Below are 72089 nucleotides of genomic sequence, written 5' to 3'. Positions count from 1 at the left end.
GCAAGAACACTGGAGTGGGTTGCCATTTCCTTCTCCAATGCATGAAAGTAAAAAGTCAAAGTGAAGTTGCTCAGTCGTGTCCGACTCTTAGCGACCCCATGGACTGCAGCCTACCAGGCTCCTTCCTTCGTTCATGGGATTTTCCAGGCAAGAGTACTCGAGTGGGGTGCCATCGCCTTCTCCAATCACTTAATGAATGCTTGCTATATCTCAGATGGGCTTCCCTGGTGGCTCAGTGGTAAAAAATTCGCCTGCCAATGCAGGAGACCCAGGTTCGATTCCCATGTTGGGAAGATCCTTTGGAGAGAGAAACAGCTACCCACTCCAGTATGCTTGCCTGGGAAATCCCATGGACAGAGGGGCCTGGCAAGGCTACAGTCCATAGGCTTGCAAAGAATCTAACACGACTTAGAAACTAAACAACAACACGACCTCTGATATGTACATTCCTCATCTCTTGCACAGAGGTATTATTTTCCTCATTTTATGGAGGAGGGAAACTGAGGTTCAAAAACATGGAGTATTTTGCCGAAAGTTCCACAACTACTAAGTAAACCCCCTGGATGTGACCTTCATCCAACTCAAAAGTCTCTACCTGCATGCTCGGTCAGTATCCCCCCCACGCAAAATAGTTTGAGAATAAATGTTGCATGGGTCTCTAAAAGGGCTTAACAATTGATCTTCGTGTAACAGGGGTTTTTTAATTCTCAAGGGATGAAAATTCTACACAATTTTAGGGTACAATAGGAAGCAAAAAACACATTCCATGCGGTCTGTGTATTTTGCAAAAAACAACAAAGTAAATTATTTTTAAAAGACTATGACTTCCCCAAAACCAAAAACAAACAAACAAAAAAAAAGCTTAATTCCACGCTGATACAATTTGGCAGGAACAAGGTGGACCAATGACTCTCTTTATAAGGTGTCAACCACGAAACATCAGTATTTGAGATGGAGCTTTCCAAAGAGCTCACGTGCACAGGTCTGCCTGTCCACACTGTGCGCACCATGCAGTGCAAACCCTGGCACCTAGGGGCTGGCCCCCAGTGGGAGGAGCAGGCCACCTGGCATCTTGGATGTCCTCTAACGGCAAGAGGGAGATGAGATGCAGAGAGTCAGTGCTTCAGGGATTAAAGAACTTTGCACTCAGTCGCTAAGTCACGTCTGACTCTTTGCAATCCCATGGACTGCAGCCTGCCAGGCTCCTCTGCCCATAGGATTTCCCCAGCAAGAATGGGCTGCCATTTCCTTCTCCAAGGGATCTTCCCGACCCAGGGATCAAACCTGTGTCTCCTGCTTGGCAGGTGGATTCTTTACTACTGAGCCACCTGGGAAGCCCTTTAAAGAACTTTCAGTTCAGTTCAGTCACTCAGTCGTGTCCAACTCTTTGCAACTCCATGAATCGCAGCACGCCAGGCCTCCCTGTCCATCACCAACTCCTGGAGTTCACCCAAACTCATGTGCATCGAGTCGGTGATGCCATCCAGCCATCCTCTGTTGTCTCCTTCTCCTCCTGCCCCCAATCCCTTCCAGCATCAGGGTCTTTTCCAGTGAGTCAACTCTTCACATCAGGTGGCCAAAGTATTGGAGTTTCAGCCTCAGCATCAGTCCTTCCAATGAACACCCGGGACTGTCTCCTTTAGGATGGACTGGTTGGATCTCCTTGCAGTCCAAGGGACTCTCAAGAGTCTTCTCCAACACCACAGTTCAAAAGCAACTTTATAAAAAATATAATGATGCTACCATTGAACAGAGGCTGCAGCTCACCTACTTCACAAAAGAAAAAGAAACACATTTGGCATCATTTCAAAATGCTATCTGAGCACATTTGAGAACACAGCAGTCTTGGTTTTAGAAAAGTTGGACTAGAAGAGGAAAAAATAAAGAGAGCCAGTTCTCTTCAGAAAATGCATCTCTGCCTAGTGAACCACGCGTTTGGATGGTTAAAGGAAGATGTGTGAGGTAGTGACCTAATTTTTTTCCTCTGGCATCAGGGATCATAAATAACATCTTCCCAGAGACTACAAATGGGGAAAGACCGTCAGCATATATTATATGAGGTTACAAAGTGGAAGTGAATGCCACTGTGAACAAGCCGGCGCCCTGCTTCTGCAACTTCAAAGTGAGATGACCAAATCTGGTGATGAGAACAATTTATTCATTCCCAACAACAAACATTTGATTACCAAAATAATCCCATAGCATTTTACTGAAGAATGGAAAATCATCATCAGCTTCTAAATGCAGAAAGACAATGAATCTGAAAACACCATGTGGATTTTCCTCGTAGACTGCATGTCCAGGATCCCACTGGCTCTGCACACAGACCTTCAGGCAAAGCCAGGCTTGATCAACTGCAGAGAAAGCAGCAAGAGTTCTGATGAGACAGTAGTTCAGAGTACAAGCTCTGGGGCCAGACTACCTGGGTCAAACTTGGCTGTGTGATCTTGAACCTTCAGTTCCTTCAGTTTCCTTGCTTGTAAAATGACGATAAGATTGGCCTATCCTGAGACCTCCCTGGTGATCCAGTGGTTAAGAATCTGCCTTCCAATGCAGAGCACACGAGTTCAATCCCTGGTCAGGGAACTAAGATCCCACATGCTGCATGGGGCAACTAAGCCCACATGTAGCCACGAAGAACCCAACGCAACCAAAAGAAACAATAGTACCCTACCTCACGGGCTTGCTGGGAGGATTAAATGAAGTGCTTATAACAGTATGCAGTAAACACTCAAAAGTGACAAATATCATGGGCCTTTTCTCCCCTATTACCATGCTTTTGTTGGCTAGAACTCTTGCCAGAGGTAGAAAATCAGTCTCAAACTTAGCTCACTTAACTGAAAAGTCCAGAGGAGTACCAGCCTCAGGTATAACTTGATCCTGGGACTCCACTGGTATTGTCAGGCTCTGATCTCTCTCTCTTTCCCCCTCTCCATCTAGTCTCCCCTTCCTCTGGTGTAGCTCCATTCTCAGACAAGCTTTCCCTTTATGGTGGTAAGATGGTAACAGCATCACCCTATATCCATCCAGGTTTAAGTCCAGCAGGAAAAAACGTAGCTTATACCTCAGTAGAGCCTGCACAAACTTGGGAATTCAGTCTGATAACACCAGTACAAATCATCGCTCTTCATTTTACTGATTACTGACAAGGTTGAGCACATTTTCATTTTCATGGCGTTCATATTATTAAAGGGTGTTAAGCTCATCATTTTACTGAAAAGCTTCTTGTTCATTATGTATAATATGAGAAAAGCATGTATTTTCTGGTGAAGGGGGTGTCCTGGATCTGCCAAAATTAGAGGCTTCTCCCTTTTGAGTGGCAGAGGATGAGATGGTTTGATAGCATCACCAACTCAATCAACATGAACTTGAGCAAACTCTGGGAGGACGCGGAAGCCCGGCATGCTACAGTCCATGGGGTAGCAAATAGTTGGACACAACTTAGCGACTAAAAAACGACAACACTTTTCTGCCCTTTTTTGAGCAGAAGACTTTCACTCTGATGATCTGTTGGTCTCCTGAAGCATTCTGTTAAAATAGTAACTTCAATGTTGCCGTACCCACACTCAACTCCATCTGAAAACTGAAACCACAGCAATGCCCAAGCCCTTTCATCTCCCATAGTCTTCACCCCCAAGTCCCCACCTGACACCCTCTTGACTCCTGGGGCTGTTAGATTTCCTCCAAGCACCAAGGAGAAAGTCTGGCTTTAGCTGTTCCCGTTTGTTTTGGCATCATGTTAGATCAAGTCCCTGCTCTTTTCTAAACACTTGATGGAAACTGGCTTCCTCAGCTGCCCAAATCCCCATCACTCAACAACAAAGTGCTGGGAGAGCTAACCTACCAACTTTTCTGCACAGATTTTCTGAACACCACGGTTCCTAGGGGTTTGCTGTTTAATGTGCCTGGGAAGCTGGAGGCCAAGAATTTTCCCCACCAACATACTTGGTGCCCTTGGCTTTGCTCCCAAGCTATTTTGGACCCAGGTAAGTCCTGCTCTCTTTAATGACTGGACTCAAGTACACCTGAATCTCCAAAAATGGGCTTAGTCATTCCTGCCTTTCTACTCCCAGGCCATTTGGCTCACATCCAGAAGAGTGCTGGGCTGAGATTGTTGGCTTTCTCACCCACATCTTTTCCCACCTGCCTACACCTAGCACAGCATCCGACACAGAGTTCCAGCTCGGCACATGTTGGCTGAATGAGTCCCCCTAGAATAATGGGATACACGTCTACACTCAAGGACCTCGTTATCCTCATGACCCCACTTCAGTACTTCCTGAAGTATGGTGTACACCCTCATGACCCTAAGTAAGAAGCAAGGACACAAGATTTGCCTTTCCTACTCTTGTTTTACCAAATTCTGTGCCACTGAACATGGCCCACAGTGGTATCAGAGTGCCAATATGAGGAGGAAAATAAGCAACTTAAGAAATCACTTCCCAAGTGCTTCCAACATGCAAAAAGCTGAAAGGAAAGTGAGTATATGTACCAGTCAGATTAGCCTAGGTTTTGCTGCAGTAACAAACAATCCCTAAATCCTAGTGACTCTTAACAACAAAAGTTTATTTCTTGCTCATGGAACATGTCTACTGTGGGTTTGACAAGGGTACCCAGGCTGAGAGAGCAGCTGACCATCTCAAATATGGTCAGTCAGCATTCAAGAGGGCATAAAAACTCTGGGGCATCAGCTACTGGCAGTTAAATGCACAAATCAGTTCCACCCACAACTCATTTGCTGGAACCAGGCCCTGTCCAGTCATAAGGGGACCAGAAAATACAATCCTGCCATGTGTTGTAAGAGGTGGAACTGGAAATATGTGGTAAGCAGCACTCATGTGACCCATAATAGGTAAGTTATGGGCCTTAGACTTTGATGGAGGAAGAATAACATTTAGGGGAGGAATTAAAATGGTATCAGTCATGAAAAGGAAGAAAGAAAGGTGAGGGTGGGAGGTGCTAGCATGGAATAAGCAGGCCCCAGCATCCCATGGACGTGTGATTCAGTCACGGAATCTAGAGCTATTGTCTGTTACACGTGTCATGTGCGCCTGGTAAACCCTGTGCTAAGCTTTTGGTTCAATCAGAATGCTCAGGTTAGCAAAGACATCCACTCTGGCCAAAGATGGGTAATAACAGAAGGCTTCAGAGGAGCTCACAGAACTGGAGGGAAAGCAGATGAAGTAGGCTTTCCAACAGAGATCAGAGCAGGCAGCTCCAGGGTTCTCGACAGCAAGACCAAACCACAGCCTCATCAGCTCCAAGTGTGTCCTGACTTCATGTCAGGCAGGTTCCCGGCAGAGAGGCTATGGCGTGGCTCGGGTTCTGGTGCAGACCGGAGAGGGAAGGCCAGCCACATTAAAGTGCCGTGAAGTAGGGACCCCGGCGAAGGAAATCAAGGTGCTGCTTCCAGAACAAGGGGGTGATCAATGATGGCTCAGGCAAAGCAGATGTTCCTAACAGCACTTTAAATCCAAATGGATTATCACAACCATACATGGGTACCGCCTCCCCGTTTACACAAGAAGAAACTGAGCCTTAGCACACAAGGAATGTCCCAACATCACCCAGCTAGTAAGTGTCTGAAGCCGGATGCTGTGGGGACCCCAGTGTCTGTACCTTTGCCATCGTTATCTGCCATCTCACACTGATCTGGTGGCCTTTTTGTTGCCATTTATCATGGCACATCAAAATGAGAAGGAGCACAAAATGGTCACATTGCCACTAATCGTGTGGCCATTGCATCTGCAGAACACTTTACCATCTACAAAGTGTCGTCACATATATGACCTCCTTGCCCGTACACAGTGTGAGGTGGGCAGACCCTCTATCACCCATCTCACATACTGGATGAAGATGTGGGGTTCGAGACTGCATTTCTAGGTCTTGTTTCCAGTTGCAAGGGATGGCTTGGCTGTCTCCTGGCAGGTGTGGGACTTACTCTGGTCTGTGGTGTGGGGCTGACAGGTAATGGTCAGCTTGGGGCCAGAGGGCAAGACTATGGTTGGAAATGACCAGGCACCTGAAGTGCGTGGGAAGCCAGAGCCTCTGAAGAAAGAGCTTGGTCTCAGTCTCGCGGGAGACTCTCAGGGGAGCTCTCCACTGTCAAGTGCATGTAGGTCTTACTTAGTGGTGTTAGTGGAATTAGGGAAGTGCAACTGTAAGGAAGCTCGGCTCCTAACCCTTCCTGCATCCCTAACAGACTTGACTCAGGAGGCCCCTAGCAAAGGTTTCATGCTGTAAAACAAAGCAAAAAACTAGTCTTCGTAGCCTTCGGGATGTCTGTAGAAGTGAGTTAAGAGAAGAAAGGAGCTATGGGTGTTAGAGCTTCCCTGTCACTACCTTCATCTTCCCGCCTGCATGTAACCAGTCCCTCCTGTTCCTTCGAAACTTGGAGGCAGTACGATATGGTGGTTTGGGTCAACCAGATGTCTCTAGCATTCCATTACCTGGTTCCAAATCTCAGTATCATCATTTTCTGTTCTATGATTTTGAGTTATTCATTTCTCTGAGTCCATATCCCCATTAGCAAAACATACCTACTTTATGGGCACAAAGATAAAGTGAGCTAGTCTATGAAAAGAACCTAGAACAGTGCTCAGCACATAGGAGACTTTTGGAAGCAGTCAAATCAATAATAAATCAGAGACTGAGTGACTTGTCCAAAGGTAGACAGCTAGCCAGTAGGGGAGTCGGGATCCAGACCCAGATCAGAGTCTAGATTCTAAATGATTCTTCCTACCATGCCCTGCTGCCTCTCAGAGCCATGCTGCTTCTCACAGGGTTATTAGTCATACATAGGAGGGCTTGGAGTTTCTGGTAGATACAGGTAAATTCATGTCTTATTTCACTTTCCACTGAAGCTCTATGATTCATACCTTAACTTCAATGGACTTTTTACCTCCATGAGGCAGAAGCATGATCCTTAGACTAATTTTTTTTCCTTAAAGTCACCTAGCCTTGAACTTGTCAGATCTGCCTTGACTTAAAGGATGCTCTGTAAGCTTGGGAACAAAGGAAAAAGTGTTTTTACACAGCATATGCCCAGTTACCTAGAGGAGAAAATTCTTCCACAAAGAATCTCTAGCTTGACCCTGACACAAACTTATTTGAACAATCAAAAGACACTACTATCTCTTATAACAGGGAGTCGAGAGATGGTATAGGCTGCAGGTATGATATGATCAGGGATCTATCTGAACTCCTTGGGCTCTCTGGGCTCAGCCTTCCGCCACACATTGACTCTGAACTTCATGGGAGCAAATGACAGCCTGTGCAAAGGGACTTGCTTACTCTCCATATCCAGGGAGAGAAAGAAGACTGTGCCTCTTTCCATCCTGGGCCACGCGCCCACCCCAACCTAATAACAGTTGCTGGGGCAACATCATGTGATCATTGGATCAAATTCAAATCCCTGAATCAGTTATTGACAATCACCCTCAGGCCAATCAGGGCCTTGAGGTGAGGATGGACTCAGATTCTGTGGGACCCAAGGGCCTCAGAGGAGGAGTGGAAACCAGAAAGCCAGGCTCTATTGGGCTGGAGAAAGGAAAAGTAGGTGCTAAGTACTCGGTTAACAAAGCCCAGCCCACAAGAATGGTGGAGGGCAGGGGACACACAGTAAGAAAGTACTGTGCCTAGGAATCCAGGGCGGAAATCTCATAAGACGTCATATCTCTTAAGTCAAAAGTCTAATATGAGATCAACACATTGAATTTAAGAAAAAAGTGTCACAATAGTTACTATTTACTGAGCAATATCAATTGAACATGGAGATAGGTACTTGCCCTGCATCATGCTGTTTAACTGTTTAATCCTCACCCCAGCCCTTAGAATCTGGAGTTTATACTCCTATTTTATTGCTGAGAAACAAGGCTTTGAGCAGTACCATGCACACAGCGCAGAGAGATAGAATAGGGCAACAAACTCGGATTCCTGTGTACAAAAAGCCCCAGCACAACATCTTGCTTATTATACTTCAAGAAACAAAAGTAGGATGTGTGAGTTAATTTCACGTGGCTCTAACACCATTGTCAGAAAGCAGGAAATAAATGACCTTCAGCCTCTGGGTCCATGGGGAAACACACACACACACAGCTAAAATTTAAAAATAACATGCAAAGTGGAACCAGAAGAATTGTGATGATTAGGAGGAAGCCATCATACATTCTTCCTAAACACACAAAATCCTACTTAGATTTGGAGCAGGAAAGTGGGAACCCCTCTCCCTCAATCCAGGGCTAGCTTGTCATGTGTGGACATTACTATGAGAGTGACTTTAAGAGTTTGTTTTATGGTAACATAAAAAAAGATACCTCCTTTGAAAATGAGGTATCTTTTGGTCCAGCCTGTCTGTCATCCAGGTTGGCATTTACAGCATTTAAATGAACATGTACACTGAAGTGAGTTTTGCTCGTGAAGGGCACTTGACTGCACAGGTTATTGGGTGGGGCAGGGGAGCAACTTAGTCAACAAGACTCATGGGATAATAGCCATCGGGGGGTCTTAATAGAGAAGGTGTCCCTGTGGCCATCCCTACAGGCTCCTGGAGTCCACACCTATTTCACTACCCCTGCAGTGAGGATTGAAGTGAACCAGCCTGCTCTTGTTGCTAGAACAAAGCTGCATGGCCTTAGTGGCTTCAGACAAGACAAATTTGTTATCTAGCAGCTCTGGAAGTCGGAAGTCCAAAATGAGGCTTATGGGGCTAAAAGAGAGGTGTCATCACGGCTGTTCTTCTGGAGGCTCTAGATGACGAAGATGTATGGTTTCAGTGGACCTGGGTTCTGTGATGTCGGACTTATGCCCGGAGACTCTAGGGGGAAGTCTGCTTCCTTGTCTTTCCCAGCTTCTAGAGGCTGCCCGCATTCTTTGGCAATGTAGTGTGCACGCGCACATGTGCACACACATATACACACACACACACATTCAAAGACTAGGAAAACGAAGACATTACCTGTGTGATTCAGGGCCCTAACACATATTAGTCCTGATGTTTCAGATAAAGCCCTCTCCCACTCAGACATTCTGACCATTTCCCCTTGCACACACAGACTGGAGGTCTGTCTTTGTCATCTCTCCCTACCTCTGACCACCAGGAGGCTGCTCCCTGGGAGCTCTCAAGCAGACAGGGGGCTGCATTGGGCAAGAGAATTTGGAAAATGGAAGGTTGGGAACATCTCCAGCAGAGCAGAGTTTCTCAGACTTCAGGCATCCAGGTGCCATGTTTAATACTTTGTCCTATTTTGGCATCTTCCCTGTGCTACTCTTAAATTAATATTTTCTTAAATTGACTAACTTTTGGTGAAATAAGTTGTTTCATCTGATATTAATTCCATAAAAAATAGAAAGAATACAATAAAACTAAAAATCATCAAATATTATTAAAACAACTTATTGTTTAAGAATTATTAAGATAAAAGTATATCCATATGCCACCTAAAATTGTCATACATATCAGAGCTTTTCAAACTTTGAAAGCCGCTCAGTCATGTCCAACTCTTTGTGACCCCATGGACTATATAGTCCATGAAATTCTCTAGGCCAGAATACTGGAGTGGGTAGCTTATCCCTTCTCCAGGGGATCTTCCCGATCCAGGAATTGAACAGGGGTCTCCTGCATTCCAGGCAGATTCTTTACCAACTGAGCTATCAGGGAAGACTTTAATCCATATCAATCAGCTGGGGATCTTGTTAAAATGCAGATTCTAACTCTGTCCAGTCTGGGGTGAGATCTGAAATTCTGTATTTTTAAGCAACAAATGGCAACGCAAGGTTCAGAAGACCGAATCATACACTCATGGGACATTTAGGCTTGTTCATTCCACCCCAGCATCCTCTCACCCCTGTCTTTCTTCCCACCTCCCTCAGACTGGTGTCCTGTTTATTCTCCCTCTACATTTTATTCCCCCATCCATCAAACACAAGGCTGGAACTTAGCTACCATGGACATCAACAGTGCTGTTACCCCAAGTACTTCCAGTTTTACCCCTCCAACATATGGTAAGATTGTACAATCTGGTCCCCTATGGTCGGGTGGGGCATGAGTTGTGAGTGAAAGTGATGAGTCATTTAATTTCTACTTCCCATCTGGGATGGTGACTGACCATAACGAAGATGGTAGCTGTTCTCTCTGCTTAGGAGCCCTTGCCAACCCAACAATGAACAAGAAATGTTCATTTGTACCATGAACAAGAAATCAACTCTTGTTGTTAAAAGCCACAGGGATTTAAAAACTGTTCATTATTGCAGCAAAGCCTAGCCTAACCTGTCTGATACATATACCCGAGTTTCATCTGCTTTACCCCTCAGCACTCTGGAGGATGGAAGAACTTGACAAGTGTTTTATCAAATTGCCTATTTTCTCCCCCAAACCTATGACTAATATGTCAGTGTTCTTCTGTCATTTCTGGTCATGTTCAGTGGCACAGAATTTGGTAAAACAGGAAAAAGAGAAAGAAAGGCCAAATGAATTTCTTTGCTTCTTACTGAGCTGCATATGAGCTGGTGTGGGATCCATGGAGTAGTCCCTCCTCTCACACTCTACAAACACCTACACTTTTCCATGCCACTTCTAGTTCCCAATCACCTTCTGCTACGAAGTTTCTTTTTGAAGGTATTATACAAGGCTACTGATGGGGAGGGAAGTTTGGTCCACTCTTCTATGGAACAAATGTTTTCCTAGATATCTAGCTTGGCTGATGTGAACAAGATTCCATCAACATAGAGGGCAAATTCTATTCTATCACATTCTTCCACATGTGATAACATTACCTCTCACTAGACCACAAATCCAGAGGCACGGTAAACTGAATAAGCAACTGTGGCAAAAAGTAGAGAATACGATGAACTAAGGCTAAGAATCCAATCCCAATTCTGATATCATATTTGTCCACCAGCCTCACTGGAGGGCAAGTGAAAGAAACCCAACTCACACAATTTATAAGAACACTAGAAAATAAAAACCTTTCCAGGTTCTCAAAAAATGTCAAGAAGAAACTATCTCCCCCTCCATGACAGCATACTGTTGCCCTTTTGCCGGCTCTGTTCTCAGCTCTGCTTCTCCCAAGTGGCAGCAAAGATGACCACAGCATGTCCAGGCTTACATTTCAGCAGCTCAGCAACTCTGGGAGAAAGAGACACCCTCTTTTCCAAGGGCTCCGTCAAAAGTCATAGAATGAAATTTCATTGGCCTCATTTCAGTCACATGCTCACCCTGAACCAACCTTTGTGGCCACAGAAATGCAAGTGTTCTCAGTGGCCAGTCCTGGGATCATGCCCACCTCTGGAGACAGAGGTTGGAGCAGCCTCAGCCAAATCACATGGACTAAGAGATGCGAGGGGTAAGTCTCTGCAAGAAAATTAGAATCCTATGTCCAATAGGTGGAAATGATTGCTAGAGAGACAAAAGCAGCTGGAAGCCACTCCACCTGCAGACATGCTCCCATCACTCGAATCTCAATTCTAAATGAAATCTTTTGTCAACATCCAAGGGAACTACAAAGGCACTCCAATGCCCCATCATTTCAGTGCAAACAGATTGCAAAGTGACGCTGACAGTCACCTCAAAGATGCAAGAAGTCGTGAATTACAGATGAGTGATGATGGAGAGCTGCTCAAGCCAAACGTAAGATTATTGGCAAGGGAGGATATGGCCAAAGTCAAACAGCTTGTAACTGAACAGGAAAAGTCTGCAGGGATGATGCAAAAATAAGAGTTTCAAAAAGAATGATTTAAACAGAAAATTTGATGTCCTCAATTTTTTTTGTCAACATTGATCCTTTTTGCAATAAGATTCTGGGTATCCAGTAATGCATCGTATGAGTTGAATCTTTTTTAATTACACCAAAAAGATAAACATCTGACTTGTGCTTTGCACATTCCACCAATTAGTGCACAGTTACAATTAAAAACTAAATATGGTTAAGTATATGGTTCATTTTTCCTAATTAAATGGGTGTGAAGAGGAATTTCGTTGAGATTTTGACCCTGACACAAATAATACAAACAAGAATTAATAAACTTACTGACTTTTTGTGCTTCCTCTTCTGAGAAACATATGTTCATATCTTTGCCATGTTTCCAGTTTCTTTTCTTATTGACTTGTAGGTATTCCTTTTATAATGTTGATACTAATCTCTAGTTGTATGTATTGCAAATATCTTCTCCTAGTAAGTTATCAGTTCAATTTATTGAAGGTATTTTTTAATTAACAGAGCATATATCAAAGGGCTTTGTTTGTTTTAGACTCAATAAGAAATATTAACCCCTATTTTAAGCAGATTTACCTGAAAGGTTGTTTCCCAGTATAATTAGCTTCGAGGATTTTCTGCAGTTCAAAATCACTTTCCTTTACATTAATGCAAGATACTGATAAATTTTCACTGACTTTTTTCTTCAACTTTCTAAATCAGCACTAGGAAATAACCCAATATCTTTCCTTGGGATGGGCCAGATTGGATAAATTTAACAGGATGGGTATTTCTCTGACATGATATGGTCTGTCTGAAATTGATAACCTCTGGCAAAGATTTGCACGCTATTTTAAGTTCCTTCTTGGAAATCAGAGAACATTCTGGTTACATTAATACCACACTTAAAAATCATCAATTAAGTTAGCCCTTTTCTAAGACATTTTTAAGAAAACAATCTTGTCATATTAGTTTTCAATGCAGAAAATATAATATTATCTTTATGAAAATTCTATGAGTATATTGGATTTCATTCACCATCATACACTCAAAAAATTATTTCTCCATCTGGAAGAAAAACAAAGTTAGACCCTTATTTCATACCACATAAAAAAATTAACTCTTAATAAAGTTCTAAATGAGAAATAATATTAGAACATTTTTATAAAATCTATAGGAGGCCTTCCTAGTAAACAAGCATAAATATTATAGCTCCAAAATAAAGAATAGGCAGATACAACAATATAATATTTTTCGGGTGCAAGCTTCTTAATCCAATTAAAAGTGAATAAGCAATAAGGACATTTAACCACCAAAAAGAGTAAGATAGATCCTGGGCTGATTAATTTGGTTTTCGATCACTGAAAACCTAGGCTCTGTATTTTTTCACTCTGCAGTCCTCAACTTTGGCTTTTGCCCTTGGGCTTGTCCCCAAATGTTCCACTTGATCCAAGTGCCACAGCCTCCCTCCACAATGTCCAGAGGCAAAAAAGTAAAAACAGCACTCCTTGGGTCCCTTTTGCTCTGGTTTTTTGTTGTTGTTGGGTTTTTTAGGGGGGGTGGTTTTGACTCTGCTTTCAGGATCTTAATTCTCCAACCAGGGATCAAACCCATGCCCTCCACAGTGAACACACAGCATCCTAACCACTGGACCACCAGGGAATTCCTCCATGGGTCCTTTTTGAAGGATGTGAAACCATCCCTTAGGATTTCCCTTCTCAGGAACCCCCAGTAGAGTTCAGTCTTTGGAGAAATCTACACTTCCTGCATCTCAGCAGCCACAATCCCATCACAAACCTATGCCTAAAGCACAGAATTAGTTGGAGGAGTGGAATAACCATAATTGGCTTGAACTAACCAAAATTCACCCTCTGGGACAGGGGTGAAGCCCATACCCTACTCTTAAAGCCCAAGGCTACCCCATTAGCAGGGAAGAAGAGGGAAGCTGCTGCTGGGAAACAGCACACAGCACCTGCCATAGACAATATAAAATCTCCTCCCCAAAGTAAACAAGTTTACATTATTGAGGTTAGAGTATGTGCCAAGTCGCCCTCTAGAAGCTCACAGTCCAGCGCAAGAGTTGGCAAACTTTTTCTGTGAAAGGTCAGATGATAAATATTTCCGTCTCTGAAGGTCATTTGTTCTCATGCAACTACTCAGCTTTTCCAGTGAAGCTCAAAAGCAACCACATATAGTATGCAAACAAATGTACTATGCTCCAATAAAACTTTATTGATAAAAGTAGTGGGCCATATTTCACCCAAGGGCTATAGTTTGTGAAGCCCTAGTCTAGCAGAAAGATAAGTATGTAAACCAAGATCTCACACTATCCTGCAGACCTGTTTTGTTTGGCAAACCCTGGGTCTAAGAAAGACATTCACTTTCTAACTGACCACAGTCCCCACTACTCCCTATTGTCCCACACTATACCACTCTCACTTTTACAGACATAACTCTCAAGTAAAGGTAAAGACTGTTTCATCCAGAGTTCTAGGGAACACGCACTTGCTTATTTATGGCATCTTTGGGGACAAACTTTTTTGTACGTAAATTTCATTATTTACCATGCAATGAAACTGTTTGTTCCACTGTGATCCTTGGTATACTTTGGGACCACAGACACACAATTTAACGGAATTATCTGGGCACAAATCTTTCTAGGCATGCAGTCCAGAGGAGCCCCATGATAATTCTTTCTCAAGAGTGATCAACAGCCCTGAGTGGTCCCTGTTGACAAGCTCCGTGGTAACCCAATCTCTACATTCTGCTGACGAGCCACACTCCCGTGGTTTATGAGCTCAGTGGAATCCCTGAATAGAATTATACCCTTTTATTGAGTCCTAAACCATATATTATCATGAATACTAAACCAGTTCAAATGGTTCATCCCCTCTGCCTTAACATTAGACAAAGCCTTCAGCAATTACCCTTCTCTTTAAAGAATGTGTTTTCTTTGGCACTGAATCCTGCTGAAACCTGATGTGCCCAAGCCTTCTGCATCAGGCTCCAAGTTAGGCTGCCTCTGGCCCCACTGGTGTCTGGGGTCATTCAAAGACCACAAGGAAGCTAAGTGTCTTCCCTTTCCATAAAGAAAGGATCAGCAAGGAGAATTATAAGCATGGGCTCAACTTGAGAGGAAATGGTTACAACCCTTACAAAGAACAGTAGCTCTTTATCATCTGACATCTTCAGGTGATGCAAGCACTTGAGAAGCACGCTTTCCAACCTCAACAAGTCCCAGGCTCTCTAGAAGGTGGTACCTTCTTTACCAACTGTAAAAAAGGAGTCATGTTATTTCTTTTCATTCATTCAAGAAATATCTATTCAGCATCTGCTGTGGGTCAGCTACTACGCCCGGCACTGCAGATAGAGCAAGAAATGGAAAAGATCCAAATGTGACAGCGACAAGCGATATTGAGGAGTTGGAAGTATATAATAAATAGATCACCAAGTTCATGATGCGAAAGCAACTTGTCGTAAGCGACATGATGGAAAAGAACAGAATGCTGTGTGTATGAGCTCCCTATGGCTGCTGTAACAAAGTACCACACACCGGGTGACTGAACACAACAAAAATGTATTCTCCCATAGTTCTGGGGGAGTCCAAAATCAAGGTGTGGACAGGGCCACGCTCCCTCCCAAAGCTCTAGGAGAGAATCATCCTTGCCTCTTTCGTCTCCTGGTGGCCCCACGTGCTCTCTGGTGCATGGCTGCGTCATTCCAATCTCTCCCTCCATCTTCTCGCGGCCATCTCCTCTTCTCCTCACGTGTTTCTTTTCTGTGTATCTCTTAAAGGACATTTGTTGTTGGATTCAGAGCTCACCCAGACAATCCAGGATGATGTCATTTTGAGATCCTTCATTTAATGACATACATCTGCAAAGACCATTTTTCAAAATAAGGTCACATTCACAGGTTCTAAGGGGTTGTGGAACCCGGAACTTGGGAGTCACCATTCAACTATAGGAAACAGCAATAGGATAACTTAATTTAGATCAAAGGTGGGGGGAGTCAGAGAAGGTTCTCTGAGGAGGTACATTTAATCAAGACTTGAAGGATGAAGAGGAACGTATCTCGCAGAGTAGAGCAGAGTACGGTCTCCCCATACCGTGCACAGGGACGAGGAGAACAGCACTGCTGACTCAGCACCCAATCTATGCAAAGGCCCCCAAAGCTGCTGAGCTCACAGTCCTCTAGAAACTGAAAGAAGGTTAGCAGAGCCAAGAGAAGGGTGAGGATGGCCTGAGGTATCCTGGAAGGGATGGGCAGAGGCCTAGCCTGAAGTCACAGTAAGGAGATGGGATTTCACCACACGTGAAAGGGGGATCCCTTGAAGAGTGTTAAGCATAAGAATAGCATGATTAAATTTACCTTGCACCCTGAAGATATTTTCAAAAGCACAGCTGGCCTGTTTGAACTGGGAGTTACTATTTTTACTGGAGTCTTGGTAATAACAAATACATCCTATTTCATCATTTATACCACGAGATGCATTAATTCCTTTAATCAAAAAATGCATTTAACTCAAATACAAACCAGAGTGTCATGTGGTCCAGTGTCTGTCTGATAGTCCATTTTAGGAAGCGCAATTTAGAGACCAAAAATAATGAGAATTCCAATCTTTGCTGGCATCTCTTCCAGAACATCACAGGGGATCTAATTCATAATCTATACCAACACTTAATCAAACCCTCTTTCCCCATTGCTCTCCTTCATATCTCTTATCTTTTTTAACCCACAGCTTCCTCTTGCCCAGTCTTGACTAATTCCCCATCAGAATCTCTCCCCAAAACCTAGCCTAAGGTTCTTGACTCCTTCACCACTGATCCAGCAAACAGACACACTGCCTCCCTTAGCAGAGAGAGGAGGCAGAACCCAAGCAGCCAGGGACAGACTCCACAATCCAGTTTCTCTCTCTCTCTGAGGAGGTGTTGGTGCTAAATACAGTTTTATGCCTTCTTTCTTTTCACACACAAACTTCTAAATTTGTAATTAAAACCTCCATGAGGATGGAAACTACATCTCACACATTTTGCATCTCCTACACTGTAGAGTTAACCTCTTTGCAGAAAGGTGAGACAGACTGATAACAGGAGTTTGCCAGAGACCCTGAACCCTTGCTCTGTGATCCAACATTCTTCCCACATCATCTATGAAGTTCCTGAGCTGAAACTGTCTGGTCTTAATTAAGCTGTGGCGACATCTGTCATAAGTGATTAGTGACATTTTTCCATCCACTCATCACCCCTAAAAATGGACTCAAACCTGCTAAGGAGGAATGAACAGACTAAGGCAGACTGGAGCATAGGTGGGGGAGGTTGCAGGGGTCACCCAGGGGGATGTGCAAGGCAATGGGGCGGGGAGAAAAGCAGCTGCCGCACTGGGACCCTGCTCCCAATGGCAGGCGGTGTGGACGGCCCAATCCCCTTCTACCAGTAGCATCTTCTACCAGTGAGATGATCTGAAAGGATACAGAGGACAGCAGAGAAAGATGGGCAGCTCACCATGGACTGCAGGCTCCTCCAGGCCAGAAACTGTGCTGAATTCAACTTTATATCTCCCGCCTCCCCTCCACCCTCCACCTCCTGGCTCCTAGGCTCCTAGCCTGGGATGTAGCACCCTGTGAAGTTGCTGGGGTGGCTGGGTGGTTAGTTAAGTGAGCAATTAAAATCTCTAACAAGAGCCTTCCCAAGTGCTTTTCCTCTGAGACTCGGCAAAGGCCATAAAGTTACACTTGCTTCTGCTCCCTTAAGCCAACCCCCAAACTTCCCAGACTGAGAAAGAAGATTCCTGATTTCTAAGAATGACAATATTTATATAAATAAATATATATATATGACATGTATTATATACATATACACATACACACACACACACAACACACACACACACACACATAGCACACACAGACACCACACACACACCACACACACACCACACACACACACAGTAGTTGGTCTTTGTCCTGGGTGACTGGCACAGAGCTCCTAAAACCCTTGGAATTTTCTGAGTGATGAGAATGTCTCTTGTTATTCATAATGACTTCCTTTGACAGTACCAGAAATTATGCTAATGACATGAACTTTGGCAGACCCACTGGATAGTTTCAGGATGGCAGCAGAATGCCAGAGAAACCAGCCGCAGGAGTGGGCCACAGGTTGGAAATTTCAGCCCCACCCCCCGGCTCTCCCCACAGCCCTGATCTCTGGAGAGTGGAGAGAGGCTAGAGACTGAGCCTAGTCAACAATGGCCTGTGATTTAATCAACCGTGCCTATATAATGAAACAACACAAAGCTGGGGGAGGTTTCAGGTTGCTGCTCTCATGGATGTGATAGGAGGCTGGCACCCCAAAGAAGGCACGGAAGTTCCCTCTCCCCTCAACTTCATCCTACGCATCTCTTCTGCTTGGCTATTCCTGAGTTGTATCCTTCATAATTAAACTGTTATTGCTAAGCATAGCGCTTTCTAGAGTTTTGAGTCATTCTAGCAAATTATGGAACCTGACTGGGATTGGGGGCCATGGGAACCCCCAGTCTGTAGCTGGCCAGACAGGGGTGTAGGTAGTTTGGGGACCCTATTTGCAACTGGCATCTGGAGGGGGGAAGCAGTCTTATGAGACTCAGATCCTGACCCGTGGGCTCTGTGCCAGCTCCAGGTACTTAGTGTCAGAACTGAATAGAACTGCAGAGCAATCGGTGGCAGGGAAGGAAAGAAGTTGCTACTGGAAAAATGAAACGGAGATCCCAAAGATGCTCACTAGCTGTCAAAGGGTGCACATCCCAGCCATCCGTCAGAGGATCTTATTCATAAAAATGTTCTCATTTTAAACTCGTATGACCACTTTAACTGTACTCTCTCTAATGCCTGGAAAATCCCATGGACGGTGGAACCTGGTAGGCTACAGTCTATGGGGTCGCAAAGAGTCAGACATGACTGAGCGACTTCACTTTCACTTTTCTTTCTTCTAATGTTTTACAAACTCTACTTAAATCCCTCTTCGAATATAAACATTTTTAAGCACCCGTCATGTGTAAAGTGCCATAGGGTAGATGGTCTTTAAACTTTTAAGCGCATACTACTCCTAAAAGAAGTCTGATGCTCTATATAAGCCCTTGCACATTTTCATTGTAAATTTAAATAGTACAAACCATGCACTTCCCACTATATTGTAAATATTGACATTTTATAAAATATAAAACTGTTACATCACTCTTTTAAAGTTTCCAATGGAATCTAAATGCCATAGCAATTCGATACCCACCATCAGCTATTTTTAAAACTACATAAACAAACTCTTATGAGTCAGAAAAGTTTACATTTTTCCTTTTTCCTCCTTGAAATTATATTTACTCTTCTTAACATAATTTTATTGTACTTGTAATTTTTATACTATAAAGTCTTTTATTAATCATCCTATCAAAATTTTATGCAGGAAAAACATATATTAATTGAAATTGTAATTTACTTTTTCATTTCTGCATGTTAGGATCTGAATGTTACAATCCTTTCTTTTGGAGTCTATACATTTGATCAAGGCATCGTAGATATATTAAAAATATTGGTGTATACATGTTAAATATACATAATACAATTTGTTGAAAATACAAGTCTTAATCAATATGAGGATTCCACAGAGACTTCCCTGGTGGCTCAGGGACTAAGACTCAGAGCTCCCAGTGCAGGGGGCCTGGGTTCAATCCCTAGTCAGGGAACTAGATCCCACTAGATCCATGCTGCAATGAAGAGTTCACATGCCACAAAGCTCTGGCGCAGCCAAATAAATAAATATGAGGGTTTCACAGACATGGGTATTTTTAATGTCTCTGTTTGGAACTGTAGGGTGAGGAAGAGCTGCCACTTCCTCTGAAAAAAGTGAGAGAAAAGCATCTGGAAAGAAGAGCAAAGGAGAACTGGCCTCCACAAGAGGTGTGCTCTCAGGCAGATGTGTCTGAGCAAAGGACGCTGGAGTGGATTCATTTGGAACTACTTTTGCTCACATCCCCACAGAAAGTTCTTCCATACCCCGAGGGACAACAGAAACCCGGGTTTAAAATGCAAGTTATAGGCAGTTCACGGAGGAGCATAATTTCCGTCTTTGAGGAGTTTACACCTGGATAGGGCAATGAGATTAATCTCCACCTGAGATTTATAACAGCAAATGACCTAAAAAGAAAAAATTGTTCAAGACAATAGAAGTGGTGGGCAGCAGAATAGCCCCCAAAGATGTCCACATCCTAATCCCCAGAACCTATGAAAATGCTACTTTCCATGGCAAATGGGAATGAAGGCTGATAATCAGCTGACCTTAAAAGAAGGAGATCATTCTGGATTTCCAGGAGGGCCTAACGGAGTCCCCGGCATCCTTACCGTGGAAGAGGGAGTCAGAAGACCAGGTCAGAGGGATGCTCTCAGAGGAAGGACTCAAACCGCCCCTGCTGGCTTTAAAGGTGGAGAAAGGCAGCCTTGCTAAGCTGCAAGAGGCAAAGGAACTCATTCACCTTTAAAGCCTCCATAGGGAACAGGTGGCTCAGTGGTAAAGAATCTGCCTGCTAATGCAGGAGGCGCTGGAGACGTGGGCTCAATCCCTGAGTCAGGAAGATCCCCTGGAGAAGGGAATGGCAATACACTCCAGTATTCTTGCCTGGAGAATCCCATGGATAGAGGAGCCTGGTGGGCTGCAGTCCATGGGGTCACACAGAGTCGGACACGACTGAGTGACCAACACACGCAGGGAGCACAGACATGCTGACGCCTTGACTGTAGCCCAGGGAGACCCATACTGGATGATAAGCTGGTGCTGTCTTAACCCACTGAGCTTATGGTAGTTGTTACAGCAACCGTACACATCTAACACGATAGCAGTCCGTTCCACACACAGAAAAACAGGAGCCTTGGGGGCTCAGAAAAAGGCACCCCCTCTTGCTGGGAAAGGAGGGTGTGGCAGTCAAGCACTGGCCACACCTGAGCGTGAATCCCACCCCATCTGGCTTGGCCTGGGGGCACTGCCAGCCTGAGGACATGGGTATAGGGCCTGCTCAGCCGCTGGCCACCACTGTCCCCACATCCACCCTGTCTGCTGTCTGGAGAAAGGTGGGGACCCCGTGTCTCTAATCCTCACAACAACCTTGCAAGGTGTGCTGTCATCCCCATTTTACAGCCGAGGAAACTGAGGCTCAGAGAAGCAGAGGATCTGTAACTGGCAACGGCTAGTCCACCCTTTATCCTCGACGCTTTTCCAAATCTAGCTTCTTAAGCCCTGCTGCAGACCCTCTGAATAAGAGTCTCCAGGAATCTCCAAGTTCAAATCAAACCCAAGAATCTCTGCTCCCAAGTTCCTTGGGGGTAGGCTTGAGCACCACCACACAGGGTCGCTTAGAGCTGCCAGGGTAAATCCTTATGTCTGCAGAGTGAGAAAAGGTAAACTGAGACATGTGAAATTTTGAAGGCTTTATAGGAGCAAGGAAGGCAGGGATGAGGGTGGAGGCTTTTATGGTGAAGAGACAGAAGCAAAGCAAAGCAATCATTTAATTGGCTATAGCTTAAACAGTTACCTTAATTGGACAAATCTATTTGGCCAACAGGACAGTTGCTCTTGAGTTTCATTTTCTCAGATTCGAGGAAATCTAGTTGGCTGTTTATAATTAGTCATTCTTGAGTTTTGTTTTCTTAGATTTGAGCGCACTGACTCTGGCTTAGGCTTAGGTTTGCTTATACAGGGTGCCAAGGTCACTAGGGCCAACAGCCAAGGCCAAGGTCAACAGCCTCCTTGTCTGACTACCTTAGCCACAGGCAGATCCCAAGTACTATCACCTGCCCTCGTTAACAGTGAAGTGCTGCTGTCAATCAAAGACTGGAGGGGCACCAGCTCCCCCTCCACTATATGGTTCTCAGCCTTGGCTACACACTGGAATCACTCAAGGGAGTAAAAAAAAAAAGCTCTCTGCCTGAGGCTCACTGTGTTGACAAAGGTTCAGATTCCGTTGATTTGGGTTGGACAGAGCGACCAGTGATGTTTTAAGCTCCCCCTAAATGTGCAACCAAGGTTAAGAATCACTACCCTGCAACAGTAATACCTGTGAGCAATGTTCACACCGCACTTACAGATCAGACCTAAGTGTTTGGTCCGCGCATGTGAACTTAGTCCATGTGACTGCATTGAGAGTAATCTTCATTTCATAGCTGAGGACACTGAGGCACAGAGATAGATCTGCCCAACATACATGCAGCAGTAGTGGGGCCTGAATGCAGACAATCTGGCTCCTGCATCTCTGTGAACCGCCGCCTGCTTCACTGGGAGGCGAGCCCTACATCCCTCAGCTCCATGGCCAGGTCCCAAGAAGTCCATATTTCCCCGTAACTGCCCTGGTGTCAGTAAATGCCAATGGCAGCAGGCTGTCCATCCGTCTACTCACACCAGGGCTGAAAGCCATCTACAGTTGCAAGAACAAAGTCAGGAGGGGGAGGTGCTTTCCCCACCCACGTTCTAACTGCATCCTCCCTGCCCTTCCCACAGGCGTGCACAGCGGGGCCGCCCCTGGATGCAGCCAATCCAGCTCACTGCCAGCACACAGCCACCCCCTCTCCACTGAGCGTGTACACAGGAATGGTGCTTCTCTTGGAGAAGCCACATTTCATCTGATTTAAAATACTATCTTTTAAAAAAAATCATATTAAAGTGGGGGAGGGATGCAGTGGGAGTTTGGGGTTAGTAGATGAAAACTATCATAGAATGAATTACAAGTTCCTACGGTATAACACAGGGAACTATATTTGGTATCTTATGATAAACCATAATGGGAAAGAATATTAAAAAAAAAGAGTGTCTATATATGTATAACTGAATCACTCTGCTCTACGGCAGAAATTGACACAACGATGTAAATCCACTATACTTCAATAAAATTTTTTAATTTAAAAAATCATTAAAAAACATGATGGACAGATGAACATTGTGAAATGGAGGTAGGGGCTGTTTGCAAAAAGAATCTGTACACCAATTCCCGTTTGGTACAAATATATACATGTTTAAAACTGGAAGGATGCTGACAGAAGGGTGATTTTTGTTCTGATTATCTGGGCATTCTAAATAGTTTACAATGAAGTCGCATTACTTTTGAAATAATGTAGGAAAAGAATCAAAGTAAATATTTTTTAAAGCAATGGTCTACAATAAACTAAGACGTTTGAAATTCTAACCAAAAGTATTTTTGTACCTGATCTTATATTAGTGATGGTTGCTAAGGAACCATGTGATGCAAATTAGGAATAATCCCAACTGTAGCTCAAAAGGGTGAAAACAGAGACAGTCAGGTACACAGAAGCCTATGGATTAAAGAAAGGAATCATGAAAAAATGTGTCCAATCATGCTGGCTCTTTCTCTTCCAGCTCAGGTGGAAAAGAAGGACCATTTGTTCCCTCGAAGCACAAACACTTGGGTAGTTGAGCATCAGAGCCCAAGACAGCCAAGAGCCTCTGAAGACTAGTCAGGGGCAGGAGGAAACAAATCATCATTACTCTTTATCAGATATATCTATGTGCCAGACACTGGGCTCAGCGTTTCATTCCAAGACACCCCAAAAGGTGGTGCTGTGACTATCCCCATCTTCCAGAAGAGGAAACTGAGGCACAAAGAGCGACTTGTTCCAGTTCACACAGCTAGGAAGTGTCAGAGTCGCCCTACAGCCCCAGGCAGCCTGATCCCAGAGGCCACGAAATGCCACCACACCCAGAAAAGGCAGAGTGAGCGCTTTCATCCTGGTCAGAGCTGAAAATAAGGCTCAAGGGCATCTTTCAAAGCCAAAGCGTGGGAAGAAGCAGCGGCCTCTCAGAGAGGAATGAGAAAGAGGGAAGGAAACAGATGAAGCATTCCCAGTTAGAGAGCAGAGAGAAAAGTTTGAGCTTTGGGGTTGGCATGGATCGCGCTAGTTTCTGCTAGTTTCCCGGTTTACTGCTTCTATAAATAGGGTGTTGCTTGATGTTTACGCTCTTCTGCTTAATAAAGGATCTGCGAAGTGAGTGTGTGTCCACATGTGTGTGTTAGTGTGTGTTCATGCTCCTGCATGAGTGGCGGGGGCCTGCAGCGGGGGAGGGGGCGCAAGGGCCTGGAAGTGTGTGCATGTGGCAGCATGGGTGCACGTGTGTGTCCGCAGAGACAAGGACGTGTGCATGTGTGTGCACATGAGCACCAGACCATCCCCAACACACTTGCGTTTTCCCAGGGGCAACCTGGCCTAACTGCCAGCAGAATTCCTCAACAGAAATAAAAGGCCTCCCGGGAGAGTCGACCGTCCACCCCTTGCTTGAAGCAGCAGCAGATGCCTCCTCTGTCTGCCCTGCACCCACAGAGCCCCAAGACAGAGCACCTCAGTCCGAGTTGTTGACAAACTGACAGCAAACGAGGCTGTGGCTGGAGAGGGGCCGGGAGAGCCGGTGGGGGCGGGGGGGAGTGCCAGAGGCACAGTCAGTGGCCACCCCTTTCTGGCTGGACACTCTCGCTTTTCACACATTCCTCGGATTTAAAGAAGAAAAAGGCCTGCTTAGTCCACTCTCCCTGCAGACGCGCAGGGTGTCAATGACCAGCGCTGTGCTGCACCGCACAGACAGCACCGTGTGGCCCGCCACCCGAACACCAAGAGGCGGGTCACCGCCCCAAACCCTCCTTCTGGCGGGGCGCACGGGTTAACCCACACATTCTTGGGCTGGGCTCTTCTGGCTGGGACAATGACTGCAGTCTCAAGTGTGTCTGATAGCTGGTACGGTTCTTGTCCCCAAGGCGGTGGTGGGGGGCGGGGAGGAGGTGTCTTACTTTTTGAAGTTTTCTTGAAACTAGGAAAAGAGCAAAAAAGTGAGCCTTGATGGAAACGTCTTAGCAGGCAGGGATCTTCCTTGCCTAAGGCTAACACTATCAAAACCCTCAGAGCATACTGCAAGTACTAGAAGCCAGCAGTTTTGCAACTGCTTCTCAACTCAAGACAAAAAGCAGAGCCCTCCCCGGGGACAGCTTGCACGATACTCCACCTTCATGTGAGAAGGAGAAGCAGGAAGGAAACAGGTCAATAAGGGAGGTGCCCCGAAGAGCAGCCTCTCTACAGATTTGGGGGAGGGGCAGCTGTAGGGAAGCTGCAGTCCTCCAGGGAGACCCTTGTCCCTTCTGTAAAGCCAGAGAGCTCCCGGATCATTTCCAAAGCAAAGGGGCAAGTGTAAGAAATAGGAGGCAAATTGCAGGAATGGAGCCTAGTGAGCACTTAGGTTATTTTTTGACACATCCAGAAAAAAGATGTCAATTCCCCAAGGTGAACTGCAGGATCATGCTGGCTAATGCAGAGGGACCCTGGGTGGAGGAGCTGATTATCAGACCCGAACGGAAGAGAGTACTGTTCACGAGTGAAGGACTGTCCTAAGTGTCACTAACGACACAAATCATTTCTTCAATCCATGGGTACCGGACTGGGAGCCAGGCGGAGGGGGAAGTAGGGAGGCCCCCCTCCTGCCCCTGATCGTGTCTCTCCACCCTCTGGAGGAAAGCCACGCCCCCACCCCAACAGGCCTCCTCCATTTCCACAGAGACCTAGGAAACCATTCAGGTCCACCCGCAAACGAGGGGCAGAGGCAAGACCAGAACCCCGCTCTCCTCAGACCTGACTCATTGGTGGCACCATATCACACACACGGTCCAAACCCAAGCAGGAATCTGGAAACAGAGGGTGCTGCCTGGTTCCTCAGTTCAGTTCAGTCACTCAGTCGTGTCCAACTCTTTGCAACCCCATGGACTGCAGCACGCCAGGCCTCCCTGTCCATCACCAACTCCCGGAGTTTACCCAAACTCATGTCCATCCAGTCAGTGATGCCATCCAGCCATCTCACCCTCTGTCGTCCCCTTCTCCTCCTGCCCCCAATCCCTCTCAGCATCAGGGTCTTTTCCAATGAGTCAACTCTTCGTATCAGGTGGCCAAAGTACTGGAGTTTCAGCTTCAGCATCAGTCCTTCCAATGAACACCCAGAACTGATCTCCTTTAGGTTGGACTAGTTGGATCTCCTTGCAGTCCAAGGGACTCTCAAGAGTCTTCTCCAACACCACAGTTCAAAAGCATCAATTCTTCAGAGCTCAGCCTTCTTTATAGTCCAACTCTCACATCCATACATGAGCACTGGAAAAACCACAGCTTTGACTAGATGGACCTTTGTTGGCAAAGTAATGTCTCTGCTTTTTAATGCCCCTCAAATCATGCACAATAAGACAGACCCCAAACAGCACCCAGTCAGAAGAGGGGTTCCATCCCAGACTGAAGCCCACACCACTACTCACCCATAAAATGGATCCCTCATCCCTTACCTGAACAGGTAGCACATTTCAGAAACCTCCAAACACTTCTTGGAACCTGTGTGCCAAGTACAGGTCCATTGGGCAGGAAGTTTTACATGCCATGCTAGTGAGCCAGGCTTCCTCCTGTAGGAATGGTTAGGGGCTGGGGGGCACTGTGGAAAGACCCCAAAGGACTGACAGGGATCAGATGTGCATCTTAGAAGGACTAGTCTAGAGCTACATACAAATTAGATGGAACAGGAAGCCTGCTTCCAGGTCATACAGAATGAAGATGAGCAGTATTTTTTTCAGGGTTTTTCTGTGTTCAGGTGTTATACTAAGTACTATACCAAGTACTAACTGATTTAACCCTCAGAACAACTCTAGAAGGTAGACACTGTTACTACACTCATTTTAGAGATGAGAAAACTAACCACAGAACTTAAATAACCACCCCGTAGCTTATATATGACAACGTAGAATTTGAACCCATCTAGTCTGACTCCAGAGCCTGCATGTTGACCTACTAAACTAAATTGCCTCTGTCCAGATAGATGCTAAATATCTAAATAGGAACCCAAAAATGTCTGCTGACCAGCTAGTTCCACTATATAATTATCTGGTTTTATAGAGAACAGAAGTCAGAGAGATGAGTGAACTTTTTTCCCATTTTCATCCAAATGTTTGGCATCCATAATATAGTAAGTCCGTGAGTGGGAGCCACTCGGGAATCAGAACTGTTACCGGTAGAAACACTGTCTTAATGCAAGGTTGTTGTTTCAAGAATTAACATCCTACCCAAAAATGTCTGCCTAACTTCCCAAAGCCTTGCACTTTTTGACGAACTGTTTTTCAGCATTTTTACTCCTCTATGGGTTCGAGCAGCAGTTAATAGACATACCTTGCCCATTTCTTTGTCTTCTATCCGGTATTAGCTGAAGTCACATCAGATTTTTTTTTTCTTCTACATCACAAATAACAAAAACCATGCATATTTTAACTTCATCTCTAGGATTAAAGTAAATACATAATTTTGGCAAATTACTTGGAATTACGGGCTAGCAGCATCTGGTTCGGATATTCTCGAGTAAATCATTGGCACAATCTCCACCACATTTTTTAATTTTAACCAAAATGTTCTCAGAAACATGTGTTTTCTGTCCCGTTTGCATGGAATCTGTCTTAGAGGGCCTTGGAGTTTTACACTGGGGTTTCAGACATTAGCTGCAATACCTGAGCACTGCTCATGGGGTTTGAAGAGCCCTCCTCCCTCCAGCACCATTCTGTCCTGCCCTCAGCTCTGCAGGGCGAGAGGCCCGCAGGTACTGTGTGTACGCGTCACTTGCCCTTCCTTCTGCTCCCAAATTACATACCTCACTTTTATGTCAAGTCCAATATAGCTTCCTTACCGTTATTTTTTTCCTCCTTATTCCACATCAAGAGTACCCAATTACTTTTATAAATACTTGCTTTAAAAATATCACAGTGGTTTCCTGCTGCTTCAAATTCTGAAGGGCTATGCAGGATCTTAGACTCTTATAAATCTTTCAAACAGTTCATATTTTATCAACAAAGTGTGCTTTTTTGTAAATCCTTAGTATAACTCCTCATCGAAAGTTTTTTTTTCCCCAATTATTTGACCTTTCCTTAAAAACAACAAAATTAAAGGAATTTGGGTCATTTCAAAAGCTACTTGCCGTGCTGTCCACGGGCCCACTAACTCCACCTCGCTCACCAGCAGGAACGGGGTTTGCTTAAAAGAGAAGCAGGAGGGCTGTCAATTTCAAAACATCCCAGCAGATGTACAGCAGGGTTATGTACTAGGTCTATAAAAGGAAAGTCCGGGAAGGCCACGGCTTTTGCTAAAACTGAAAAGCTCAAGGAGCTCACTGAGTGAATGCGGTGTCACAGCACCAGGGACACAGAACGACTGAGCTTGAGGTAGAGGCTGGGCCCCCGGTCCTGAGGCTGCACCAGTCCTGCAGGTTAGCCAGCTGTCTCAAGGCATACAGCCACCTCCATGGTTTTTCACCTGAAACTCCTTAGAGATACCCAAGGCTTGGCCACTTAGGAGACAAATCCAAGAATGATATTCAACCTCCAGCAAGATGCAGTTCTAAGCAACACAAAAATCAAGGTGTATCCACCAACCAAATGATCACCTGGAAACTCAGGAGTCCCAAGGCTTAGTCTCCTTCGCTATATTTGAATTTGTATAATATCTTATTATCTGGAAACCACTGCTGGGCATAGAATCAGAGAAGAAGGAGGGAGAAATGTAGTCTGGGTACGTTTTAGAGCCTCGGGTCACAAACACAAAAGAATAACCTAGGACATCCCTGGTGGTCCAATGGCTAAGACTCCTTGCTCCTAATGCAGGGAGCCCCTGTCCGGTAACTGGTCAGGAGCTAGATCCCACACGCCACAACTAAGAGTTCACATCCCACAACTAAAGATCCTGCATGCTGCAATTAAGACCTAGAGAAGCCAAATAAATATGAAAGAAAAAAAAAAGGAATAAATCAACTCTTTGAAAAACGACCTTGGGTTACAGACCCTTGATTACCCCCACCAGAAATCCAGGAGAGTGTTTGCAATCAGCTTAGGGTCACCCCCATCCCCAACTCACCGGTTCCCCACGTGCATCCAGCAAAGACCTGGTGGCCACCCACTGTGTGCCCAGTTCTTCTGGGAGCTGAGGCAGGGCCTGAGAAGCACGAAGTGGACCCAGAGATTACCATACTCAGCAAAGCGAGCCAACCAAGACAAGCATCATACCATACTGCTCACACGTGGAATCTTAAAAAAAAAATGATACAAATGAACTTAAATACAAAACAGAAATAGACCCACAGACACAGAAAACAAATTTATGGTTACCAAGCAGAAAAGGGAGGGGGCAAGGGACAAATCAGGAATTAGGGGTTAATGCATACACTCTACTATAAATAAAACAGATAACCAGCGAGGTTCTACTGCATAACACAGGGAACTACACTCAATATTTTGTAATAACCTGTAAGGGAAAAGCATCTGAAAACAATAGGCATATATATATGTATAACTAAGTCACCTTACTGTATTCCTAAAACTAACACACCATTGTAAATCAACTATACTTCAATTAAAAAAAAAAAAAAAAGCACAAAACGGATACCTCTCCTCAACAGTGGAATTGTGGGTGTACAGCCTTAGAGCTACATAACCCTATCAGGCACTAGGTGAGCAAAACCAATCAGGGTCCAGTCAGGGCACTCAGAGTAGGTAGGAAGGCATGGCTTCTGAACGCTGGCTACTCAGAGAAGGGGTCCAGAAAGTGAGGTCTGGGCCAAGCCACAGGAGGTATTCACAGTCAGGGTTCACAGAGAACACAACCAGGACTATATACATTCATATCTGTGTGTATGTATATTTACACACATATACACACGCTTCCCAGGTGGCACAGTGGTAAAGAATCCACCACAAGAGACGCAGACACAAGACACGCAGGTTCGATCCCTGGGTCGCGAAGAGCCCCTAGAGGATCCCCTGGAGGCAACCCACTCCAGTATTCTGGCCTGGAAAAGCCCATGGACAGAGGAGCCTGGTGGGCTATAGTCCATGGGGTCGCAAAGAGTCAGACACGACTGAAAACACACACAGAGGATGATTTTTTGTAAGGAACTGGCTCCTGTGATCATGGGGGCTGACAACTCTGAATTTTTAGGACAGAATGCAGGCTGAAAACACAGGAGGAGTTGATACCGAATTCTGCAGGCAGAGCTCCTTCTCTGGGACAGCTCAGCTGACTGTATGGGAACAACCCACATCATCCAGGGCAATCTTCTTTACTTACAGCCAACTGACTGTAGATGCTAACTACATCCACAAAATACCTTAGCAGCAACACTTAGCTTCCCATTTGATTGACCAGCTGGGTCTACAACCCAGCCAATTGACACATAAAACTAAGCTCCCAGGAGGCCTCCAGAGAGGAAGCAAGAAGGGGCAGGCTGTGGACTGTGGAGCCCAGCTGGGTCGAGGAGAGAATGGTGGGTCAGAGAGCTGAAAGTAGTGAGCTGAAAACAGGATCACGGGGCAGGAACAGCCGCTTGGGCGTCAGCTCGGGGGTTCTGAACTCTGTGCTCAGAGGTTCGGGGCACATGTCCCAGCCTCTGGAGTCACTAAAGGTTTCCCATGATACAGGCGATTCTGCAGTCTGCAGGGAGGATAAACCAGGAAGAACAGACCACTGAGAAATCTGCATGAATCCACCCAAGGGAAGGACCAGATCCCAGACTGGTGAGAGGAGAGGAGCTGAGCGGAAGGATGGATGGTTACAAGAGGCAGGCAGTCCAGACGGATGCCAGGGACAGACAGTGCTGGGGCCTGAGCCGCAAAGGACACCCCCATCCCCACAGGCAGCAGTGGGGATCAAGAGCAGCAGCCAGCTTGGAGGTCAGGCTGGGGGTCCTGGGTCTTGGGGGTGTGCTCACTGAACCCCCAGGGGACACAACCACATGCAGAGCAGAGCTCAAGGTGACCACAGAGAGAAACAGGCCAGCGCTAATTCATCTGGTGGCATCTCCCAGGGAGAGACCAAAAAGAACAGTTTGGAGAGTTGAGCCTCAGAGGGTGGCTCCAAAGAGCCCAAAAACCAAGGGGACAGAACCAGAAAGTCAGACAGGCCATCAACAGATGCCAGCCAGGCCACAGAAGGAGTGGAGGGCCATCGTGCAGACCAGGGTATAAGCAGAAGCTTTCCAAATGGCAGAAGCAACACAGCGACCAAGCAGCTAGGCATAACCCCAGGAAGAAACATGACCTGCCCTCAGGGCCTCTCCCACCTGCAAGGGAACCTGAGAGAAGAATCTACAGCCTGGGGCACGGGCCATGTGATCAAAGGGGGAGGCTGAAGCAGTTTCTCCCTGAAATTCTCCCCAGCCCTTCGGAGCCCTGAAGGGGTGAGCAGAGGACCCCCAGGAGGCGATGGGTGGATATGCGCTGGACTTCAGTGGAGGTCTACTTAGCACCCAGACACCTAATAGGATGGAGGTGGAGACAGGTTACTGAAAGTGGAGGAGCAGGCAACAGAGACAAAGGCCACTGCAAGAGAGTAAACTGGGGAAAGACGGGGCAGCTGACCACGGGGGAGGGCAGGAGGAGCAGGCACCTTCTTCCTTGATAGACAGATGATTCACACACCGCGGTTCACAGGATACTGAGGCTCAAGGCAAGGACGGAAGGTTAGTGCGGCGGTAGTGTTAGGTGGTGTTAGCATCACTAGGTGGGCACCAACCCACACTGCTTCAGACCCCTGCCTGGTACAAAAGGGATGGTGGAAAAAGAGGTACAGCTGGACCTTGAAAAAATAAAAGACTACTTTAAACAAGAGATGGTAGAGGCAGCAGCCCCAGAGATGTCAACAGCTCACACTCCTCCACGGTGCTTACTGACCATAAGACACAGCTCGAGGAGCTCTGTATGCTAATGCATGTCAAGCCTCTGAATCACCACAGCCCTAAAGAGGTGCAGTACAATAATTACCACCATTTTACAGAGAAATAGAGGAACAGAGAGGTTAAGAACCTGCCCAAGGTCACACAGTTAGGAAGTGACAGAACGGGAATTCAAACTAGACCGTCAACCTAGGTGCGAGAGACTAAAAGCCCTGTCTGAAATAAAGCAAGAAGATAAATGCAGAACTCCACAAGCATACACGGTGGTGGGTTTACCCACCCAGATGCACAACAGCCTGGAGCATCCTCTGATCTGGAGGCAGAAGAAGAACACTCGCCAGGAGCTTGCAATGCGCCCTTCAGTCCCTCCAGTCCTTAGCCAGGCACACTGGTTCCCAACATCCTTGCAAAGACTTGTCCTAAACCACCATGATCTGTGCCCAGGAGCCAGAGGTCCAGGGTCCAGAAGACGGGGCTGGCCAGCATCACAGCTTGGACAATACTGGATGGGCCCTGAGAAAGTAGGGCTTCTTCCGCCAGGCAAGTCCCCCATCAGACTCATGGCCAGATTCCAGAGATGCTGAGTATGCTGGAAGTAGCTCAGGAGATGCTTCACACCAAGGTCCCTGTCGGCTCTAGAAGCCTCTGTGTCTATGCTGAGCCAGAACACAGATTTGGAACCTGGAGGTATACTGATGATCTGCTGTGTCACTTGACCTCTTAACCTGCCAAAATCCAAACTGGTAATTAAGGCAAGTCCAAACATCCAACTGTTCACGGGGTTCTCAAGGCAAAAATACTGAACTGGTTTGCCATTCCCTTCTCCAGCGGACCACATTCTGTCAGACCTCTCCACCATGCCCGCCCCACAGGGCATGGCTTAGTTTCATTGAGTTAGACAAGGCTGTGGTCCTAATGTGATTGGAGTGACTAGTTTTCTGTGATTATGGTTTCAGTGTGTCTGCCCTCTGATGCCCTCTTGCAACACCTACCGTCTTACTTGGGCTTCTCTTACCTTGGACGTGGGGTATCTCTTCACGGCTGGAGTCGGACACGACTGAGCGACTGAACTGAACTGAAACATCCAACACAGAGAGAGACCATCTTTGCCCTAAAAAATAACCTATTGCTTTTACATTTGCACCTTGCCTTTTGCTAATAAAACCTTTCGCCCTACAGAAGGGTTACCTATTGCAACATAAGAACCAAAATGTTGATTTTGTGCTTGTCCACCCAGCCAAGGCCTTAAGGCTCAAGAGACAAATATACATTGTACTATTTTCTCACTCTCACCCAAAACCATTCTCCTGCTGCAAAGTATTAGGGCCAACTCTCCACACCTCTCCGCCCCCTCTCCTCCCCTGTCCAACCCCTCACCCCATTCTCTCCTCTCCAAGACAATTGCCCAGGCTTTGTTCCATAAGCCAGGTTCCCGTTCCCAAGCCACACAGCCTGGCCTCTTCCTCCTCCTCCTCCTCCTCTTCAGTCTCCTCCCCCCTCATCCTCGCCCTCCTCCTCTTCTTCCTGCCTGTCCTCCTCTGTCCCCTTCCTCTCCTCATTCCCTCCCCTGCCTCCTCCATCTGCTTCACCTCCTCCACCATAGCTGTTCCCATGATGGGGACAAAAGAGTGGCTTCTACTCTGGCAGGAGAAGCCTGGAATAGGGCAGGAGGGCAAAGAGCAGGGGGTCCCCAGAGACGAGAGAAAGGCACCACAGCCCTCCCATGGGCCCTCTCATCGGTCACCAAAGCTGCCTTTTCAATGAGAGCCACAGCAGGTGGCAGCGCCTAGCTGCTGTGACTGCGGATCACAGAATGGCAAGTCACCCAAGATCCAGAAGTGTGCCCAATGCATCCTCACCCATCATATAAACCAGAATTCCCCAAAGTGTGGCCTGAGTGCTACTGGACCCCTCGAGGTCACTCACTGGGTAATGGGCACGTGCTTTCTGTTGAAGAGATGTGTATCTATTTTTACAATCAACTTCCATTTCCAGGAAGATAAAAACTGGTTTTAAAGCATGGGTATGGAATAAAGTTTCCTGTTAAAATTAATTTTCTTTGTGAAAAACATAAGCCACTTTAAAGAAAAGTAGAAAATAGCAAACACATGGGTAAAATGCAGGTATGGTAAAAGCAATAAGCAAATGACTCATGACTGGTGATGCTGACAGTAACTGCGTAGATATGGACCCATCTCACAGGCCCGCTTTGGTCCTTGGTTAACTGAGAACAGATCAGACTCACAAACCACTTTCAATTCAGTGGACAAATATTCACCGAGAGCCTTTGCTGTGTCCAGGACTGTGAGAGTCACAGAGAAAAGAGAACGCCCACAGCCACCCCTGACTTCAGGAGGTTTTCCATTAACTTGTTGAAAAGAACAAGGAAACTGGGAGAGAATGGAACAAAAGTCTGTAAGAGAGGCAAGCTGACTTTAGCAATGGGGAGACAAGAAAAGGGAGCCCACGACTGGCTGGAGTGACCCCAGGGTGGGGCTCAGGAAGAGTCACGGAGACCCTAATCAGTTCCGAGGTGCTTAGAATGTTCCTTCCACTCTGACTTCATCACCTGGATCCCAAGAAGCCACTCCAGACTCAGATGACTTTACGGCAGCAAAAGTCACCAGAGGACCTCACTTCTAGAGGCTGTGAGAAAGGAGCAGACGCTGGCAGGTCACGTCCTGGGAGCTCTGTCACCCTGACAGCCACCCCCCAAAGCCCGATGGCAAGGCTCTTCTGCCGAGGACCCCAGCACCCTCCAGCCAGGCTCCGCCTAGACTCACAGTTCCAGAACTCTTCAGTTCTCTGCGTCCTGGTATGGCTCTCCTGCCTCCCAAACTCTTGGTGCTGCCCTCTCTGTGGTGGCTGGGAGCGCCACCTCCCTGCCCAGTCCTGCGCTGACCTAGGAACCCAGAAAGCTGGGCGTAGCTGAGTGGGAACAGAGGCAGATTCACAAGGGCCTAATTTCCCTCCAGATCTCGGGAGCTGACCCTTTTGGGTGCCTCCGGGTGCCCTGTCTACCATGAGGTCCCATCTTAGGGAACTGCTCCCTCCCCCACCCCGCCCACAGAGTCCCAGGATGGGCTCCCATCCACAGGATCACAGCACATGGCCCCACTCCACTAACCACAAAGCATCAGAGCAGAGGTCTGAGCCAATCAGATTCTCCCTCTGGAACTGGGAGCTATTCAGAATTTGGAATTACAGCAGAGAGACTCCAGCTTACTCTGGGCTGGTCTCTCAACGGTAGAGATGCGAAACTCCAGTCTGTGAGGGGAGGCCATCTTCTGCCACAAAGCCCAGAGACGCAGAGAAAGCGGATCTGCAGTGAGAAACAGACATTAGGCAAGAAGAGATAAGTCCGAACAGGCTATGCTCGCCCTCAGTCTTTCAAATGTTGTTGCTGCCCCAATGCCCTCTGCTTCCTACCTATCCAAGATAACTGCCCAGGCCTCCCAGGTCCCATCACACTTAACCGTAAAATCCATTGTTACAGACAGAATGCTATGCCCCCCAATATTTATATATGGAAACCCCAACCCCTTGGTGTAAAGGTTTTAGAGGTGGGAACTTTGAGAGATAATTAGCTTAGATGAGGTCATGAGAGTGAAGCACCCCATGATGGGATTCATACCCTTAAAGAAAAGACCCGAGAGCTTGCCCTCTTTCTCTCTCTCTCCACTCTGTGAAAACACAGCAAGAAGACAGCCATCTGCAAGCCAGGAAGAGAGGGCCCTCACCAGAACCCAGCCGAGCTGGCACCCTGATCTCAGGCCTCCCAGCCTCCAGAACTGTGAGAGAAGAGATCTCTGCTGTTTACGCGGCCCTGCCTATGGCATTTTGTCTCTAGCAAGCCAAGCCAAGACATCCAGACTTCTTGCCCTGGACCACTGGCCTTAAACTCCTCACTACTTCCACTTTCCACATCACTCACTAGACCCTGGCCACACCAACCGTATTTCAGTTCTTCAAACAAGTCAAGCTTAATTCCAACCTCAGGGCCTCTGTACTTAATACTGTGCTTCTGCCTAGGAGCAGCCTCCCTCCGTCTTTTTCATGTCAGTCAGATTTGTACAGAAATGATCCCCATCCAGGGAGGCCTTCCCAGACCACGCTTGCTGACAGAGGCCCTCAGACACTCTTCTCTGGACTTTACGTCTAGCTGCCTTGCCCATCTTATGCGCCACATCTGTGCTTGAGCTCAGCTGCTTCGGTCGTATCCAACTCTGTGCAACCCTATGGACCATAGCCCGCCAGGCTCCTCAGTCCACGGGACTTTCCAGGCAAGAACAGTGGGGTGAATTGCCACGCCCTTCTCCAGGGGATGCTCCCAACCCAGGGACTGAGCCTAGGTCTCCTGCTATTGCAGGCGGATTCTCTACCAAGTGAGCCACCAGAGTCCAGCCCAGTGTCCGGCACAGAAAGTGTTCGCCAGTTATTTGCTGAGTAAACGACTAAAACACAGAAGTCTGGCCTCTACGAGTCCAGACAGAGAGCCCCGCTGCGGGTGGAAGAGGGGAAGAGGCAACACTGGACGAGGACACCCCCCCAGCCTGGCCTCGGCAAGCCAGCGCACACGAGACCTCCTAAGGAGAACACCCCCCCAGCCTGGCCTCGGCAAGCCAGCGCACACGAGACCTCCTAAGGAGACTCGGCCAGGGCAGAGCTCGGGGAACCGGAGCCCAGGGCTGGTCGAGAGACAGCCGCACGCTACAATATGCACGACCAGATTTTGTGCACTGCGTGTTTTATCTTTGACCGTACTTGTGGAAACATTATTCAAGAACATCGTGAACACACAAAAATAAATCTTTAAAAATATCATTTGGACGACACACACATACGAATGAAAAGATCTTTCTCTCTTTTTACTATAGCAGGCCATTAAGGCATTTTGAAAAAGCAGATTTGCTAAGTAACGGCACACAGTAACCTGCGAATATAAATGGACCCACTTGCCACCTACATAGCAGCCCCCAGATGAAACCCACCCCAATCTCACCATCACTCAAGGCAGGAGGAGGGGGCAGCTCACTGACTCTGCTTCCTGCCTTTTGAGGATCTGACAGTGTCCCAAGCAACAGAAGGTCACGGTTCTTACTCACACACGGATGTGGCTCAGAGAGTTGCCACAGCCCTCACCGCTAGCTTTGATCACCAGGGAAAAAAACAGGGAAAGCAAGCACGGAGCAAGGCACTTGACACGCGGTCTCATTTAATCCTGCAACAACCCTGTGAAGCACACAGCATGATCCTGAAACAGGATGAGCAGGCTGAAGCACAGAGAGGCTAAGGACCCAGCTGAGAAGACACAGCAAATTAGCACCAAGGCTAAGATTTGAAGGCCACAGCACCTAAAGACGCTGCCCCAACCTCCACACTCCACAGATGAGCTCTCCTTTCCCATCTGCTTCTCTACCGTCCGTGACGAGCGTCAAGGGCCCAACCCTGACCTCTTCTCTTCTCTCCTGAACACCCGCCAGTCGGCAGTGAGCGTCACTTGGCTGCTAATGATGAACCCAGGCTGCTTGCAGAGCACCCGCCTCAGGCCTGCCTCTCCCTCCCTCGGCCGCCTCCACACACACGTACATGGGGGCTCTCTTCTTGTCAATGAGCAGCCCTCCTGCCTTGGTTTTCTATGTCTAGTTCATCTTGTTATCCACGTCTTTTTCTGTTTGTAACCTAGCCAAAGAACAAGAAGGGTCTAAAACACATTCTGGGACTTTCTTTTAGATTATAATCTTATCTTAGTTGTTGTTCACTTGTCTCTTCTGAGGACTTTCTTTTACTTTTCTCTTTGTTTTTCTCTTTTCCTAGTTCTTCCGCCTCTCTCAAGGTTTTAAGGTCTTAAGGAGAAAAAAGTTCATATACATATAGGCACATACATGGCCACTGGATTCCTCTGGCCATCAAGCGAAGCTCACTTTGCTCATCATCAAAATGAAAATGATCTGCAACATGATCCGCAAGCCTTATTGTCACTGCTGGGGGTGGAGCAGATTATGAACTCAGAACAACAATACAATACAAAGATCTAGAAATCTGAACACCCACATTCAGATCTTGACAGGAACCCTTCCAGCTATATGTGATTTCTGGATAAGAATCTCTGAGTTTGAGGTTTTCATCTGTCAAGGAATAATAATGCTACTCCCTTCCAAGGTTGTAGAGAAGTTTAAAGGGGCCTCGTATATGAAAATACTTTTAACCTAGAAATTATCTCAGCATAAAGCAGTGTGGAATCAGGGTCCTGGCTGAACTATGAAAGGCAGAAGAACAGGAGGACGCTGTTGAATTGTGCACTGCATATCATACCTTGACGGCCCACGAACCCTTTACAGCCACCGCCTTTCCCCCAAATTGGGTTTCCCTCTGGAAGTCCTAGTTCTGCTAATGGAACCAGGAGGCATTTCATCATGCAACAACCACACACACAAACATACACATACACACACACAATCTGCTGTGAGTCAGGCTAGTGGGTGCTGGGGACTGAACAGGGAACATGCTGGACAACACCCTCTCCTTCAAGGCCCTTGTAATACACTTTGGGTGGGAGAGAGAGTAAGACAACAAACAATGAAAATAAGGCAACAGTGTAATAACTGATCAAGGCCCCTAATTTACAGGAACAGCCTGTATGAAGGCCCTAGGGCAGGAGAGAGCTTGGCCTAACAGTAGCATAAAAAGAAGGTGCTGGAAGGGAGCGATTGAGGGAGGGAGTCCCCTGAGGTCTGCAAAACCAGCAGAGCCAGATCTAACCAGGCCGTCCGGTCCATGGTTAGGAGTGTGACCCGGATTTTGAGGAGGCCTCTGGAGTTATGCAATAGCATAATAGGATCGGGCTCGGGGTTTGTTTTTGTTGGCTACTTGTTTTGTTTTATTTTATCAGTCTGGCTACAGTGCAGAGATTTAGGACTGGATAGAGTGTCGGTGAGCAAAAGTGGAAGCAAGAGAGCAGACGGTCAGCTCCACAGGAGGACAAGACAGAGATGACTGAGGCTTGGATGGGAGACACGTAGAGAGGTGAGCAGGACTGACAGGTATTTTGGAGTCAGAAACAGCATGAGTTGATAAGTCTCACACAGAGGCATGCAAAGGGAAGGAGAAAATGATTGTTTCCATATGGAAGATTACTCCTGGATTTTTGTGCTAGACAGTAAAAGAATCCACCTGCAATACAGGAGACTTGGATTCAATCCCTGGGTCAGGAAGATCCTTTGGAGAATGGAATGGTAATCCATGCCAGTATTCTTGCCCGGAGAATTCCATGGACAGAGGAGCCGAGTGGGCTACAAGCCCACTACAGGCCTAATGGGCACAAAGAGTTGGACATGACTCACACACACACACACACACACCCAGAAAAGTAGTGATGGCATTGATTGGGAGATGTGGGTGGGGAGCAGAAGTGGGGGGGAGCACAGGGCCGGTAAAGGGAGGACTGCTAAAGAGAGGCTTAAGCTGCCGCCATTTTCCCCACTTACCCCTCAAGCGTACAAGTTGATTATCCCGTCCGTTTGTCCCCCACAAGCCTCTCAAAATCACCTCTACACTTGCCACCTGACTTCTCAATGCGTTCCCCCCGCAGAGGTTTCCGTCCCCAATCCACTTTCTGGAATGGGGAGTAACACACTTGCCTTTAATAAGGTTTTTGCTTAGGGTTTTCTGTTACTTGCAGATGAAGACAGACACAATAGGCCCTCAGGTCTAATCCCAGTCAGTGTCCAGCCGAGAGTCCTCTCCTCCACAAACACCATCCTGCCTGGCCACACCAGACCACCCAGCTCTCCATCCTGCCTGCTCTCTCTCACTCCTCTGGGCCTCTGCATATGTTGGCCTTGCTGCCTGGAGGTTTTTTCTCCCTGTTTCCACCCTCCAAATGCCTCCTAAACATTCTCCTCTTCAATTCCTGTTTTGTAAGTGAACATAAAAACTAGTAATGTTCACCTCTGACACCTTTCGTAAGGCGTCAACCACTGAGGTGTCAGCGGTTGAGGGCAACCATCCTCTTGGTTCCCAGGATACCCTGATCTCATCTCCATGGTAATTCTGACCACACAGTGCTCGAAAAATTATTGCTTCCTCCTGTCTAGATTGATGCTGCTATAAGGGCAGTCGTGACAGTCACTCAGTCGTGTTTGACTCTTTGCAACCCCATGGATAGTAAGTAGCCTGCCAGGCTCCTTGTCCATGGGATTCTCCAGGCAAGAATACTGGAGTGGGTTGCCATTCCCTTCTCCAAGGGATCTTCCCCATCCAAGGATCAAACCCAGGTCTCCTGCATTGCAGGCAGATTCTTTACCATCTGAACCACCAGGGAGGTCAGAAGGGCAGTGCCTGAGTTCAGCTCTTCCTTCCTGCCCGCTGTGTAACACCAGGTCTAAGACACAGACACACACAGAGTTTACTGAGTGGATCAACGCCAGAGTGGCTCAGTGCCGTAGCCTGAATGTCTGTGCCCTCCCTGAATTCATAAGTTGAAAGCCTAACCCCCAATGTGATGGAATTTGGATGTGGGGTCTTTAGGAGGTAAGTAGGGTTAGATAGTTTATGAGGGTGAGACCCTCATGGTGGGATTAATGCCCTTATAAAGATGGAGCTCTCTCTCAGCATCTCTCTCTCTCCCTCTTTTTGTGTATAATCAAGGAAGCAGGCCTCCACCAAGAACCCAACCAGGCGGACGCTCTGATCCCAGGCTTCCGGCTTCCACAACTATGAGAAATAAACATTTGTGGGAACTCCCGGGTAGTCCAGCGGTTAGGACTCTGCACTTTCACTGCCAAGGACACAGTTGCAATCCCTTATCAGGGAACTAAGAACCAGGCAAGCCGTACAGGCAGGCCAAAAGAAAACTGTTATTTAAACTACCCAGACAATGGTATTCTGTTATGGCCACCTCAGAGGTCGGTTCTAAAGTCTTCATACAAAGCAAAAATTCTTGAGTGGTTACAATGAACCTTACAAATCCTGCCTACCAACCTCTAGAATGCAGTATTCATATTTCATGTCTTATACAGCGATTCTTATCCCCACTGAATTTTGAGAAATACTGAGTTCCACTAAAGGGGAGAATAAACGGAAAGGCTATATGACAATGTCTTTCATTCAGAGCACCCTGCTGTGAAACAGTCATTAATCCTTGAGTAAGTGAGTGAGTGAGTGAGTGAAGTCACTCAGTCGTGTCCCGTGGACTGCAGCCCGCCAGGCTCCTCTGTCCGTGGGATTCTCCAGGCAAGAATACTTGAGTGGGTTGCCATTTCAAGCTTTAAGGAAAGTGGGGTGGTGGGAGGGCTGAGAATGGACAGATGGACGGAGTCTCCTGCTTACCTGAAGGAGTTTATTTGACTTTTTAAAAAATATTCTATGTATGTGACCTCAGGCCCTGCTGTATGTGCATCAAGAAAAAGCTGTCGTCATCATCTGGTCCAATGGAAGTCTTTTTATTTTTCTGAGTAATTTACAGAAGTAATAATAAAGGGATAGTTTTTACATTTTCACTACACAATTCGTTCAATCATTTAAATACAGCACATTTTCATTCCCTATTCTCGCGACTTTGAAGGTATATAAACTCAAAATGAGCAATATTCTCTTACATGCAACTAACTATTCATGAACTGTCAAATGTGAACCTGGGGCAGATCAATCTCATGAATACTAATTCCATATTTCAAGTAATTCTCCAGTAAGTTCTGATTTATTGTCAATTCTGGCTCTTCTTGCATTATAAAACTAGTACTTTTGAAACCTCTGATGGGTCATAACTTTGCCAAAGAGAAGATGGTCATCTTTCTCCATAATTGCAAAGCATTTTCATTTTTACATTTATAAACATTGGCAAGAATATTCTTTGGATCACTTTTGCAAACACACCTGATTTTGTCATTTGTCCCCTTCAAACAGTATCAAGAAAATTTTGTTAAACAAACACCACAAAAGGTAAAAGAACATTGGTTCCTGCTTCTTTGAGCAAAACAGGATGGTCCCGGTTCTTGTTGCAAAATATTGGGTGATGAAATCATTCTTGTTGAATGACTAACTGGATGAGAATATCATATTTTTTCCTTGTCCTCAAAAATATATTGTTTATTTGTCAATTCTGGAGTGTGAGAAAACTCACCTAGATTATTGTATGGTAAAATTCAGGGTCTGAGACTTTGCTTACAAAGTGAATTTTACTATTACCGTTAGAGTCAACATCGCTATTGTCTCTTCCGATTTGTCTAACTATTGTAAAAAACACTTTCCTTTGTCATTTTCTTCTCTTCACCATTTTGTGCAGGCAATGACAAATTCTCTATTCTCATGCAATGAAAGCAATAATAATAAAACTACAAAGATGGTATCTTCTAGCCTCTTTTAAACTTTCTTGAAAGATGATGTAATACTCTAAGCAATGTCATAAGAAAACTGAACGGTGATGCAATCATGATGATTTATTTCACTATGGCATAATCTTTCTGGATGGTGATGCCATCATTCTTTCATTTTCTTATTACTTTAGTATTTTTTTAGTATAATTGGTAATAATTGATGGGCAATGATAATATAATCCCAAGGATGATAAAATGAAAAGTGCTTCAAGATATAAGAAAAATCAGATTCCACAAAGTCTTAGATTTATAAATGGCCCCAATGGTCCTACATGGTACATTCAAGATAGAATGGGTTTTATTCTGTTTTTGTTTAAAAAGTAAATGTTCTCTTTGATCTTTGCAAGATTTATTTTAAAAAGAACCAAAATTATGAAATATTAACCTTTACAAATATTTAGAACTCCTCAGAAAAAAAAAAAAAAAACTCTAAAATGAAAATTTAGTTCCATGGACCCTGATGGCATACTGCTGGTTTAATCATATTAACAGATTTGATCATTTCATGAAGATTTTCAAAATCTGGCTCCCTGGAAAATTGCCCCCCCACACACAGACACAATAAAACAACAACTCTTCCTTTACTCACAGTTCTCCGACCAAACCCATCAGAGAGAAAGCGCCACAGTGCTCCAAGGCCAGAGGGGCTCCCCTCCGGACCCAGGAGCACTCCTCGTGAGATCCGGCAGATCCTGGGACACTTCCTCCTGGAGTTTTGTCTCTGCACACAGTGAGGAGGCAAAACTCATGACCCGAGGAAAACAGAGATGCCAAGTGGAATACTATGCAGGCTTCACAGCAAGGCACAAACAAAACTCAGACCATGATCGGATGCCTGGCGATTACGGCTTTTGATTCTTTACAGTGAGGAGACAGTGTTATTATTCTCTTGGGTCTTTTAAAAATTCTCATTCATCTTTTGTGTTTCCAATCAGTCCACAACTATGGTTTGACGATTAATCTACAACATAGAGGAAATGTGCAATTCACAAAAGTGGTGTACTCCAAACCTTTGGGAGTTGGTTATTTTGGGAACTCAGGATAGTTCTTCCTCCAACAAGCAATACTATAAATGATGGTGAGGTTTCCAGAGCAGCCCCACAAAAGTCTTCTTAATTCATAATGTTATTGAGGCCCTGGACTTTTGCTGTAACGCCAATATACAGCCTCAAAGATGGATGATACAGTCTCCCTTCTCTTGAATTCCATTTAATGAAACAACCCGTTCAATGAAGGAAAACAAAGGGAAAGATAGAGACTTTTTAGGGAGAGACCTCTCCTTATTTTGGAGGCTGGTAGCAGCATCTTATTGTTATTTTGTCTGGCCAGTTTCACGTGGACAACTTCTTTTGCCATTTTCCCTCACAGAGATGTGACTCAAAGGGGCCATGATAGAACAGATATGAGGCTCACATCAAAGCATGGGGAGGAAAAGCAAAAAGTTTGAATGAGATTTCCTTGATGGGGTGATTAAAGCATGTGGTTGCAAGGAGGAGACTGTCTAAATCTGTATTAACTTACTTGCTAAGGAAATTGAGGAGAAGGTGGAAGACCCGGTGTCCGTGTCTTTGAGCCTGGAAGAGAGGAGAGTCCACTATTTGGACAAGCAGTTCCCTCTCTGACCATAAGGTGGTGCCATCAGTCCAGACAGTCGGGTGCCCAAGGGGGCGTGGCTTGCAGGAGGAGGAGCTCTACACGTGGAAGCCACGTTTTCCACTCTGGCTTTGGAACCAGCCACCAAGTATTAACATCAACCTACACAACACTGCCTCATCATTCAACAACTTCCCATCCTCCAAGGCACCACCTGCTTATACGCAAGTAAGAACATCCTTCTAGGCATAGCAATCCACATCAAGATTCCAACTAATTACTTACCATTCCTCTCATCCATCCCTTCCTTCAGTGTCAGCTTTGGGCCGCTGACCTTTTCCTAACTCCAAAAGGGAATCTAGTCTAAGAGCATCCTGGAGTTTCAACCTTAAACCCCACCAGGATGAGATAACAAAATCTTCTCTGGTGAGCACAGATTTATTCACAAAGGCCCTGCAACCAGGCCCCAAACGTCCTTGACAGCTTTATCTTGCATTTGAATACCAAACTGGGCAACTCCTATTCCTCATATGAAATGCACCACGTCCTCTCTGTTCATTTACCCCTGATGGTCTTCCCTCCTATGATACCCTCTGTTCCTTTTCTGCTTGTCAGTATCCTCTCCCCTTTCAAACTTAAACCCAAATTAACACCCTCACTGTTTGGTTTTAATTGGTGAATTAGAGTGAGAAAGGAAAACTTGGGTTCCATGCATTAACCACAGAAGCCCCCAGATGTCACGAAGGGAGCTTGCCTCATCCTTCCCACTGCCAGTTGGGCCTTAAACTGAGAAGGAGGGCCCATCCAGCCAAGAACACTTGCTGAGTCTCAGGGCAATACCAGCTGGACTGTCCTTACATCTCCAAAGGCTCAGTTCCCACCTAGTGAGAGACCAAATCTGCAAGCACAATGCATGGTCCATTGTCTGTCCCCCATTCATGTTTCCTTTACAGTAATAATATCATTATTACTGCCCCTTACCTACTCCCTATTGTCACCAGCCACAGGCTGCCAAACCAGGCCTGGGTTATAAGGCTAGAAGGAGAAAGGGAAGATCACAGCACAGTCACCAGCCTGAGCTCTTCTCCCTACTCTGACCCCAGGCCCGTGGCCTCGACTGGTAATCCCAGTACACTGCCTCCTGCTTCTGCAGAATTTTCTCAGCCCTGATGGGACAGACTGGGATGGGCATTCTTCTCTGGATGTCTGGCTCTGGCCAAGTAGTCTGAATATAAAACTCTTAAGAACTGGTAACTGCACTTGATATACCTCAAATCCAACTACCGCTTTTTTTTTTTTTTTTTTTTTTAGTTCTAAAAGGGGCAGGTGGCTCAGGTAGGAGACACGAATGTCCCCTGTGAAACTGGAGCAAATAGCATCAAGATGAATTTTTCTATTATGCAGGTCCTCTGAGGGCAGTCCCAGGGCCTTGTGGTGGCAAAAGGCTGTGCCCCAGCTCTGGGAGGCAGGAGCCCAGAGACCTGCATCTGCCTGACCCCTGCTCCAGGTGGTGGCCCAGCCTTCTAACAAGAAGACTCAGACTGTCTACATCCCACAAAGGTGGGCTTGCTCCCACCCACTAGACCTCTCCTGTTTGTGTTGCTCAAAGAGCCAAGAGACCAGATGCCCTTTTTAATGCCAGTATTACTCATGTTCTCACCTACAAAAGAGGCTCTCCGAGGAAAGAAAGCCTACCCAGGAAATTCAGAGGCTTATGGACTTCGTGGGAGGCCAGACTGCGGTTGTTTTTTTGTTATGTTTTGTCTCTTAAGAATCTACAGGAGATAGTGTTTCATAAACTAATAAAGGAAATAAATACCCAAACAAAAACAGAGTGGGGAGTGCGCACCATCTATTATTAATATAATGGACTTGTACCCCACCTCCTTCCCCCAAAAACTCTTGAGGGAAGATGTAATTGTTATGGGAATCATGGGCATGAGTGGTCAGTTTTTTGTCACGATGCAGACTCAGACCTTCAAAGTGACCCTTTCTTGGGGTTCTGAAATCGGGTGGGGACGGTGGACAGCAGCTAGCCCCCAGGCGCTGCAACCCCTTGAAGGGCCTACTCGAAGGTGCCTTTCCCACCGGTCCTATCATTCCTCCCACCTCTGGGCCGCTGGACGCTGGACAGCCGCAGCCACTGGTCCCACCCTGCCCGCATCCCCGTTCCTAACGCCCTCCTGCATCCGGCATCTGGGACCTTGGGAGGGGAGCTTGGGAAGTCGAACGGCTGAAGAGGACGACCTGGCCCCGGCGTCTCCGCACCCCTTCCCCCAACCGTGTCAAAAGGCTGCCCCAACGAGGCGCTCGGTGCGCCCCGCCGCGGAGACCCAGAGCCGCGTCGCCGCGGGCAGCGGGTGATGAAACCTCCGGGGCGCATTACCGCAGAGGGCTCGGGCTGGGAGCGGGGCGGGGGCGGGGGTTGGAGCTGGTACCCAAGCTCACCTGTTCTCCTGCAGGAGGGTGGAGACGGCGGGGGAGGGGCGAAAGCGCGTCACCCGGGGTGAGCGGCGCAGCGCTCGCGTCCCCGCCCTCCCCCTGCCCTACGAGCCCCCGGCGCTGCGCCGTCGGACTGACGGTGCCCGGAGCAGTTCCTGTCCCCGGCCTCGGCGCGGGGGAGACGTGAGCGTGCACACGTACACACACAGCGGGGGAAGAGGCGCTCCCAGCGGCGCCCAACTTTCTCCCTGCTTCCGCAAGCCGTGGGGGAGAAAGCAGTCGAGGGCAACCCAGCCCCGGCTGTGCTTGGGGAGGGAGCTTGAACAAGAAAGCAGAAGAGATGGAGAGAATTTCCTCGGGTTCTGCTTTCAGGCTTTGGGGATTTTTTTTTTTTTTTTGACCTTTTCCATCCGATGAATGAAGAGTAAAAGGAACACAGAACGCGGCGGCGAGTAGCGCTTTGGGAAAATGGAAGAGTGTGTTTGGAGACGCGTAAAGTTGCCTTTCAAGCTCCAGCCTCTGGGGCACGCGATGCTCCGCCGCGGGCTGACTCAGGGCTGCCCGGGCCTCCCTGCCACCCGCCTGTAAATGATGCAAGTCCAGTCTCTCACCTGGATCCCTGCAGCCCAGCCCAGAATCCGTCTGGACTGAGGGAGGGGCAAGAATCTGACACTTAAGGTGTGGCAAGGCCCACCACAGCGGGGCGAAAAGAGGAAGATAGGGCAGCCGCTCAGGCAGAGTCCTGTATAGCGCTTCTGCTCCTATCCTAAAATAGTTTGGAGGATTTTTTGTTTTTAATGCAAAACATCACACCGCCAGGAATTCCCATCTGTGCCCAGCTTGCCCCCAGCACCACTGTGTCCAGAAAACTTCTCCAATCTGTCAAGGCCTCGGGGCTAGGAATCTCAACTAAATTACAAAAGGCAGAAAGAGGAAACTTTCCCAGCCCGTTGCGGGTGTGATGCGAGCCAGGAGCCCGAGGGGGTTGGAGGGGGGGGGGGGCGGGGAACGCTGTCCCAGCGCAGACCATCCCCTCTCGCCTTTCTTTAGCTGCAACCGGAGCTGGGATTCGCTTTTAGTTAAGTCCGTTCGGCCATTGCCTTGGAGCACCCGCACACGCGCATGTATCTCCGGCCGCGCTCTCACACACTCACACATGCACGCAAACGCGTGGCCGTCGCCAGGTCGGCAACTTTGTCGGGCGCTCCCAGCGGCGCTCGGCTTCCTCCTGTAGTAGTTGGGCGCAGGCCCCGCCTCCCGGCCGTGTTGTCAAACGGGCGGGGGTCTCGGATTGGTCCAGCCGCCGGGACAACACCTGCTCGACTCCTTCATTCAAGTGACACCAGAGCTTCCAGGGATATTTGAGGCACCGTCCCTGCCATTGCCCGGCACTCGCGGCGCTGCTAAAGGCCTGGTCACATGCTCTCCGGAGAGCTACGGGAGGGCGCTGGGTAACCTCTATCAGAGCCGCGGCCGCGAGGAGGGAAAAGGCGAGCCGGGAGGAAGAGTGGGAGGAGGAGGGGAAGGGGCGGAGGAGGAGGAAGAGGCGGAGGGGAGCACAAAGAATCCAGGTCTCCGGGCTGGAGGTTTACACCAAGAACCATGTGTGCCGAGCGGCTGGGCCAGTTCGTGACCCTGGCTTTGGTGCTGGTTACCTTCGATCCAGCTCGAGGGACCGACGCCACCAACACCCCCGAAGGTCCCCAAGACAGGGGCTCCCAGCAGAAAGGCCGTCTGTCCTTGCAGAACACAGGTAAGTGCGTGCGCCCCCGCGGCGGGGAGCTGCGGGGAGAAGACATACCGCACCCACGCAGCGCGCCCCGGGCGCTTCGCCCAGAACTGGGCGCCCACCCTGGGCTGTGCAAACTCTTGGGGTGGAGCGGGGCGTGAAGAGGAAAGCGCGCGGCAGAGCAAGGTCCACACCGGGCTCCGCGAGCCCGGAATCCGCACGTGCTGGCCGGGTGATGAGATGGCTGGGGCAGGACTTGTTGCTGTCCTCCGGGGGTCGAGGGTAAAGGAAGCACCGCATGACGCGGCCAGGGTCGGCTCCAGCGTCCCCGGACGGGTTCAAACCTCCCTGCTCCATCCTAACCGGCTTGCAGGAGGCACGGAGCGTCCCCGCTACCGGGCTGCGCCCTGAACCGAAGAACTTCTCTACCCAGCCGGCGGGACTACTTCTCCCCCTCCTCAAAAGATGCCCGACATCCAAGAACTTTGTAGGCGAGACAAATTGCATGGCGAACTTTCCCCCTTGTGGGGCATTCCTTTCGGAACGGGCAGGGGCGGGTGGAGTAAAGCGTACCTCTGCGGTGCCGCCTCCGTCCCCGGCTCCAGAGCAGGTCAGCAAGAAGAAATGGTGACACGGCCCGAACCGTGCGCCGCAGCTGCTCGACCTGCTCTCCGTTTACCCGCGAGCTGCCAAGCACAACCAGGCGTGCAGGGCACGGGGCTGGCCCTTTTCCCAGCCCCCGGGAGAGGAAGAAAATCTGCCTAGCGCTTCTGCGCTCTTCACGGCCCTCCCTTTATTAAGGGGGCCTGCGAACCCGGCAGTGCCGTGCGTGCGTTCACCGCACGAGCAGGAATGCACGAGTGCCCATTAGGGGCGCCGGGAGCGAGTGAACCGCGGCCCTGCGCGCTCCGGGCCGGCGCGCCGGGGCCGCGCATGGGACCGTCCGGGAGTCTCCCACCTCCACAGGCGGATGCCAGCACCCCCAGCTCGCTCCCCGCTCGTCCTAGGAATCTCACCCACCTTTCCCCTCCCAGAGATTTCCCTGAGAATCAAACGTGATTTTCGCTAGTTGGTGACTCTCAGCAAATACACGCCCCTCATTCTCTCGGCAAATTTAATCTGAATGCGGATTATCTCCTCCGACCCGCCCTTCTTCCAAAATATACTCTTCTGGTGTAATTTTGTGGTTGGTTTAAGTCAGGGAATTGGGTAGGGGGAGGGAAGGGAGAGAGGCTGTGCAGCCTGACAGTTAACTCCCTCTCAGCCTGTCCTTTCAGAGACGCGAATTGGGGCCACATTCTGCGAAGGAGGGCAGCGGACACCCGGGTCGCGAGAAGTCTAGGGTATTAAGCGACATCTCACCCCAGATCTCTATTAAAAAGGAACCTCGACCTGCCAAGGTTGCGTTTCTGCAGACTAACCCCTATCTGACTCGACTCCTGAGCCTGCTTGCAAGCAAACCGCAGTTTCCCTAGCCTGGTATTTTTAATGCGAATGGTTTGGAGGCGCTGCCTTAATAGGAATTTTGTTTTGATTTTTAGGTGTTGAATCATAAAGCTAAATTGAAACTGCTTTCTGGACTCTCTCATTTGGGGGTCAGGAAGGAAATGGCCGTGATTTAATAGCAGCAGCTTCATCCAAGTACAGAAGAGTATTTCATTGATGAAGGACAGAAGGGAAAGACCAAGCTAATGGGTTGAAATTTTATTTTTGCCAGTGGGTTTAGAAAGCTGAAATATCTTCAGCTGTCAAACTAAGTATTCCCACAAATACTTTAATAAGGTGAAAAGGATGAAAAAATGGAGTGTTCTGACCTAACTTCTCTTGTGACTTTTGTGATGTAGGTCTGGCTAATTTTTACAAATATTTACATATACTGGTTATCTTCATAAGTAGATTAAGTAATGAAATTTTATTTCCTTGGTTTTTGGATCCCGAAACAGTCATTTCTAACACTTTTTCTTAATTTTCCTTTTAGTCATTACTTTTATTTCAACCAGCCTCTCTTTCCATTCCCCAGCATGGCAGAGAATTTTGTATATGATTGCATGTAATTCTCATTTTAGCGGAAATCCAGCACTGTTTGGTCAACGCTGGCGATGTGGGGTGTGGCGTGTTTGAATGTTTCGAGAACAACTCTTGTGAGATTCGGGGCTTACATGGAATTTGCATGACTTTTCTGCACAACGCTGGAAAATTTGATGCCCAGGTAAAAACCATATTGAGCACCAAGAATGTTTTGGGTCAGCAGAGCATGACTAAAGCGTTCATTGGAAAAACCTGTTAACAGAGTTTCCTAGCTGATCGTCATGGTGGGTTTTAGTGCTTGCCAGCATGGAGAAGGCAATGGTACCCCACTCCAGTACTCTTGCCTGGCAAATCCCATGGGCGGAGGAGCCTGGTGGGCTGTAGTCCATGGGGTCGCTAAGAGTGGGACACGACTGAGTGACTTCACTTTCACTTTTCACTTTCACCCACTGGAGAAGGAGATGGCAACCCACTCCAGTGTTCTTGCCTGGAGAATCCCAGGGACGGCGGAGCCTGGTGGGCTGCATTCCATGGGGTCGCACAGAGTCGGACACGACTGGGGCGACTCAACAGCAGAGACCTTCCAGGTGTGCAGCAGGGTGCCAGTGACTCCCCACTCCACTCCTGGGGTCCAGCTTTCCGGGCCTGTCATCTCGGCTGAGTCTTCCTCCACTCTTCACTGAGTTTGCATGCACAGAGTGGGATGGAGACCAAGCTGAACAATTATTTGAGGATTCTTAGCAGAGAAAACTCATAATAAATAATAAACATCTTGTAAGGGACAGACTGTGTCTGGCTACCCAGAACCCAGTCTGCGAGGACCATGACATTAGGCTGGGGGTAGAGCAAGGAAGGCCAAGGACTCCAGTTAAACATGGCAAAAGCTATTTTCACCTAATAGGCAAGAATAAGAGAGACACGAAATTTGTAGAAATTCGTCATCTCCTAGAGGACATGTGGGCAGGCAGCATGGATAAATCAGGGCCTCCAGAGAGCAGATTTTTCTTCCTCCTAAGTAGCAGATCCTCCTCTCCCAATCTGAAAAGTTGGAACCCTGAATGAGTCCTGCTCTGTATAATAACTATAGTCAGGGCCTGACCCACTTCACTTATCCCAGGGTCCCCAGGGTAAAAGCCTAGATGCCGCATGAGTAGGAAAGGAACCCAACAAGTAACCTCATGGCTCCAGTGCACACCATACGGACACATTTCAGGTGGAGTGGGGCATTAGGCTCATCTCCTTCATGTCCTCCCCAGCCTGTATACGCATTGTGAAGTCATTTCATTGGCAAGCCATGACTGTTTGGATGAGGCCAACAGTTGAGGTGTGATTTGTGAACATCACCAGTTACCGTGTACTGACATCCTGTAGACAGCCTGACAAAGCAACGCCTGGGAACCAGAAAGGGATGCGACAGGGCTGGCAGCCTCCCCTACAGAGGATGTGGGGTGCCAGCAGGGGAAACCAGGGAAGGGAAGAGGAGGAAAGTGTTTGAACTCCTTGAGATGCCCTAATAAAGCATCCCTTCTGGATTAACGGGAATTAGGAAACGTAATAGGAAATCCGGAGGAAAGATGTGTATTTCAGGGCAATCCCACAGGATGTCAGGGAAGAATACTGAGAACAGATTGCTGCAGCCCTCACATAAATTCATCTTCCTTTTTTCCCCTCAACCAACAGGAGTACGTTCTCAAGTTAGAAGCATCCCTTTCAAGTCAGGTCTCAGCCCATAACTACTTAGTCAACCGGCACACCCTACCCTCCATCCTATTTGGCTCCCACTGGCGCGTCAGAGGAAAGGGAATCACCATGAGGTGGCTTTTCAGTGATCAGACTCTATGTGTAGACCTTTCAGCTGCTTCTACAGGAGAGGACAAATAAACATGCTGGCCAGGTTCCCACTTCCAACCTAAACCCATTTACTTTCTCAACTCTGTTACTTCCAGGCTTGTCTAAAACACAGGAGTGACCTCTCCAATGACAGCTCGCTTCTGTAGAAGAGGGGGTGTGAGGATCCCTGGGTGGGTATCCCACGGTGCCTCTGTGCCCCCGCGAGGTTGATAAGGAAGCTAACGGCCCAGGCTCGCCCCCACACCAACAGCTGTCTCCTCTCTAGGATGAGAACAATCTCATGGGGTTGCCAGGAAAGAGAACTGCAGGCCAGATGTATGCCTGGCTGCCTTCGCCACTCGGAGGCCTGGGGCGAGGGGGAGGGGCTGTCAGCCGGGCAGTTCAGGCTCCAGATGCTGGCAGGCAGTGTGCCAGGCGGGCCTTTTAGAGGCAGTAATCCTAACAGTTTAAAGGAGTCGAATTGCTTTCAAAAAGGAAAAGAATGCTCCTCCTTAAAGGCTAGGAGGAGGAGGAGAGAGAGAGTATGGGTTGGGGTCGGCGGGAGGCACTGAGGCAGGAAAGGCAGGCCCAGCTGGCACCCGACCTTCCCATCACTAGAAGGAGCAGGAAAGATGCGAGATCTGCACAAGCAGGCACCTGGGAAGAACTCTCACCACGCACCGCCAAGGAGCTCTGGGCTTATGCCTGTCCAGGGTTTCAGAAACGTTGCCACCATACAGTCAACACTGGGCTCCCTTGAGGACAGAGGGCCACAGGAGCTGCAGGACAAGGGAGGCTAGTGGAGGAGTTTGGGAGGAAGGAAGCAACTGTGTCAGTCTCCCAGGTAACATCCTTTGGGGCTGAAGGCAGAGGTCTCACATCACTCTGGACAGACCTCCCAATGTAGCCTCAGCCTGTCACCAGCAAGGATGTCCGTCTGGATGGGGCCTTGAGGTTCGGGCGTCAGAAAAATCCCATGCAAGCCCAACAAGGGTCAGAGTGTCAAAGCGTGTAATAAGGACTGGTCTCTTCCACCCCTCTCTCCCTCCCCTGTCCCCTCCTCTCTCAGGGTAAGTCATTCATCAAAGATGCCTTGAAGTGTAAGGCCCACGCTCTGCGGCACAGATTCAGCTGCATAAGCCGGAAGTGTCCAGCCATCAAGGAGATGGTGTTCCAGTTACAGCGGGAGTGCTACCTTAAGCATGACCTGTGTTCTGCTGCACAGGAGAACATCCGGGTGATGGTGGAGATGATTCACTTCAAGGACTTGCTGCTGCATGAGTGAGTGCTGCCCTGTGGGGGTGGGTCGGGGGTGGGGGTGGGGTGATGCTGGAACGTGGATGGAGGGAGGAGAGGCCTGCTGCGGTCCAGAGACAGTCTTCTTCAGTCTGATGGGTTGACTTGTAGAGGCTGAACTCTCCTGTTAAATGGGAGGTTGTGGTTTACCACGGAAAGCTGCACCGACTCCCCTGAGCATCCCTTTCCAGCTGGCCTTCAGGAAAAGCAAAAGAAATTTCTACCATCAGTTTCAAAATCCAAAGCAATAGCAACAGGGAATCTTTTTCACTGAGTGTGAAACGTGTGGGATTCAGGAATACCTTTTGTCTTTCCTTCAGCCAGGATCCCAAAGGTTCTGAGTGTTCCGGGTTGCCATGTAGGTGCCCCAGCAGATGGCCAAGGGCTGGTAATATATACTGAGTATGTACTGAGTGCCCAGCATTGTGCTAAGGCTTCATATGAATTTTTCACTTGATCGTCATGACAGCACCATGAGCTAGGTGCCATTCTCATCTCCATTTGACAGATGAGAACTGAGATTCACTGTGGTAAAGGTCACACAGACAATGATGGAGGAGCCTGGCACTGCAGCTCCAGGACTTACACTCTTAAATACCAATAGCTTTTCCCCTTGCCTCCATAAGCTCTGCTTTCCCTTAGAAAGTCCAATTTACCTTCTCCAACATTCGTGCCCTCCCAGAGAAAATGCAAAACAAATGATAAAAACATTACTCAGCTAAACACCTTTATGGCAAAATGAGGGGATAGGAACATACTCTTTAGAAGACTTGCAATTCAATCATAAATCCAGGACATCTTCCTTTAAAAACATACAATGGCTCCTTTCTTGGGGACTCAGGGCAGAAAGTAAGGTACTGGCTAAGCAGCCCAGTACAAGTCACTGCACTGTTGGTCTTTGCCCAGTGACTCACTGGGCCAAATCAGTAGTTTTATCAACCCTTGCTCCTTAGTTCATGCCATAGCCTCCCTCAACTATGTCACTAAACAGGCCACGCCCCATGCCACCCACACCACTTAGACCACAGAGAATAGCAGCCATCACCTGTCACTTGCAACACCCCTGGTGCAGTGTTAGAATTATTAGATACACCATGAATCTCTATAGGCAGCTCTTGCCAGGAGCAAAGTCATGTTGCCTTTACCTTGAGTTACACTGTATTCTCAGTTGCTCAATCATGTCTGACTCGATGGGTTGTAGCCCACTAGGCTCCTCTGTCATGGATTTTCCAGGCAAGAAGACTGGAGCAGGTTGCCATTTCCTACTCCAGGGGATTTTCCTGACCTAGGGATCAAACACACATCTCTTGCATCTCCTTCATTGGCAGTCGAATTCTTTACCACCAGCACCACCTAGGAAGCCTGAGTTATACTAATGCCCAATAAAATATTTTCTGTTCTTCCAAATCTCTATAAAGAATCAAACCAACAATAGCATCAACAACAAGAGCAATGACAATAACTGTCATTTTCTGAGTGGGCCAGGCCCTTGGCCAGGAACTTGGCCTAGATTATCTCATTTACCTTTCCCAACAGTGCTACAAGCCAGAGAATACTAACCCCATGCAACAGAGAAAGAACGCGAAGCTAAAAAGTTAAAAAATCTTGCTCTGAGGTTCAATTCCTAATTTCCAACTTGGGAATTGGTACTTCTGAAGCCAGTTGTCAGGAATGGACCTCAAACCTCCTTGTCCTGGCCTCCATCCTCCCCACTAGACCAACTAAAGGCTCATTGGTCCCCAAGTGCAGCAGGAGTTTTTCCCTTTTTTCAAAAACAGTTCCATTACACAAGCAGAACACTGAGCTTTCCTTCCTCCAGGTGCCCCTGCAAGAGGCAGACACTCCACTGCTGAGAAGCTCATGAGGTTCATTTGTCCTCAACTTACTCTCCTCCATCAGAGATAGTTTGTTGACTAATTCTGTAACACATTCCTGGAGCCAAGAAGACTTGTTTCTTTGGGAAAACTGAAGGTTTTGAGGGGTTTTGCCACCCCACCCCACCTTTGCATTTAAGAGGACAGAAAGCACTATGGCTTTCTGATACCTCCTCCATGGAAACATCGTCCATGGGACCCTTACTTCCAAAAGGCTCCATGCATCATTTAGAGCCCACATAGCCCCTACGCCAGCCTGCTCTGGAAATGCAGGTGGTCTACCCCAAAAGCAAACCTGGACCTTTTTCTTAAATACTCAGTGTGGCCACATGCAATTCCTCTTGCTAAGCCAGCAACTCTAGCTCCCCACAAAATCCCACTGCCTTCCCTTTTGAAGCTGTAACTGCACGTCTGTCAACTAGCATTTAAAGCTGAACTGAATTTTTTTTTTTTTTTTTTTTTTTTTTTTTTTAGTTTTTCTTAACTACCTTAACTGATTTGGGCACCAAAGATCCCATCAGTCCCCGAATAGCGAGAAGGCCATTTAAGAATGTGTGACCTTGGCCACAGATAAGAAAATGAAAACTGAATTTGCTCTTCCCTCTAGAGAGAAGGAAATCATAGGCATCCTAGAATCCACATCACCCCCATCCCTCAACCTGACCCTCACCTAACCCCTAAAACACTCACATTCAGTTAAAGTGACTTCCTTCAAACGCCCTGCTCCCCTCACCCCTTCCCGTCCAACTTTCTCCATATCACCCGCTTGGCCATCAGACACCCTGTCACTGGGTGCTGGCAGCCTCCAGGCACATCCCCCTCCAAGTATTTTTAAAAACTCTTTAGCCTTGCTGACGCCCAGTGGAGAGAGCTGGGCTTTGTCATTAGACACGGGCTGAGCTAGCAGCCTGAGAAGGCACCATGCCAGCTTGAAATACAGCTTAGATGAACACACCCCTCCCCGTGGTTCACAGCTTTCTCCTCGGCAGAGAGTACCAAGGGCAGAAAAGAGCGTGGGGTAGTCCAGCCTTCTGGGATCCGCCTCGGGATTCAGCAAGCTCATCTGGCAGCCAGGATGCCCTGCTGAAGGAGGCCAAGAGGCAGTCCATGGGTTCCCAAGAGGGCCCCTCCTCTCCTTACTCTGGGGAAAGAAACTTGGAAAAAAGCATCCCCAAAGACAAATGCTTAGTCTCCGTGATCTGCTTATCTAGCCGCAGGAGGTGGCAGGCAGGATCAGGTGCTAAAATCCCAATGATGCTCTGGCAGACACTCAGTGAACTTGACCTCCCTGAGGCTGTCAGTGCTAGTTTTCAAAAGACGGGAAAAAACAGACATACAGGGAGCACGTCCCTCGTGTGACCATGCCCTCCTCTCTTGGCTGAAGTCAACTTGGGTCATCACTGTCCTTGTCACGGTTAGGGGCCTGCCTTCAAGACTTTCAGCACCCTGCCCATCAGCTGTGCCCAGACTCTCCGACTCCAAAGGCATCAAGTGAGCCTTAAAAGGCAGCTTGATCTCTGTCAGCCGGAACATTCCTCCTCTCCGCTCTCAGGCCAGCCCCAGGCCTTCTCAGCCCAGAAGCTTCCAAAAGCCACTTTCTCCCCCACCATGTCCCTGTTTTTCTATCTATGAAATGAGGACAGTTCACTCAATTACAACTTGAGGACTAATTCATAAAAATGGTAGCAAACTGCTTCACAAGTCTTCAAACAATCTGCCCTTCCTGCTGGGCAACAACAGCCAACATGCAGAGAAAAGAGTCAAATGGTCTGTAGCGCAGCGTCCCGTGGTACAGGCTCACCGAGGAAAAAAAGGCTTGTTCCTATAAATGAGCTCATGTGCCAGAGTGGTTTCTTGCCCAGGGGGATGGCCCAGTGCATGATCAGAAAGACCCGGAAATTCTGCCAGTGAAGGCTGCTTAAGAAAGCTTGTTAGCCACCTGGAACATGCCAGACGCCTCCCCACACCTTAGGGATTTTAAGAGTCCAGTGAGATGTAAGAAAGGCTTGGTGAGTTGGCCAGGAGAGCCCATTGCTGGGGGCACCTTTTGCCAGATGGGCCCCAAAATAGGCACACTGCTCCGGCTTTCTGCACACACCTCCATCCGCAGGAGGAAGGTACGTAGTCATTCCTCCTTCAGCACTTTTCCTAAAGATGGCCTGAGGAACTGGTCCTCCCCCTGGGAACCAAGCATGCTTATTTCACAGACAGCTGGCTCTCGTCCCAAGCACAGAGGCCCCTCTCCGCCAGGCCAGCTCTCACCTCCCTTTGTGGGGAAGCCCAGACAGAAAGAATAGAGCTGTTCAGACAGCCACTCCCCCGCCTCAGCCTCTGCCACCAAGGAAGGGAAATCTTGGTTGGAATCAACACCCCAGCCCCACCCTTCACCTGTTCCAGACGCCTCCAGATACAAAGGAGAATGCATCCAGAAACTTCCCCAAACACCCTTCATTATCATAAGCCCAAAGCAGGGGCAAATACACACATGGGGTAAGTGGTTTTGGGGGAACCTAACTTAGATTAGGCGTATCGAGGAGAAGGACACCCAGTGCAAAGCCAGCCAATCTCACTTCCCTGCCATAAAGACTCCTCAGTTTAGTATTTAAGGCCCTTCACCATTTGCCTAAGTAGTATTCCACTGGCTCCAAGACCCATTTCCCCTCCTGCTAAAATCCTCCTAGTTAGCACACCCTAAACAGGCCCGGGGACTTCCCTGGTGGCTCACATGGTAAAGAATCCTGCAATGTGGGAGACCTGGGTTTGATCCCTGGGTTGGGAAGATCCCCTGGAGGAGGGCATGTCACTCCACTCCAGCATTCTTGCCTGGAGAATCCCCATGGACAGAGAAGCCTGGCAGGCTACAGTCCATGGGAATCGAAGAGAGTCAGAGACGACTGAGCAACTACGCAGAGCACAGCACAAACGGGCCTGGAGCTCCCCTGCCGGCCTCATCCCCACAGCTGTGTGCCTCACTCCCTGGGGCTTCTTTCTAGGCTTCCTAGCACAGACACCTGTGTATTGTCTGGGGCCCTTTTTCTTGTGGCGGGCTCCCTCCCCCAGGCTCCAGTTCCCTCAAGTGCCTGGCAGGGAGCCCAGTACTCCACAGAATCCAGGTAAAGGCTTGCAGTAATTCCAGAAACATCGTTTGCCAAACCAAACCCGAGTCAAGCACCGGCCAGGTCTCTCCCCTCCTGTGGGTCCTGCCCTCCGCAGCCCACAGGAGGCGTTCTCCAGCCCCGGTCTCTCTCTCAATCCCCAGACCCTACGTGGACCTAGTGAACCTGCTGCTGACCTGTGGGGAGGAGGTGAAGGAGGCCATCACCCACAGCGTCCAGGCTCAGTGTGAGCAGAGCTGGGGAAGCCTGTGCTCCATCCTGAGTTTCTGCACCTCTGCCATCCAGAGACCCCCCACGGCGCCGCCAGAGCGCCAGCTCCAGGGCGACAGGGCCAAGCTCTCCAGGGGCCACCCCGCGGAAATGGGTCACCACCTTGCGGAGCCCAGCAGTCGGGAGACCGGCCGAGGTGCGAAGGGTGAGCGAGGTAGCAAGAGCCACCCCAACGCCCACGCCCGGGGCAGAACGGCCGGACCCGGGGCCCAAGGAACTTCTGGAAGCAGCGAGTGGGAGGATGAACAGTCTGAGTATTCCGATATCCGGAGGTGAAATGAAAGGCCCGGCCGGGAAATCTTTTCCTCCACGCCGTCCATTTTCTTCTCTCTGGACATTCCAAAACATTTGCCATTAAAGAGGGGGGCTGTCACTCGCAGGATGTGATGGGGATTGCAGACTTGATTGGAGGTGTGTTAGCGGCATGAACAGGTGAGGCAGAGGCTCCCTGGGCAGCGAGGGCTCGGTTGTGCCTGGTGTGTCCCGCATCCACACATCCCGACGGGAGGTCGGCCTCCTCGCAACTTTGCCTTCTTTCCATCCGCGGAGACCCTGGGCTGTGGCTTGCGGCTCCCTTTGCCATGGGAGGTGACGAGAGGGGCGGGGTGACCCGCAGGGGCTCGACTGTGCGCTTGGTGCTGGGCCCCGCCCCCAGCTTCTGTGCCGACCGTCCTAGCGGAGTGCAGCTGGATTCCGGCGCAGGAGTGGGTGTGCAAATCTCCCAGGGAATCGGGAGAAGGGTGGAGCGGGGGCAGGGCCGTGTGGGTGCTTGGTGCCAAACAGAAATCCAGTTTCTTGCATGGGACCTTGAGGTTTGGAGTAACTTGGGACGGGGCGGGGGATGTGGGGGTGGCGAGGATTCTAAGTGTAATTTCTGAGCCATTGTTCTGTCTAGGGGACCCTGCTGCAGGGAGTGGCCCCTGTGTGTTTGTATTTTAACCACTGCTTCCAGTCTCGATTTCACTTTTTTTTATTTATCCAGTTACATCTCCTTATCTGTCGTCTAAATAAATAGCTTTCAAACAAGCAACTGGGTCATTAAAACCAGCTCAAAGGAAAGCAAAAAGCAACCCATCTTTGGGGGCTGAATTTTTTTTTTAAGTGCTATTTTTAAAGTAATCAAAAAGTGATGTAGCTTTATGTCTGACTGCCTGACATGGGCTCATTGCCACTAGAGCAAAGCCCACCCTGGAAAAAATGCACACAGGAGTGCAATGGACAGAATTCCCTTTGCCTTTCGGTACCTCGCCTTGACCCTCAGCCAAGACAGACCCTGGTTCTGTTGGGCCGAGTTGGAAAGCTGGCCTGTCCATGCTAGAGGCTGGAAAAGGGGAACACAGAAGGAGACTGCTGCACGTCACTGGGGGACAAGATTTCCCAGATCCAGAATGAAGATGTAGCAATCAGAAAAGGAGTCAGAGCGTAGAAAGAAAAGCAGGGAGGAGAGACAGAACTGAGGATACAGGGAAAGGATTAGAACAGAAAGCACTGGCAATGGATGTCTCGTTACTGAAGAGGCCTCAGAGGTAGGCCTTTTCTTCTCTTTTCTGACAGAGCTTATCCTTTCTTGCAGCCAGTACTCAAATAGGAGCCCAGTATTGCAAGGAATGGATGGATGTTCTGGGCCGGGTCCTTCTAGAACAGGGGTCAACAAACCTTGTCTGTAAAGGTCCAGATAGTGAATACACTATTTTCAGTTTGGCAGGTTATATGGTTTTTGTTGCAGCTACTCAACTCAGCCTTTGTTGCCTGAAAGCAGAAACATACACAGACAACACGTAACAAATAGGCTTGGCTTCACTCCGTTAAAATTTTATTTAACAAGCGCCCAACTGGATTTGGCTCTTGGGCCTGAGTTTGCCGACTGCTGTTCTAATGACTGGGCAAAAAAGTATGCATCCTCCATTTATATCAACTCATAGCTCTCCCTCAAAGCAACCTGAGGCCAGAGATAAAGAGGCTATATTTATCTACTCAAAAATGATTTGTTCCACAGAATGCCCTTACCCAAAGCCCAGCTAGTGTTTATATAACCTAAATCCAGTCTCACTGCTGCCAGGACAGGGTGCCAGAGCGTCGTTTTCCCAATCTTTCACGATGCATGTTGGAAAGAAACCATCTGTTGGGGGGAGGGGTACAAAAGGCTGGGAGAAGCACCTAGAAAGAGCTGGAGTTGCAGAAAACAGAGGAGATGTGCTCGATCCATCTCTGCCCTCGGAGAGAGGAGGACCGGTGTGTCAGACTCTGCCATGGCAACTGAACGTAAACCGTGGCTGTCTGAAGCCACACAGCACGTGGACTGTTTTCCTTCCATCACCCAAAAGCTGAAGCAATAACATTCTCTCGCGTTGCTGGGTCAGCTGCTCATTTGTTCGCCCGCTTCTGGGCCGGGTGGGTGAAAGGCATCACTTTTATATTTTCCGCAGTGTAAATGTTTTATGTGTTCGCTACTGACACCCCATGTGTTGCTTCTGTTGTAAATATTTGTCATTTGTATTTATTATCTCGGTGTTTTCCCCCGAGACATACAATTGCTTCCTATGTTGATTTGAACCCCCTCATTGATCGCTGTTGTATACTTTTTCATGCCGCTGCTTTGTTTCTCCTCAAAAGCCAGGTAGAAATCCTTGCATTCTGGTTCCTAAACTTTTGAAGCCTACAGTAGTATTTATTGCTGAGATTTCTTTATCTCAAAACTGAGGAAAATCCAAATTCCTGTAAGCATGGACAGAGGCATTTGTACAGTCCAAAATGTAAGCAAAGTTGTCCTTAAAAATAGACCCTCCACTTGGGGCTTCGTACTTCATACAAATTTACTCCTGAGCCTTCCTTTGAGGAAGGATGTGGATTTCCAAATAAAGATATGATGTTTATTTTGAGCCCTGCATCTTGACAAGATGATCTGAACACCTCTCCTTTGTATCAATAAATAGCCCTGTTATTCTGAAATGAGAGGCCTCAGTAGAGTGAAACGCTGACACTCAAAACTAAATAAATAGAAAATGCTAGCCCAGAGCTGTAGCTGTACTTTCACACACAGACAAACACACACAGAAATTTCAGCTTAAACCTAGGAAAAGGCTTCGTTTAGAACAACATGGACAAACAGCGCCTCCAGGGCCCGTTTCCTAACGAAGAGCAACCCTCCTGTGATCTCAGCATCAGCACCATGTGGGCTTGCTAAGTTATAAGATCTGTTTCTGTTACGGATTTAGGCAGCAGGATCTGTCCTTTGTCACATTGCATTATCTTTCTCCAAGACTTAATAAAGGTTTTAAATAACTGACTTCCTCTTGAGTAGCATTTTTGTCTGAGAGAGCTCTGGGTGGGCCAAGGGGATGGCTGTGAGCAAGTAGGCTTTGAGTCCATTAAATGCTGGATGTTCAGATATCTACAAGACAGAAACAGGCTCATAGACATAGAGAACAGAGGCATGGCTGCAGAAAGGGGAGGGGGCTGGGAGGATTGGGGGTTTAGGACTAGAGGCAAACTGTTACATATAGGATGGATAAACAAGGCCCCAGGACTTCCCTGGTGGCCTTGTGGTTAAGATTCTGGGCTTTCACTGTGGTGGCCCAGGTTCAGTTCCTGGTTGGAGAAGATCTCACAAGCCACATGGTGTAACCAAAAGAAAAACAACACAAGGACCTACTGTATAGCACAGGGAACTATTTTCAATATCCTATGATAAGCCATGATGGAAAATAATGTGAACAAGAATGTATACATATATGTGTGTGTATATGTACATATATATTTGAGTCACTTTGCTATACAGCAAAAGATAATACAACATTGTAAATCAATTGTGTCAGTTTAAAAAATGTAATGGTGACTGTTCAGTTTACAGGGAGAGGAACTCAGGGAAGAAGACGACTCTGGGCTTTTCTTCCCCCACAGGGACTCTGTCCAAAACCCTGCCTGAACCACCCAAAGAGGAGGCTGAGCTTCTGTGGCCAGCCTGAAAGCACCAACCCCAGGGCCATCAGGGTGGTCCTCAGAGCTCCTTCTGAAGTGCACAGACCTTGGAGTCAGCTACCCTTTCTTGCAGATGGGGCCTACAGAGGACGCCCCCAGCATAATTAAGTCTTGGCCAGAAAACAGCTCAGGGGCCAGGGGCTCTGCACAGGCAGGGAAGCCTCCTCCTCCCCTCTCACTTCCTCAGCACTACTGGAGAGCTGGAGTCCCTGATTTACTAATCTTATGGTTTATTCCACCATTGGCATACCTACTCTGTTCTCAGCACCATGCCAGGCATCTTGCATACGTAACCTCATCCCCACTACATCCCACAAGCAGCAGGTATTATCCCCACTTTACAGGTGAAGAAACCAAGGTATAGGAAAGTAAAGCAACTTCTCCCAAACCATGTGACTAGTGGCGGGGGTGGGGGTGGGGGACATCTGAACTCGAACCCAGATCCCTGACTCTAAGTCCACATGCTTTCCCCTACTTCAGGCCCAGATTCTTCACATGCGATTTATTTTTAATTTAAACCAATCAGTACGATTCTATTTTACACAGGGCTTAAAGAAAGAATAATTATACTCTTATATTTATAGCACCAGGCCTCCAAGGAATTCTGCTTTAGAATGGAAAGGAAAATTGATGCTCTCACCTTTCCTCTCTGCAAAGACTCAGATTTTAGTTCAGATTAAGGGAGGGGAGGAAAATCATGGAGTCTGATCGCTTTTCAGTGCATATGAGTAATTTTTTTTTAAGATGCTTCTTAAGTGTTCCTAAGGAAAGCCTTTGGGGAGTGGCTGGCTGGAGTGACCGTGCAGGCTGAGTTTTCTCCACTAAACCCACCTGATCGCCAGCCCTGCCTTGAGACGTCAGGCTTCGCTGAAATCTTCACCACCGCCATCACTCTCATCATGATAGCTGCAGTTTCCTGTGAATCTATTACATGCCCCCTGTGCTGCTTGGTGCTTTACAGATATTATTTCTGAGCTTCATTTTACATATGAAAACACTGAAGCCCAAAGGCATCTTCATTTGCCTAGAGCCATCACAAGGCTAGCAAGCTCCAGAGGGTGGCAGGGCTCAGTCAGCATTCTCTTCTACCTGTCGATTACCCCTGATGTGAAAATATGGGTTAAATACACCCAGTGTTCAGAAACGCAGCTACCTCCCTCCCCCCAACGCTCAGAACTGCTCCAGTCCACTGGTTCAGGAATGATGAGGCTGTGGGAGGGCTAGAAGATCTTCCAAATATGCTGGATTTAAGCAAAGTTTTCAAAGGAAGCTGGGGCTGTGGGTCCCACAATCTGGAGACAGAAATCTGAATTTATTCTAAAGTTGACAAAAAAGAAAGCCTCCTACTGAAGAGGGAACAAGTCTTGGCCAGAGAACAAGTTTCATGTGAAATTGTTCTGTGGAGTCAGAGAGATCAATACAAGCCTAGGGCTAGGAGTCATATGAGGCTGCTAGCGTAAGAAGTTCAGTTTTTATCACTCCCCAGAAAGAACATGCAACTCAAAAGGCACTCCCTAAAGAGAAGTGGGGGGAAAGCCACAAAGCCAACCTAAGCTGATGCATGAAATGGGCCCGTTTCACTCAGCAGGATGAACCCTGCTGTCCCACAGGACCTGGGCATGTGCCCACCGCACCATTTAACATCAGGTCTGCCTGGGTGAGCTAAAGCTTGGGAGAGACAAGAGAAGCCCCTCCAGGAATTCTGATGCAGGTCAATTGTTCACAAGGTACAGAGGAGAACTGGCTAATTCCATGTTCCACTGGAGAGTTTCCAGAGTTTTCTGTGGCTCTTAAAGCAAAGCCCACATAAAAAGCAGTGGCACACTGACAAGGATGGGGACCGCAGGCTTACTCGCCCTCACAAGCCATGAAGAGCACTCAGCAGAGGAGGAGGGGCACCAAAGAGGGCTTTGTGCAGGGAAGACAACTAGGCCCCTGAATTTTGTCCTGATTGTTTTTTGCTGTGTTAGCAAACAACTCCAAAACTTAGTAGATTGAGACAACAATTTTATTTTGCTCACAATTTTGTGGGTCAGAAACTTAGAAAGGGCTCTGCTGGGTGGTTGGTCTCTTTCCCCGATGGCGTTAGCTGCCTTCCGAGATGGATGGATGTGCCCTTCAAGTAGTCAAGGTGACTCCTCAGTGCTCCCAGTCCCTTCCCCCTCCCCCTTCTTGCTCTTTCTCCACGTGACATCTCACCCCTGAGGCCTTGCAAAGTGTGGCCATTTCAGGGTGGTTAGTCTCCCTTCTTTCATGGTGACTGGCTTCCCCAAGAGAGGCTAGAGAATTTTACAGCACACTCTGCAGATATAAACTAGGGTTTGGACTTCATCCTTGGAAATGAATGTCACAAGCAGAGACTCTCACTTCTGCACACAGTTTCATGTCCCTCCAGTGACCTTGCCATCACACAGCTAGAATGAATGAATGAATAAAACCTCTCGTCCAAAAGGATGCCAAATTGTCAAATCAGATAAGTTTCTATTCACTTTAACTCTTAAAGGAAATGTACCCTTGTGTCCTTGTAAGGAGCACCAACATGTCCGTGAGTCAGTGGGTGGGTGTCAGAACTAAAGGTCACAGAGAAGTCTAATAATTTTGGAGTCAGAAGACAGAATATTAATCCAACCACTCATTGTCTTGCACCTGGTAAATCTTTATATTCTTTTTAAAATAACAACTGAAAAAAGTCAGGACTGGCCCCAAGATCCTGGCAAATCAGGTACACTTTCTCAGCTACAAAATAAGGAAACTGACAACCACTCTATTTCTCTCACAAGGGGTAGTAAGGAGGAAATGACTGAAGCTATACGGAAGTGGCAATACACAGAGGATGCTTTGAAGAGCATGGATGCCATCTCAACGGTGGGGACTACTTCTCCTGGCCATTTTGAAAGGCTTGTGTCTAAGTCAAGAGCACAGAGAGGGTGAGCCATCCCATCCTTTGCATTGTCCTGGTCTGAGGTCTTCTACAGCCAGGATAGAGGGTCAGCCCCACATGGCAGGCTAGGAGGGGCACTGAGGCTAGAGGTGGTCTAGAACCAGGCATGAGGGGGCAGAGCCTAGCTAGAGGGCTGAGGGCAGCCCCTGAGCCACTCCCCAGTGGCAGACTGGGCTGGGGAGCCCCCAACAGTCTGGGGAGCAGAGGGCCTTCCTGCCAGGCTCTCCTGCTGCAAACCTCAAGGCAAGGGACCCACAAAAGAGCCGGTTCATAAACTCCTTAATGAGAAAGGAAAGCAGAGAATGACAGACATGAGGGAGGAAAGAGATTCGGGGCCAGAGTCCACTCCACTGGGTGCCAAGGTTCCTGAGAGTTTGACATTTGGAAAAGATCTGGCCTGGAGGAGCCAAGGATTCGGGACAGGACTCCTTCCGGCTCCCGGGACTGTCAAGAAGAGAAGGAGGGGGAGGAAAATGACTCAGCTGAAATAAAGAGAAATGTATTTTTTAAAAGGGAAACGACAAGAGGCACAAAGGAATGAGATGGAGCCCCAGGACAGGGTCCAGATGCCTTCTCAGATGAAGCGGGGCCAATCTGCAAAACGCTAACAAGCTCACGAGGACTTCCAGACCAAGAATAACACCTCGAACATGAAGAGCATCTTCCAGGCTTGCCAGGCCCGACGCCCTCGGAGCCCTCCAGGTCTGGAGTCCCCAGGGGCTGGTGCCCACCTCTGCAGGAGAAATGCTGGGATTGACCCAGCAGCACAGAAGCTCCTCCAGAGTTTTGACTCTGAAGATGGGGACAGTTTTTGCATAGAGGAGTTAGACAGAAACTTATTTCACATTCAGGCTCACACTCACCTAGCAGGGCAAGGCTGGGAGGAGGGGCTAGAATGCCCTTCAACTCCTCCCTGGCTTCATTCCATACACCAAACCCTGAGGGGTAGGGGAGGCGTGGAATCAGGCTCCCTCCCTGGAAGCTGATGCAATTCTCAACACTAACCCCCTACCCCCAACAGCCAAGGGCAGATGACCCTGATTGCAGAAGTGTCAATGGACACTGAAAAGAGATATGAGAATAAAGAGAAGCTGCTGGTACTTCCATGGGGTCCCGTGGTTAGGGGACTGGTTCCATCCTTAGTTTGGGGAAATAAGATCCCACAGGCCACGTGGTGTGGCCAAAACAAAGGGGGGAGCAGGGTGGTCATTAAAAAAAGAGAGAGAGAAACTGCTGACTGACAGCTCTGCATCTCCGTCCCCCAGATCACCCAGTGCTGGGTTCATGGTGGGGTACACCTCCCCCCAGCATGGAACTCACATTTCTAGAAGAGGAGAAATTAGGAAGAAGAGGTCAGCTCAGCATGGCCAAAGAACTGTGAACCCCTTGCCCAAGCCTATCAGGCCCATCAACCTTTCCGAGTTGCTTGGCATTTACCCAGAGGCTCCTGTCACTGGGGAAACATCATGTGTCTTGGGAGGATGCAAAGCAGGGAGGCCAGCCTGCCGGGGAGCACAATGACACGTGCAGGGGAGAACCCGGGAGGGAGTCGACAGACCAAAGCCAGCTGTCTCACTGTCCAGAAGCAAGGCTGGGGTGGGAAGCCTCCCCTGACAGTAGCCCTACATTCTAGCAGAAAACAGGAAGCCAGAAGAGAATTCCTGGCCCTCTGCACGCTGGGTTATCCCAGCACCTCCGAGACGAGAAGCTGTCCCTCTGGACCACTCAAGTGGCTGCCAGCACGTGGCAGGGGGGCTTCAGGCACCCAGAAACCGAGAGCGTGGGGCCAACTGGCTGCCCTCTGAGGTCGCTCCCATAGCTGTGGCTGCCCTGAGGTTCCTTTACCAGCCTGGGACCTGCTACACAGACAACCACAGGCAGCGTGGGGAGCACATCCACACCTGTCTTTCCAGGGCCTGGGACCTCGGAAACCGGTTTGGTGAGGGAAAGCAGAGACAGAATTAAAACTGTGAGAGATCTGTTAAGAGAAATAGCGTGAAAGGCCAGGTGAAAGGAAGAAGCAGGCAGGTGGCGCCTCAGACTGAAGTGCAGGGCTGACACCCAGGAAGGGAGAGAGGGAAGGAAGCAGCGCTGAGCAGGACTGCAGGCAGCTCTGAGAAAGTCTCAGCCAAGAGGGTGCAGAGCCCGGGGATGCCACTCTGTGTGGGCAGGAGTGGCAGGCTCTGCCCCAACCCCCACCATGAGCTCAGTCATTGCCAGGGGCAGCCTGGGAAGAGGGCGGCTAGGGATGCAGACAGCGATGGCACAGCGGGGAGGTCTGAGCAGCACCCTCCTACAGCTACCAATGCCTTCTTAAACTTTAGCCAATGCCTTTTTTAAACTTGGGCTTCCCTGCTGCTCAGATGGTAAAGAATCTGCCTGCAATGCAGGAGACCTGGGTTTGATCCCTGCATAGGGAATATTCCCCAGGAGAAGGGATTGGCAACCTGCTCCAGTATTCTTGCCTGGACAATTCCATGGACAGAGGCACCTAGCAGGCTACAACCCATGGGGTTGCAGAGTCAGACAGAACTGAACCGCTACCGTTTTTTTTTTAAACTTGCTTGGTACTAGGTGAAGCAAGTCCGACAAAGACAAACACGTCTCTCATATGTGAAATCTAAAAATGATACAAATGAACCTATTTACAAAACAGACTCACAGATAGAAAACAAACTTTTGGTTACCAAAGGGGAAAGCTGAGAGGGGCATAAATTAGGAACTGGGGGATATATATAAAGTAGATAAACAAAGACCTATAGTAAAGCATGTGTATAGCACTCAATATTTTGTAATAACCTATACAGGAAAAGAATCTGAAAATCTGAAATATATATATATGTTCATTTTCAGATTCTTTTATCTTTCACTTTTCATATATACATATGCGTGTATGTATACGAATCACTTTACACATGAAATTAATACAACATTGTAAATCAACTATACTGCAAAAAAAATTTAATTAAAAAACCAAACAACAAAAATAAATCCTTTAACAGAGCATTCAATTCTTGAAAGAGGTTCTACCAGCCCTTTGGTAAGCCCTTTGATAACCAAAACAAGTACAAGAATTAAGGTAACACTGATTCGTAAACTAGAAGGCCCCCACTAGAAGTTCGCAAAATGATGGCTCACAGGTCACATATAGCCTGAGGTTCTGTTTGACTCACACACTGATTTTTTTTTTTAAGTTAAATTAGTTGCCAGCACAGAGGAGCCACCAAAATCCAAATTTCCAGCTTCCCTTCAAAAATAATAACATCCATCCGTCCTGAGACTTCCCTGGTGGTCCACTAGTTAAAATTCCACCTTCCAGTGTAGGCGACATGGGTTTGACCCCTGAGCAGGGAACTAAAATCCCACATGCCAAGGGCAACCAAGCCCAAGCACTGCAACGCAGACCCTGCTCACCACAACCAAAAAGGCCCGACGCATCCAAATAAATTAAAAAAATAATATCCATCAATCCTGAGCCCACATTCCAGCTCACCGCAGTTCTTATCACTCCCTACTGTCTTACTCCCTACCTGCTTCCTCACGTACTTGACCAGACTGGCTTCTGCAGGCCTCCTGCCTACACTCATGGACGCATCTCAGCCATTCATGGCCATTCCATTTCCTAGGGGGATGAAAAGAGGAACATTTAGAACATCTAAAAAGAGCTCTGGGTAATGAAAATATAAGAGAAAAATGAAAAAGAATCAATAAAACAACTGGGAGGTAAATTCAAGAAAGTCCTTCAGAAAGAGACTAATTACGGAAGAGAAAGAAGATCAATCTAGGAGATTTATCCCATCAGAAGGACTTCCAGAATAAGGGAATGAGAAAATGGTAGGGAGAAAATTATCTAAGAAATAGTACAGAATTGAAGCACAAAAGCTTTCAGACTGAAGAGGCCTAATGAGGACCCAAGACAGTGAATGAAAAACTCCCCAATAATATGTATCCTTGTGAAAGTTCAAAATTCCTAAGGGTAAAGGGGGAAAGCCCAAATGCTTCCAAAGAGTGGAAAAGACTTACAAGGAATCAAGATCAACATGTACACACTGCTATATTTAAAATGGATAACCAACACTGACCTGCTGTACGGCACAGGGAACCCTGCTCAATGTTATGTGCCAGCCTGGGTGCAAGCGGAGTTTGGGGGAGAATGGATACATGTATATGCGTGGCTGAGCCCCTTTGCTGTTCAGCTGAAATTATCACATTGTTAATCGCCTATACCCCAGTACAGAATTAAAAGATTTTTTTAAAAAGAATCCGTAAAGCCTCAGACTCCTCACCAGCAACTTTGGAAGCCAGAAGACAAAGGAGCCATGCTTCAGCATCCTGCGGGAAAGTAACTCTATCCCTAGTCAGATTATCAATTAAGTGGAGTACAATCCAGATATTTTTCAAACATGCCAGGTCTCAAAAATTTTCCTTCTGAAATATCCTTTCACAGGAAGCTCCTGAAGCTGCATGCTGCCAAAATAAGGGAGTAAAATTAGAACAAAGACATAATCAGATCCAGGAAGCAGAGACCTAGCCCAGGAGAGAGGGAAGGGGCTTCCCAGGATGATGGTGAGAAGAGTCTAAGGACTTCCCTGGCAGCCCAGTCACCGTGCTGCCACTCCAGGGAGTAGGGGGTTCAATGCCCTGGTCTGGGAATTAAGATCCCACATGCCATATGGCATGCCAAAAAAAAAAAGTCCAGGCTGACAGTTGAGCAGCCAGCCCCCCTGGGAGCAGAGGCCCATGGGGACTGCAGAGGATCACTTCATGGTCTGGCCAGAGGTCCTGAGGGCTAAGTTAGTGATGGTTAAATTACTTACAGGAGACTAAGCAAACCAAAATAAGAGAAAGATTGGATGGGCATTTCACAAAGAAGATCTCCAAATAGCCCATAAGCACATGAAAAAGTCCTGGACACATCAGTCAATAGGAAGATACAGATTAAAACGCTTATGATCGTCACTGTCTACCCAGCAGAACAGATCAGACAAAGAATAACAGAGTCCCAAGCACGGGAGAGGCAACGAAGAAACTGGCTCTCTCATGCGCTGCCAGTGGGGTGCCAGTGGTCCAAACACTGTGGGAAACTCTTCGGCAGTTTCTTAGAAAGTTAAGCATATGCCCATCCTATGTCCCAGAAACCCCACTCCTAGCAATACATCCAGAGGAATGAACACAAACAGAGCCACTACTAGCACAAGAATGTTGAGTAACTTTATGCATAACAGCCAAAAACTGGAACCAGCCCTAACGTCCATCCCACTGGAGACGGATAAACCAAGCACGATTCTTCCATCCAAGGAATACGAGCTGGCAGTCGGAAGGAAAGAGTGACACATACAACCGCGTGGGCGAATCTTCAAAACACGAAGAGGGGAAGGAGACAGGAGAGAACACAGAGAAGACAGAAAAGTATACTTACAAAAGTTCACACCCGGGAAATACAATCTGTGGGGTGAGAATTCAAAATAGTATTGTTTCTAGGGGATCAAGACTGACAGGTATTGACTGACAAGGACAAAAGGGAAACTTCTAGGATGACCTGGTCCTGGTGTCACAGGCATATTGTATTTAAAAGTCATTAATCGGGGAACTTAAAATACACTTTATTATGTGTTAATTTATTCCCCCAAAAAAGTACTGGGGGGAAAAAGAAAATGAAATAAATTTTAAAATTATTAATTTCAGGAAAAATAAAAACATATTAAAAAGAGAAAATGTTACCATAGGACACTCCCTATAATATGGACCTAGTTTGGCTGTGAACTGTGAACACAGTTCTAATAGATAAATATACTATATATGGATTCAACCAGAAATCTCTATTGGCAGGATGAGCAGAAGAGCAGCATTTATGTATTGCAGAGGGTTGGGGGTGAGCAAAGAGAGACAAATCCTAATATTTTATAGAAAGAAGTCAACAGATCGTGTGTAAAATCAAATATACAAATAAACAAGACATAGCAGTGAGGTGTGTTCAGCAGTGAGGCTTCTAAATGTAAATACAAGAAGAAATAGCTGAAGAGAAGCAAGTGGTTGTCTCTGGGGAGCAGCATTCAGTGGTGGGGAGGTGTGGGCCAGATCACTTGAATCTGCTAGAATTAAGTTTGGCAAAAAGAAACAGGAACCCAAAACAAAATCCCTTAATTAAAACGGAAATGTAAAAGTCTAGAGATAGACAACCTAGCACTGCTCCGCAAAGGTCTCAAAGATTCAGGCTTCTTTTTCTCACTGCTATACCAAACACTGGCTCCAGTTCCAAGACCGCCTTATGCTTCAGTATGGCTGCTCCAGCTCCAGCCATCAAAGCCACATTTCAACCAGTGCAATAGAAGAAGAGACAAAGATGGTAAAAGGTGCCTATTTCCCCAAAGCAACCCTACAACACTTCTGTCTAAATCTCACAGGTCAGAACTGAGTCCCACGGTCACTCCTAGCTGCAAGGGAAGCTGGAAAAAAATCTTCTCTAATCTGAACAGCCATGTGCCAACCATAGAAGAGGGTAGTCTCTGTCATTAGGACCCATGTTTAAATTTTTTAACTATATATAGGTATCACTTTGATGTAAAGATAAAAATTTGAACAAAAAGAAGTGCCATGAGCAGTCAACAGACACAGTGAAGAACAGTTCTGCTGCATTACTGTGCTGCAGGCGGCATCGGTGCCCGGCAGGCAGCAGAAAACACCAATGATGCATAACCACCACCTCAGTCTTCCCACCACAGCAAGGGAGCCAGAGGGGGCCCAGAGGGAAAACTAAGGAGGTGATATGTGGAATTAAGGTATTGGGTGGTGCACGCCGGGGCAAGAATCCACCTGAGGGCCAAGTAACTCCACAACGACAACCTTTCAGATAGCCCCAAGCTCTGAAACCTTTCCTAACCTTCCACATTCAGAACAGCTTTTAAAAAGATAAAAATCGCACAAGACCCCAGGAAGGTAGAAACTGTTATTCCTCCTTTACAGATAAACAGACTCCCAGAGGTTGAGTAATTCCTGCAGGTCATATCTGGAGAGGCTAGGACTTGACCTCAGGAATCCCCAAGACGGAGTCCTGGTTTCTCTCCTCCATGACACAGGCACTCCTCCAAGGGGTCTGGGCGGCCACCCGAAGCTTTTGGATTCTCTGCAGAGTCACATCAGGCCTGTCAATAAGTCACAAGATGCCATGACTCATCTGAAGA

General features: G+C 47.7%; 1 protein-coding gene across 1 annotated transcript; it reads left to right on the top strand.

Annotated features, from left to right (window-relative positions):
• The first annotated feature begins 46548 nt into the window (after window positions 1-46548).
• STC2 (stanniocalcin 2) lies at window positions 46549-61275 on the top strand. Its single transcript, XM_069556171.1, has 4 exons — window positions 46549-47599; window positions 49642-49784; window positions 52503-52714; window positions 57863-61275. The coding sequence occupies exons 1-4, from the start codon at window positions 47449-47451 to the stop codon at window positions 58263-58265; spliced, it is 909 nt and encodes a 302-aa protein (XP_069412272.1). The 5' UTR covers window positions 46549-47448; the 3' UTR covers window positions 58266-61275.
• Window positions 61276-72089: the final 10814 nt, after the last annotated feature.

The sequence above is a fragment of the Ovis canadensis genome, chromosome 16 (genome assembly GCF_042477335.2).
Source record: "Ovis canadensis isolate MfBH-ARS-UI-01 breed Bighorn chromosome 16, ARS-UI_OviCan_v2, whole genome shotgun sequence".
Lineage (NCBI taxonomy): Eukaryota > Metazoa > Chordata > Mammalia > Artiodactyla > Bovidae > Ovis > Ovis canadensis.
The sequence above is the reverse complement of the archived record's forward strand: the minus strand, read 5'-3'. Positions and strand labels throughout refer to the sequence as shown.

Bases quoted from the DNA above. Each gene is read 5' to 3' on its own strand.
- STC2 (XM_069556171.1), top strand. From the start codon at position 47,449: ATGTGTGCCGAGCGGCTGGGCCAGTTCGTGACCCTGGCTTTGGTGCTG. The intron at 47,600-49,641 runs GTAAGTGCGTGC...TTCTCATTTTAG, and splicing joins TCTGTCCTTGCAGAACACAG to CGGAAATCCAGCACTGTTTG. The intron at 49,785-52,502 runs GTAAAAACCATA...CTCCTCTCTCAG, and splicing joins CTGGAAAATTTGATGCCCAG to GGTAAGTCATTCATCAAAGA.